This window comes from Molossus molossus, unplaced genomic scaffold, assembly GCF_014108415.1.
Source record: "Molossus molossus isolate mMolMol1 unplaced genomic scaffold, mMolMol1.p scaffold_m16_p_20, whole genome shotgun sequence".
Lineage (NCBI taxonomy): Eukaryota > Metazoa > Chordata > Mammalia > Chiroptera > Molossidae > Molossus > Molossus molossus.
This window is the reverse complement of record NW_023425356.1, coordinates 17,103,085-17,175,173: the sequence shown is the minus strand read 5'-3', so window position 1 is coordinate 17,175,173 and position 72,089 is coordinate 17,103,085. Positions and strand designations below refer to the sequence as shown.

General features: G+C 40.8%; 2 protein-coding genes and 1 non-coding gene across 4 annotated transcripts; 1 reads left to right on the top strand and 2 right to left on the bottom strand.

The window, feature by feature from the left end:
- Window positions 1-21,161: 21,161 nt before the first annotated feature.
- SEC22B (SEC22 homolog B, vesicle trafficking protein) lies at window positions 21,162-42,910 on the bottom strand. 2 transcript variants are annotated; one of them, XM_036273376.1, is made up of 6 exons: window positions 42,645-42,910; window positions 35,091-35,200; window positions 31,084-31,244; window positions 28,779-28,925; window positions 24,431-24,629; window positions 21,162-21,360 (listed from the first exon to the last, which is right to left on the bottom strand). In XM_036273376.1, the coding sequence occupies exons 1-5, from the start codon at window positions 42,717-42,719 to the stop codon at window positions 24,475-24,477; spliced, it is 648 nt and encodes a 215-aa protein (XP_036129269.1). In that variant the 5' UTR covers window positions 42,720-42,910; the 3' UTR covers window positions 21,162-21,360; window positions 24,431-24,474. The 2 variants fall into 2 exon arrangements, with proteins under 2 accessions (XP_036129269.1, XP_036129268.1); XM_036273375.1 differs by lacking the exon at window positions 21,162-21,360 and having other exon boundaries at window positions 23,764-24,629; window positions 42,645-42,909.
- Window positions 42,911-47,010: 4,100 nt separating this feature from the next.
- On the top strand, window positions 47,011-47,135 carry LOC118638071. Its single transcript, XR_004961036.1, has one exon. It is a non-coding gene; the product is annotated as a small nucleolar RNA SNORA77 (small nucleolar RNA).
- Window positions 47,136-48,790: 1,655 nt separating this feature from the next.
- On the bottom strand, window positions 48,791-49,009 carry LOC118637939 (small nuclear ribonucleoprotein G-like). Its single transcript, XM_036273634.1, has one exon. It carries the CDS (start codon window positions 48,977-48,979, stop codon window positions 48,791-48,793), a length of 189 nt encoding a protein of 62 aa, XP_036129527.1. The 5' UTR covers window positions 48,980-49,009.
- Window positions 49,010-72,089: the final 23,080 nt, after the last annotated feature.

Here is a 72,089-nt window from a genome sequence, read left to right as displayed (position 1 = left end):
GGTCTTAGCAGAATACCGAGCAGGACAGATTACATCAGATGGATGACCGAAGCAGTGGGGAAAAGACAACCAAGTTCAGACAAATGCCGAATTCATTTATTTGGGGACTGGTCACTAGTGCTAGGTAATGAGGGTCGGGGAGGAACACAAATCAGAACGAGGTCTACCTCTGGCTCTCTAGGAGCTTCCTGTCAAACAGTTACCTCTACATTCTTCATCATGACACTCAATCAAAAAAATGTAGCATGCATGCCCAATAGTTGCATACTTATTATAAATTGTATGTGTTCTACTGTACTACTTTTCAGATACTGGTAAAGCTTAATTTTCATAATATTTTAATATAAAGAATAAAAAGAAGCCCAGCCGATGTGGCTCAGTGGTTGAGCATCGACCCATGCACCAAGAGGTCGCCGATTCAATTCCCGGTCAGGGCACATGCCCAGGTTGTGGGCCCGATCCCCAGTGGGGGGCATGCAGGAGGCAGCCAATTGATGTTCTCTCTCATCGATGTTTCTATCTCTCTCTCCTCTCTCTAAAAAAATCAATAAAGAAAAAAAATTGAAAAGGAAAAATGTTGCTGCCTTCTCCCATTAGAAAATTTTGTTTTTAAATGCAGTTAACTTGTATAATAATCCGGGAGGAGCAGCTGGTTCAGAAGGAGACCAGTTCTGCCTCCAGCTTACTCCCTGACTTTGGGCGAGTTGTTGGAGCTCACTTGACTCCTCTGTCAGGGGTCCTAATAAATGAGCTCTACAGGGTCTTCTGTGTGGCGGTCCCCAAACTCCATCCTCACAACAGTCTGCAATCTGGACTCGCCCTGATCTCCCGGGAGAGGGCCGGAGAGAGGCCTGCGTTCAGGGAGGCTCAGCTCAGGTCAGCGAGGGCCTGTGGGGGCAACTGGGAGGGGGGAGGGGACTCCAGCCAGAGCTCCCGTGGCCCGACCGTAATTATAAGGAAACATTGCAGAGAACGTTTCTGTTGTGGTTGTTCCCTCTGTTTACTTTGGGCAGTTCTGTCATTTTTTAACTGACCCTTCCCAGATGAGATCGTCCCTGTTCAGCTGGGTAAAGTCAGAGCCTTGCAACTCACGGGGTGTTTGAATCCTCTGAGGAGGGAGGCCAGGGCAGCTGATTCCACCCCCAAAACACACACACACTCACACTCAGGGAAGTGAAGCCAGGGCTGCGAACGTGCTGACAGTACCCAGGGCCTGCAAACCCAAACATCCTCCTCTCCGCTGCCTGGCCTGGGGGAGCGATGAAGGAAACAGAGCCGGCTCTCCAGAGCAGGGGGCGGCTGCAGCCATTCCCCCCAGCCCCGCTCCTCCCTTGGGCTCAGCCACGCGGGCACACGGTTAGAGTTACACTTGAGAACTGCTGACGTCTACTTTTTGGTTGTTGCTTAAACACACACACACACACACACACACACACACACTTTCCTTCATGGTTTAAAGCTTCACATAGTTGATTCGAACCCAAAGGTGCATATTTACTTTGCTTCTCATGTTTTCCTAGGTTTGAACAAAATGAATGCGGTGTTTGAGACTCAGAGAGAAGGAAAGCTCATTGTCTTAGTTATTTTCCTAAACTTTCCAGTTTCTTTCGGTCCCTGAAAACCAAAGACTAGAGTCTTTTACGCCGAAGATTAGAAACATCTGGCCATCACGTTGGAGGCAGGCCGGGCTGCAGTCTGGCGAAGCCAGGTGGAGCGGCCTGCCTACTTGGATGATGGAATTTTAAGCACAGATGGGACTAAAGTTACTAAATCCAACCTCTCGGCTTTACAGATTAGGAAAGAAGCCCAGAGAGGTTAGGACTCGCTTCATGTCAGAGGTGAAGCCAGAACCTAGCGGGTAACTGGGAGAATCTCATTGCCGGTCTACCACTCTGTCCATGTCCCCACGCAGAGGGAGGACTCGACTATTGAAAAAAATAAATCTTGTCTGGCCCGTGTGGCTCAGTGGTTGAGCACTGACCTATGCACCAAGAGGCCACTGGTTCGATTCCCGGTCAGGGCACATACCCAGGATGTGGGCTCGATCCCCAGTGGGGGCATGCAGGAGGTGGCCAGTCGGTGTTCTCTCTCATCAATGTTTCTATCTCTCTCTTCCTCTCTCTCTAAAATATCAATAAAGAAAAAAATTTTAAAGGAAAAAATGAATGTTTATAACTACTCTTAATTCCTCAATTTGACACACGCAGCTATTTCCACCCAGTTCTTATCCTCTGGGTATATATATTCTTCCTCAGAGGGAGGAAGCACTCACTCTGAAAAAGCACCACCCGAGGATATTTTTACATTTACCTTCAGACAGAGTGGGAAGGAGAGAGAGAAACATCAGTGTGAGAGGGACACATTGACTGGTTGCCCCTTGTGTGACCCCAACTGGGGCCGGGGACAAACCACAACCAAGGTACGTGCCCTTGGCTGGAATCGAACCTGGGACTCCTTGCCTCATTGAATTTTCACAATACTGTTAGAAGGGAGGCACTGTTACACCTGTTTCACAGAGGATGCGGCATAGAGCTCAGACACATGTGTCCAAGGTCACACAGCTGGAATGTGGTGGGGGCAGGATTCGAATTCAGGTCTCCCTGACTCTGCAGCTCCAGACTTGACAACATCATGTTGCCACAGCCGCTGTGCGTGTCACAGGTGATATCTGTACACTTTCCCACTTTCAAAATTACAACCAAGTTTTATAATTATTACTTTCATGGATGTATTCGTTCGTTCGTTCGTTCGTTCATTCATTCATTCATTCATTCATTCATTCATTCATTCAATACGTATCAAGCAGCTGCTCTGGGCACAGCCAAGACACTGCAGATAGAGTAGTGAGCAACCTACACGAATCCCTGCCCTCACAGAGCACAGATTCTACAGGGAGACTCAGACAATAACCAAGTAAGTCACACAGAGTCCTGGCCGGTTTGGCTCAGTGGTTAGAACATTGGCCCTCAGACCAAGGAGTCCAGGGTTCGATTCTGGCCAAGGGCACGCACATTGGTTGCGGTTCGTCCCCGGCCCCAGTTGGGGTCGTACAAGGGGCAACCAGTCAATGTGTCTCTCTCACACTGATGTTCCCCCCCTTCTCCTTCCCACTCTGTCTGAAGATAAATGTAAAAATATCTTCAGGTGAGGATTAAGGGAAAAAAAAAGTCACACAGGGCCCTGGCCGGTTTGGCTCAGCGGTTAGAGCATCGGCCTTCGGTCCAGAGAGACCCGGGTTTGGTTCCCGCTAAGGGCATGTACCTCGGTTGCAGTTTGTCCCCGGCCCTGGTTGGTCGTGCGGGTGGCAGCCACTCGGTGTGTCCCTTTCACTTCGGTGTTTCTCTCTCTCTCTCTCTCTCTTCCTCTCCCTCCCTCCCACTCTATCTGTACAAAAAATGGAAAAATGTCCTCGGGTGAGGATAAAAAAAAAAAAAAAGTCACACAGGTGCTAAGTGGAATGAGGAGGATAAAACAAGGAAGGGGAGTAGGAAATGCTGGAGCTGAGGGGGAGGAAGACGGCACTTGTAAATAGCACAGTCTAGAAGTCCAGAAAAGAGAGCTCCCCTGTGCAGTACGGGGCTGAGGGAATGAGCCAAACGGATCTCTGGGAGAAGCGGGGAGAGTGAGGGAGGGTCCCCGAGGCAGGAGAAGACCTGGTGTGCTCAGGGAACGGGCAGGAGGCCTGGGTGTCCGGAGTGGAGTGTGCACGAGGAGCAGTAGTATCAGAGGAGGTCAGGGAGTAATAGAGCCCGGGGAGGTGGGGCCTGAGACCAACAAAAGACATCAGCGTTTATACCAAATGAGAGGGGAGCCATGGACGCCTTTGAATGGAGGATTAACACATTTAAATGTTCTCAGTGGTTCCAATGTCAACTGTAATTGACACAAAAAATTCCTAACCGGTTCCTATGACTGCTGTGTTGAAAGCGGGGGGGGGGGGGGGGGGGGGGGGGGGGGGGGGCAGTGGAGGTGGGGAGCAAGGGTGAAAGCAGAAAGACCAGTTGGGCGGCCAGCCAGCGGTGATGTGCCTGAGGCCCGAGGTGGCGAAGAACACAGCGAAGAGTGATGCGGTGCAGGGTGTGTCTTGACCCTGGAGCCAGCATGACAGTTTACCCTCTTCACATGTCACGACGTCATAAAACATTTATTTTAGAGATACGGGTTGTCCCAGCTGGCGCTGTCACAGATAACATCCTCATTAACATTGCCCCTCGTGCTTTTTGCATGTTTATTTCCTTAAGATGAACTCCTCGCAGTTGGATTACTGAGTGCAAGAATGGCCGTCCTTGTGCCTCCTGCTGTGCAACGAGCCCAGAGCAGACTCTACCAACAGCACCTGAAGGATCTTTCATTTCCAGTGCTCCAGAATTCCTCCTACCCGGCATCTCTCACCCTCTCCCACTGTGATTTTCTTCTTTCTCCCTCTCCTCCCTTTCCTTTCGGGGAACATGTAAAGGGGCAGGGTGACAAAGATGGACAAAGGCTAGGGCTGGAGAGAGGTAAGAAAAGACAGGGAGGAATTTCTTCCTTTTTTTTTTTTTTTCTTGTGTTACAGCCCTGAGAAAGGGCCAGCTGCTTCCCTTAGTCAGATGTGAGTCTTAGTCTTTAGTACGAATCAACAAGCTAACAATACTGCTTATTTAGAAACCTTTTTTTTCTTCTGGGGAGATCAATGGACTTAACAATTTCAGTGATCTTTCACAGTGTCCCCTGGTGCTAGATCAAACTGCTTCCACTGAGCAAACATTCCCCTCACCAGAGCGGGAGGTGCACCAAACTTTGGGCTCCTTTTCCAGCAGTTTGGATCCCTTTCGAGGGACTGCCCCCCCGAACCCCCACACTTTCCACAACTCCAAAGTCTACTTGCTCCGTCCTCCTTATCCAATTTCATCCTTAGTATGGAAGAATAATGTTTAATCATTTATTAAAAGCAGAAGGTTTCTGATGAATTTTAGGATCTGTTTGTCAGTTTCTGCCGATCCTACAATTCATATGGACATGGAAAGGGACACAGAAGAGCCAGATGATCTTGAAAAAGAACCAAGTTGGTGGGCTCGACTTTCTGATTTCAAAGCTTACCGAAAAACTGCGGGGAAAAGACAGGGTGGCACGGCCATAAGAACAGGCATGCGGATTGACGGAACAGAACCGAGACTCCACAGATAAACCCTAAAGTCACTGGATTTTTGACAAAGAAGCCAAGAGCTTTCAATAGAAAAGAGTTGTCTTTTCCACAAATGGTGCAAAAGAATTTGGACTTCTATTAAATATCATACATAAAAATCAACTCAAAATGGATCATAGACCTAAATGTAGGCATTAAAACCGTAAGACTTTTAGAAGCAAACATGGGAGTCAGTCTTTGCAACCTTGGGCTAGGCAATGATTTCTTAGCTACAACACCAAGAGCACACGCGATAAAAGAGAAGATTGATAAGTTGAATTTCATCAAAATTAAAAAGTTTTTTTATTTCAAAGGACATCATGAAGAAAGAGAAAAAGGCAACCCATAAAATGGGAGAAAATATTTGCAAGTCATAAATCTGCAAAAGGACTTGCATCTAGAATATTAAAAACTTAAATCCAATAATAAAAAGATAAATAGCCCAATTTAAAAATAGGCAATTACAACCCTGGCCAGTGTGGTTCAGTTGGTTGGAGCATCGTCCCATACTCTCAATGGTCTCAGGATTGATTCCTGATCAGGGCACAGACCTAGGCTGTGGGTTCGGTCTCTGGTTGGGGTGCATATGAGAGGCAACCAATCGATGTTTTTCTCTCACATTAATATTTTTCTCTCTCTCTCCTTCCTCTTTATAAAGTCAAAAAACATATTCTCAGGTGAGAATTTTTTAATTAATTAATTAATTTTTTTTTTATCCTCACCCAACGACTTTTTTTTTCTTTTTTTCTTTTTTTTCACCCAAGGACATTTTTGCATTTATCTTCAGATATAGCAGGAGGGAGGAGAGAGAGAGAAACATCGAAGGGAGAGAGACACATCGACTGGTTGCCACCCACATGACCCCAACTGGGGCCAGGGATAAACTGCAACCGAGGTACGTACCCTTAGAGGAAACTGAACCCGGGACTCTCTGGTCCACGGGCCGATGCTCTAACCACTGAGAAACTGGCCTCGGCAGGTGAGGATTTTTTTTTAAAAAGGTAATTACAATAGATGTTTTTTCAAAGGTAATATACAAAAACTAATAAACACATGGAAAGTTAGTGGGGAAATGGAAATCAAGATCACAATGAGATACCACTTCTCACCCATTAGAATGGCTATAATTTAAAAACCAGACAATAACAGTTTTTGGTGAGGATGTAGAGAGAGATTGGAACCCTCATATATTGCTGATGGAAAAGTAAAATGGTGCAGACACTTTGGAAATATTATTTGGCAATGAAAAGGAACCAAATACAGATACATGCTACAATATGGTTGAACCTCAAAAGCATTATGCTAGGTGGAAGAAGCCAATCACAAAAGACCACCTCTTGTGTGATCTCATTTATATAAAAGGTTTAGAATAGGCAGATCCATAGAAACAGAAAGTAGATTAGTGGCTGCCTAGAATTAGGGGGAGCAAAAGGGTGGGCTGGGGGAGTGGAAATGGTGAGTGACTGCTAATGGGTAGAGTTTCTTTGGGGGATAATAAAAATGTTCTAAAATTAATTAAGGTGATGGATGTACAACTCTCTAAATATACTAAAAACCATTGAATTGTATAATTTAAACATGAACTCTACAGTATATGAATTATATTTCAACAAAGCTATTTTTAAAAAGTGGCTTCTTATTCACTATTGGAAAAAGACACCAGATTGTTCCATTCAGTGCCCTCAAAAAATGTGTTCCTGTAATGCTTGGAAGAGCATGCAATGAGAATGGCCTTAAGGGTTGCTAATAAAAGCTGGAGGCAGAGAGGGGCCACGGGAAGAGGAGGATGGAACAGGGGATGGAGGAGGGATAATAGGGAATAGGCAAAGAGATGCACCCAGAAATGAAGGCATAAATCTCTCAAGGTTGGACAGCCACGTGGGAAAGGGAGAGGAAATGCGGGAGTGGAATTTGTAGGATCTCTTTGCTGCCAACTGTGTAGGGATGGAGGCCAGATGGTTCAAAACAAAGCTTCAAAGCAAATAATTATGAGAATAAAGACTTCACTGATTCATTGAGTATATAATGCTGTGTAGAGCTGATGGGCATTATTTGGTAAAAGTATACGAACACTGTAGCCAGTTGGAAAAAGCAGTCATAACTGCCATCACCAAATTTGTATCAGAGCAAAATTATAATACAATTCTGCAAATAGCCAGAAAAATAAATAAATAAAAGGCTAACTTTCCTACAAAGCTGTGGATTAACATCAGGTAACTTCTAGGACAATGTTCCTTTGTCTGAGCAGAAATCCATGTGTATAATCTTATTTGTACAGCCCTTTGCATCTTGAGAAGGGTATGTTTAATTTCTAAAAATGCTTTCCCTAAATTAGAGCTTTTAAGAGAGATGTTGGATCTGAAATGTGCCTATTTTTTAAAATTGATTTGAGAGAGAGAGACATTGATGTGTGTGAGAGAGAAACATTGATGTGCGAGAGAAACATCCCTCACACCCGCACATGCCCTAACCTACCGGAGAATCCAACCCACAACTCAGGTGTGTGCCATAACCGGGAATTGAACCTGCAACCTTTAGTACACAGGATGACACTCCAACCAACTGAGCCACACTGGCCAGGGCTCACATAGGAATTTAAAATAAGAATACAGGGCAAGTTAAATAATACAGTGGTAACCACTGCGCACATGCACACACATCCTCCCCCAAAGGTTAAAGCCTGGCGAGATGCAAGTCACAGCACTACTAGCCTCTTCCTGGTGGGCTTTGGCCCTGCCTACTGCAGGGTCCACCTCCTCCTCACAGCCCTCTCACACAGGGTGGAAGACAGACAGACGAGCTGTGACCGGGCTTATTCATCAGTACAATCACTAGCTGGTGATGGTTACAACAATTAGCATGTGCGAAGGGCTTTGCAGTGCACAAGCCACTACCATGCATTTGATTTTCATTTCATTTTAATATTTACAGAAACCTCCCCCCTCATGAGAAAATCAAAGCTTAGGAATGAAGTGATTTGCTAAAGATCGCTTACTCCTTTCTCCTCAAGTGTACAGACATACCTGAGCCTCTCTCCATTTAAAAAAATGGAACCTGCTCTCCAGCCAACCTACGTCTCTTCTCCCATAAGTCAGCTTTTTCCCAAAGTGGCTCACACTCCCGTCTCCCCTTCTTGGCACTCGTAGTGTGCACGTCCCTGTCTGAGGATGGACCGGCCACAGCGGGCCAGGCGCTGAAGCGCACCTGGGCGGGCCAGCACTCAGCGCCTGGCTTGGACCACGCACGGAAGAAACACAGCCTGAGGGTGTCACAGGAGGAACTGTCCTCGACCTCTGAAGAAAGCAGGCGAACTCTGGCAGGCAGTGAGGCTGGGGAAGCTTGTCGCCTTCCTCAGAGCTCCCAGGAGCTTCCCACCCAGGGCTGCTCTCCCTTCCCTTGCTCCCTGAAGGGAAGGAGGGAAGGAAGAAAGGGAGGGATGGAGGCGAGGAGGGAGGGCGGGAGAGTTTTTTCCAGACAAAGTCATCTGACCACATTTCCTTCATTAGGATCCCTTCTAACTCGCTTCTGTTGAGGTTGCAAAACGGAGGCCACATGTTCAGACCTATAGCTCTGGCCATTCGGAGAAGAAGGTCCCTCACCTCCCCTCACAGCACCTGTAATTCCTTCCTTCCGACCTCCAGAATGATCTAGGTCGTGAAGGATTTTCTGGGTCAGACGAAGAGTCTTCATAATGAACTAAACAAATTGCTGAACAAAAGTAACCCAGAGACATAGAGGTGGGGTACAGACTGACAAGCCTCAGAGGAGAGGGATTGAGGGGAGAGATAAACCACAGAACCTACATGCATGTATGCATGACCAATGAACATAGACAACAAGGCTGGGGACGGGGTGGGAGGGAAGGGGAGGAGGGTGTCAATGGGGAAAAATGAGAAACATCTGTAACAAAAACAAATTAATTAAAAAATATATATGTGTATATATATATTTTTATATAAAGAAGCTGAACCTGATGGGAGGGGGTGAGGATGCTGCAGGGGCAGGAGGTCCCTGAGGCAGGTGCCACCTGCTGCCCAGTGCTTCTCAGAGTGGTCCCTGGTCACTTACAGGGTAGGAAAGTATGATGGGAAGAGGCCAAGGAGTAACTTAACAGTAGTTTTCTCTCCCGTCCCTGCTGCTCTAACTGTACTTCCTGCCCTGTTATCTGCCGTGTGAGTCTGGCACGGTGTGAAGACACGGTGCCCTGCAGCCAAGCCCAGCGCCTGTCCTCCAGACGCAGACGCTACCGCTCTCCGAGCTCCGGTCTCCGGCTGCAGAAGCAGGCCCAGCGCTCACCTCCCCATTCGGAGCGGATGGACCACGGTGAGACGCATTCCGAGGAGTGCCCAACCTGACCAGTGTTTAAAATCTAGACGCGGTTTCTACACATTTCCCAACACTTTTCATCTTCTCTATAATCAGGCTGCTGGGGAATGAGTGTCTCTGTTGGTAGCAAAGGGGACCAATGTAAGTAATCAGGGGAGGCCATGGCAAAATCACAAAGTAGGTGAAATGTATCTTTGATGCTCTTGCCTCTTTCCTTTCTCCTCCTTCTACGGCAGTCAGGAAAGAATCCAAAATATTTATTTGTAACTTAAAGTTCTCTTGTATCTCACAGGGCCTTCATCTGCAGTATAAAATAAAAAGTTCTGGGCATGTCTGGCCGCTGTGGGTTGAGCATCGTCCCACGGACTGAGAGGCCCCAGTTAGATTCCTGGTCAGGGCACATGCCCGGGTTGCGGGCTCGATCCCTAGCAGGGGGCGTGCAGGAGGCAGCAGATCGATGTTTCTCTCTCACGTTGATGCTTCTCTCTCCCTTCCTCTCTCTCTAAAAAAATCAATGAAAACATATTTAAAAAATCTTTTGGGCACTACTAGAAGCAGGTAGCACAGGCATCACCCCCGGTGGAGAGCTCTCAAACACTCGTGAACCCAGCATCGTCCTGGTCCTGGCGCCGGGCCACGTGGGGATTTGAGATGAGTGGTCCACAGCCATTCGTTTCAGGGGCTTTCCCCCAAACCCTACCTCTTCGGTGGTTTTTCTGTCATCACCCCTCTTCCTGGGCCAGTACCTAGTGACAGGCATGGTGACCCAGGAAGGTTGGATCTGGGGAAGTGAAGAACGGGCTGTGTTGATGATTTATTAACCCTGTGGCTTCTGACTCTTTCACAAGACTCCTCAGCAGAGGGTGGGGCTTGGGTCACGCTGGGCACTCAGCAGCTCTGCGGTGGGTATTGGTTTGTGCTTCCTCCCCTTTGCTTTCGATTCAGTGCTTTCCTGGTGCAGGCTGAGCTGTTCTGTCTAGCTGCGCCCACAGCCGCTCCCACGCACGCAAACCGGATCCGTGGAGCGGCAAGTGGAGGGCAAGCAGAGGCGAAGGCTTGAGAGGTAAGAAAGGAGAGTGGTAGAAGCCAACTGGACATGAGAAAAATATTCCAAAGATAAAATGTTATGATGAGGAACAATCAAGAAAACATTCCAGTAATTTAAAAAAGATGTTCCAGCTCACATTCAGCCACGGTTAAAGCCAATCCTGATCTAAGTTAATCCGTTCAAATACATTTTCATTAGAACATACCTTTGAGTATATTTTTTAAAGAAATATATAGGATGAGATAAGGTTAATTCAAGAATTAATTAAATTCAAGAAGGGTGGGGGGAGAACAAAGAAGATAAAGGGGGTCAAATACATGGTGACAGAAGGGGCTAGACCTCAGGCCGGGAGCACACAACAGAGTATGCAGACATTGTATTACAAAGTTGTTCACCTGAAATGTATAACTTGTTATTGACCAATGTTACCACAATACATTGCATTTAAAAGCATGTTTCCTCAATTAAAAAGAATTTATTAAAAAGTAAGTATCCAGCCCTGGCCGGTTCGGCTCAGCGGTTAGAGCGTCGGCCCACGGAGCAGAGAGTCCTGGGTTCGGTTCCTGCTGAGGGCATGTACCTCGGCTGCAGTAGTGTCCCCAGCTGCAGTTGGGGTCGCGTGGGTGGCAACCAATCGATGTGTCTCTCTCACATCGATGTTTTTCTCTCTCTCTCTTCCCCCCTCTCTTCTGCTCTATCTGAAGACAAATGCAAAAAATGTTCTCGGGTGAAGATTAAAAAAAAAAATTAAGTATCCAAATTCAGTCTTAATTCAGGAATAAGGTAAGTGACAATTAGGGGGTGGGATTTAGATGAGCTATGTTTGAGGTCCTGTAGCAGATTGTTCCAAGTAAAGGGAAGAGCGTTTGTGAGGCCTAGAAGCAAGAGGAAGCAGGGTGTGTGAAACCCTGGAGTCCCACCTGAGTGCAGTGCAGGCTGGTGGCCGGCGGGCAGGCTGCTGAGTGCGAAGTGCCCGAGCCCTGCTAAAAGGATTTTAAACAGAGGAAGGCAAATTGATCAGATTTGCGTTTACAAAAAAACAAACAAAAAACCACTTTCTGGTGGCTGGTGGAAGCGATCCAAGGGGAGAGAAACTGAAGGCAGGAAACCAGCAAAGAGTTGCAAAAATCCAGAGGCGATCCCTGAGGCCAGGTGGGGGATGAGGATAAGTGGGTGGATTCAAAGAAGTAGATTTTACTGTACAGTGATACCTCGGTTCTCGAACATAATTCGTTCCAGGAGGACGGTCGAGAACCAAATTGTTCGAGAACCGAAGCAATGAAACCCAATAGGAAATAATGGAAACTGGATTAATTCGTTCCAAGCCCCAGAAAATGCCTATTTACTGGCCTAATTTGTATATAATATGTAGAAAAACATAAGTCTCAACAAGAAATAAAAGTGTACAGTATGTCTAAGGGTTAAATTCAGTGTAAAGCGTGACTCTCTCCACAAAGCGTGACTCTCTCTGCACTCACACTGATGACGCGAGCAAGGCGCGCTGGGCCGAATGAACGCCATTCGGCTCAACTCAGCTCAGCTCGGAAGTTCGAGTTCCAAATATTTGTTCGGATTCCAAGACAAAAGTTTCTCGAATCTCCTGGTCGAATACCGATTTGGTCGAAATCCGAGGCATTCGAGAACCGAGGTATCACTGTATTTGGTTAGCAATCGAATGTGGACAGTGAGCAAAAGAGTAACCAAGGACGAATCCCAGTTTCTGGTGAGAGCCGTGGGTGGCTGTTGTGGCATATATCTGGATAAGGAACATTAGAAGAGGAATCGTTTGAGTGAGTGAATATGGTTTCAGGAATTTCCAACTGGAGAAGTTCTATGAGGCAATTACATATATGTCTGGAGTTCAAGGGAGGTAGATATGGAAGTCGTTGGCGTACAGACCTCAACTCGTCCTGGCCGGGATGAGGTCTTGCAGAGAATGCGCAGAGGGAAAGGAGGCTGAGTAGGTCAGGACCCTGAGGAACACCGGCACCCAAGCTCATAGAGAAAGAGGAGTTTGCAAAGAGAGCTGAAGATCCATGACTAAGGCAGGAGAAAACAATGGAAGACAGAGAGTCCCTCAAGGAGATCAATAGCATCAGATGTTTCGAGTCCAGTAAGAGAAAGACTGATGATGTGCTCATTGTATTGAGTGATAGAGAGAGCATCAGTGTCCTTAGCAAAAGCCCCTTCAGCACAGTGGGAGCCAATGCCACCTAGAAGAGGTAGAAAGGAGAGAGAAGTGGAGCATTAGCAGCAGAAGGGCAGACGGCTCATTGAGCGAGGCGGGCCTGCTCTTTGCTCTCCCTCAAACGCCCTTCCACACTGTTCCTACCTGGTCAAGTCGTGCCCTTTCCAGGACTGCGCTGAAGTGAAGGGGATTTATTTATTTTTCTTTCAACCTTATTTTTGTATCGGTTTCAAGTGTCCAGCTTAGTGGTTGGATAAGCATATACCTTACACGGCTACCCCCTCGATATTTGCAGGACCCATATGTCACAATATTATTGACTATATTCCCTAAGCTCTACTTGACATCCCCGTGACAATTTTGTAACTGCCAATTTAAAGTGAAGGCATTTACAAACAAACAAACAAAATCCAGGGAGTATGTATATTTTTTTCCAGAGACAAACTCAGCCAGGCTGGAAGTCAGGAAGTAAGTGACTTACTGTGTGCTCACCAGACAGGAACTGTCAACCAATAAGGGCCCGCACACTCCCCGGTGCCGAAGAGGGGGTGTCGGTCTACACCACGCCAAGAGTGTGATGCAATTCTCGAGAACAGGAAGAGGTTTAGCTGGAATGGAAAGATGACTCTGACTTGGGGGTGGCGGTAGAGGGAGTGGAATGGGAAAGTCTTTTTTTCTGAAAGAGCAAAGCCAGAGATGAACTGACAAAAGCAGAAGAAATGGAAAAACGGTAACAGGATGCCATGTCTGCTGCTAGTAAAGCAGAAAAAGCATCAGCTTCAGAATGGGCTCTTCTGTCATTTATTGAGAGAGAACAAGTACTCACCCCTTGAGACTCTCTTGACATGTGGGGCATCTCCCTGCACTTTTTTTTAAAAAGCAAAGAGCAGCTACTCTGATTGCAGATGAGAACATGGATCTGTAAATGGGGTGGTGGCTATCCGGCTCACTTGAAAACACACATGAGCGTACCTCGCATGCTGCTGAAGCAGTTCAAATGCTAGCTGCTGGTGTTCTTACCCAGTGCAAAAGCACCACAGGCCCTGCCTGAACAGCTCCATTGGTTAGAGCATCATCCCCACACACCAAGGTTGTGGGTTCAATCCCTGGTCAGGGCACAAACATAAATAAGTGGAACAACAAATCCATGTTTCTCTCTTTCTCTTTCTAAAATCAACTTTTTAAAAAGCATAAGAACCCTGGGTGGTTTTGCTCAGTGGTTAGAGCGTCAACCCATGGACCAAAGTCTTGGGTTTGATTCCGGTCAAGGGCATGTACCTTGGTTGCCATTTGATTCCCGGCCCTGGTTGGGGTCATATGACAGGCAACCAATCGATGTGTCTCTCTCACATTGATGTTTCTCTCTCTCTCCCTCCATCCCATTCTATCTGAAAATAAATGAAAAAGTACCCTCTGGTGAGGAATAACAAAAAAAGGGCACATATCCTGGCTGGTCTTGCTCAGTGGTTAGAGCATTGGCCCGCAGACTAGAGAGTCCCGGGTTTGGTTCCCGCTAAGGGCACGTAGCTTGGTTACGGTTTGTCCCCGGCCCCTGTTGGGGTCGTGTGGGTGGCAACCAGTCATTGTGTCTCTCTCACATTGATGTTTCACTCTCTCTCTTCTCCCCTCTCTCCCTCCCGCTCTGTCTGAAGATAAATGCAAAAAAAAAAAAAAAAAAAAGTCCTCGGGTGAGGATAAAAAAAAGCACAAGAATATTTTAAAACAAATTTGAAAAATGAAACAGTAAGAAAGATTAGATACAGATTATGTTTATTCTGAATGACATAGACAATCTATGACAGACATATTTAGACAGTGTTGGGAATCATGTTTTGGACTTAGGTAGGCATCTTAAATGGAAAGAATCAGGCCTGAACAACTTACTTTATTCTTATTAAAAAAAATTATTTAAGCCCTGGCCGGTTTGGCTCAGCGGTTAGAGCGTCGGCCTGCGGTCCGGAGAGACCAGGGTTCGGTTCCCGCTAAGGGCACGTACCTCGGTTGCAGTTTGTCCCCAGCCCTGGTTGGGTCATGTGGGTGGCAACCACTCGATGTGTCGCTTTCACGTCGATGTTTCTCTCTCTCTCTCTCTCTCTCCCTCTCACTCTGTCTAAACAAAATATCGAAAAATGTCCTCGGGTGAGGATAAAAAAAAAAAAAAAAAAATTATTTAAGCCCTGGCAGGTGTGGCTCAGTTGGCCGGGTGTTGACCCATGCACCAAAATGTTGCCGGTTCCATACCCGGTCAGGGCACATGCCCAGGTTGTGGGCTCAATCCCTGCTATGGGGCATGCAGGAGGCGGCCAATAGGTGTTACACACTCACGTCGATGTTTCTCTTTCTCTCCCTCTCTAAAATAAAAATATTTTTAAAAAAATTTAAAAACTGGTGCTATGTGAGATCTAAAATTCTGAAGTTAAATGGGAAAACATGGCCAGGAGTTTCTGGTTACACAGGTCAAATAATTAGAATGAGATTAAAGAAATGGCCCATATTATTTTCTTCAGAGAATACTGAAAAGACAAAATATTATTTGAAATGTTATAATATTTATAACGGAATTTGCCTCATCTGTCACTTAAAGACGACCCTTTTTTAAAGGCTGTACTCTTAACAGACTGATGGTTGCCAGAGGGGAGGAGGCTTGGGGCGCTGAGTGAAAAGGTCAGGGACTGAGAAGTACAGATTGGAAGTCACAAAACAGTCATGGGTCGTAGAGCACAGCATAGGAAATAGTGTTCATACTGTAACAACTATGTATGGCACCAGGGGGTACTGGAAATACCTGGGGGAACACTGTAAAATATATGACTGTCTAACCACTATGCTGTACACCTGAAACTAACACAAAATATTGCATGTAAACTGTAATTGAAAAAAACTGTTTTTAAAGAATTAAGTAAAAAAATAAATAAATAAGAAATAAAGGCTGTGCTCCTTGCAGTACAGTTGTTTTCCTCGCAAGGACACACCAAGGTTCCACACTTTGAGTGACAGAGCCTTTGAGTTGGAGTTTTGCTCCCTCTTCTGGAAACATTGAGTCATGACCTGAGAAACGGCCGGTGCCAGGGATCCTAAATACTGCAGTATAACTAGTCCAGGACACTGCTCCATCAAGAGTAACATATTACGGAACTGGGTTGTCAGTTTCCAGAGGAACAGACAGACTGCACTGGTTACAAATGTTTCCTTGAAGTTAAAATTATAGTAATAATAATAAAATAATAAAAATAATAATACAGGTCATTTCACAATTCAGAAAACCCTGCTTCTACCCTCCGATAATGCAGGTGAAGTAGGTAGAGCAGATATCACTCCCATTTTCAACCATGGGAAACCGAGGCCTAAATAACTTTCTGGAAGTCCTACAGGGGCTGAGTGGGCAGCTGGGTCTAGAAGCCAAATCTCCTCACTCCCCAGTTGAATGTTTTCTTCCTTCACCTCCAAAGACCTAGGCTGCATGTGATGTCAGTAACTTGTCAGTGTTACACTTTCATGTAAATCTCTGTCATTCATCAGCATGTCTCATACGTTGCTTTGCATAGGACTGTACAGGATTTTGGCAAAGCTGCACTGTTATTGTAGCAAAAACAACAATGATATATATCTACCGAAATCCAACAAGCAAGTGGATGGACTAGCAGAACTTCTTTAACTTTTGCTTGGAAGTTCCTGTGTATTTTTTTTTTTTTTTTTAATTTTTCTATTTTAGCTACCATACAATATTATGTTCATTTCAGGTGTACTACATAGTGATTAGACAGTTATATAAATTATAAAGTGATTATTCCAATAAGTCTAGTCCCCACCTGGCACCATATGTAGTTATTACAATATTATTGACTATATTCCCTAAGCTGTACTTTACATCCCATGGCTATTAAAAACACTCACTATTTTATTTATTTATTAATAATAATAATAATAATAATAATCTTCAGCACGTAGAGTTTTATAACAGTAAGTCCTAACTCTGCTACTGGGGAAAATTGAGAAAGATGGAAGAGAAAGTAGAGTGTAAAGATGGAAAAAAATCAAGAAAAAACAATTTGAAGGTCAAGTGCTTTAATTTTACAGTTCTAAGTGTGCAAATAAACACATTCTGCATATATTTCCGAGTGGTCAAACAAAAGGCATACATCGACATGCTCTCGTCTTGACTGTCATAGGTCTTACCATCTGCCCTTGTGTGCCCAGGCTGACAGATCTCATCCTACCAACACGACCTGCAAGGGAACCACCGGGAGGAGGCTGGCAGGTACAAACTGCCATCAGTTGCTCAAACTAAGCTTTACACCAACTTTGTGACTTTAGCATGTAGAATATGTCTTCCTTCATAGAGCATATAGGTCAAGGTATTTATCATTGAACTGGAATCACTTCTTTAGATGACAAATTGGGAGGGAGTTGAGTGACATGACAAGCTCATTTGCTCCTATTTGCACAACGGAAAGCAGCCATAGGCATGATGGCCTTGTGGTCGACTGGAAACTGTCGGGCTGAGATCTGCCAGTCTATTTGACTTTGTGTTTTCTCTTCATGTCTAATCGGTCTCCATGCCTGAATATCCTCCCTCTTACCTTTTAACTATTTCTGCCCTAAAAACGAGTTTAATTTGCTATATTTTTTTCTCTTCTTCAATGTGTTTACATAGAATCTTCCTGTGGGTCCTCTTTTGTTGTGGCTTCTTTTTAGTGTACCTCTTTGCCTTCGCATCCCTTGTTAGGCCTATGTCATTTATCTCACTTTGCTTTCTTCTTTAATTCAAATCATGTGTATATCCATGATTTGTAGAACAGCCCAGTTCCAGAGACCGGGCACACGAACTGTTTTAAGTCAATGTACTCATTCTGCAAACATTGCTGAGTACCTCTCACATCAGCCATTGTATTGAGTGCCAAGGATTCAAAAACACATGAATAACAATTGGTCTGTACCTCAGGGACCTCACATGAGCTATAGCCAAGGGGACAAACAAGCACACAATGACTGCTATTTTAAATTGGTAAATTACATGCTAGAAATGTAAACAAGTTGCTACGGGAGGATGAAACCAAATTCCTCCCAGGTTGGTGGGGAAAAGTATGGGAGAACCTTAGGAATACAAGGAAGAATCAGAGCTGGGTCTCACTCAGAAAGATAAGCAGAACTTCAGTAGATTGGAAGGGAAAAGGTTTACAAAAGAAGATGTTCTATAGAGAAGGTACTGAGCCAGGGCACAGGTGCTTGGCTGCTTACAGAACAGAGAATGCGGTGTGGCCCAAACAAGAGAGGCCGTGGGGAGCGCGATGAGCCTGGCGTGGTACAAAGCGGTCAGACTGTGGAAGGCAGACTGGAGCACGTGACCTTTCACGCTGCAGGAAATGGGGGTGTGATGAACTCTTTAAGAAGATTTCTGGTACTAACATAGGAGTACTGGGTTGAAAAGGGACCCGTGCGAGGAAAGTAGTAAGGAGGCCACTGCAAGACTCCAAGTAAAAGTCAGTGAGAGCTTGGATCTAAGGCCGAGGGAAAGGAAGTGATGTACGAGCAACATTTTGGTGGTGATTAGAAACAGATGTGGGTTAGGAGTTGCGGGGTGGAAGGCAAACACAGGCGTCAAAAGCAGTTCATGACTTGTAGCTCAGGCAAAGGGAGGGCAGGCGCTGCCCCAAACTGAAATACAGTGGGAAGCACAGGTGAGATTTTTACCTTTGATATTGAAACAGAGGTAATAAAATGTTTTAGATGCAATTACATATGTATGAACTATTCAAACACAGATATCCAATAAGCAGCAAAAACTTCGGGTCTGGATCTCAAGTGTGAGGATAGACAGGCATACTTCAGAGTTATGGATAACACAGGTCATAGCTGAAGCCCTAATTATAGAAGGCAAACTAGTGGAGCTTGTTCTTAAAGAATTCTTGCAATAGTTGAAATGTTTTACAAAGGGATTCCTTAACGCAGGGCCATATCTGCATTAATTACTAAGGGTCATAGTATATTATAAAATCAGTAAAAGGTAAGATGAATAAAGGTCTAAAAACGAAGAGTAAACATAACAGTTGATTTTGAGGCTCTTGCTTACAGAGCAAAGTTGAAGGATTACAATAACTCTTCAGTAAAAACAGCATCTAGGGAAATGAAGTAAAATGAAAAGGGATAAAAGAAGTGAGGAAACAGGAGAAGGGGCAAAAAAAAGTAGGAAGAGGAGATTTAGTATTTAAATTATTTTGCACCCTGGCCAGGTGGCTCAGTTGGTTAAAGCATCGTCCTATACACCAAAAGGTTTTGGGTTTGATTCCCAGTCAGGGCACACACCTAGGTTGTGGGTTCAGACCCACTTGGGGCACATACAGGACGCAACTGATCAATGTTTCTCACATCAATGTTTCTCTCTCTCTCTCTAAAAAATAAAATAATAAAATAAAATAAATAAAATAAAATAAATAAAATAAAATAAACATCCTTGAGTGAGGACAAAAAATCATTTTGCTGCCCTGGCCAGTTTGGCTCAGTGGTTGAGCATCGGCCTGTGAACCGGAGTCCCGGATTCGGTTCCTGCGAGGGGCACATACCACAAAAAAGAAAATTACAAAAAAAAAAGGAAAAAATCATTTTGCTAAACATTGTGTCAGATACAGAAAACTGTTGAATTAACATTGCGATCAAATGAAAAAGTCAAACCAACAATGAGAAGGGGCAAATAAGAACTCAAGAGCGGCCCTGGCCGGTTTGGCTCAGTGGTTAGAGCGTTGGCCTGCGGTCCAGAGAGACCCGGGTTTGGTTCCCGCTAAGGGCACGTACCTCGGTTGCAGTTTGTCCCCGGCCCTGGTTGGTCGTGCGGGTGGCAACCACTCGATGTGTCCCTTCACATCGATGTTTCTCTCTCTCTCTCTTCCTCTCTCTCCCTCCCTCTCTGTCTGAACAAAAAAAAAAAAAAAAAAAAAAAATTAAAAAGGAATACAGGAGAAATGCCCCCCCCCAAGTTAATTAAAAAGAGAATGGAATAATAAAATTGTTAAAAATATATACCTTTCCCCCAGAAAAGCAAATTAAATAACTCAACTGGACAAAGTGGAATGCCAAGTGCTGACGAACATGTCTGCATGATTATTCAAGAGCAGTAAACGGAATAGTGTACGGGGCAGGTGTCCAACAGTCCTGGAGCTGAACCTAAGAACTTCAACTTGCTATGTGGCCTTGGGCAAGCTGGGAAAATGGTTATGAGGATACTAATAATACATGTAAAATGCCTAATACACAATGCTCAATAAATGGTTATAAAACACTTGGACTTCTTGATTAGTATATGGAAGTCAAATTCCCAACAATTTTTTTCTAATCTAAAACATGGATTCAGTTACAGCACTTGAAATAAACTTTATTAGAACTGAGTGATTAAATAGCTTGAGATAGCCCAGGCCGGCGTGGCTCAGTTGGTCCTGTGCACTGAAAGGTCACCAGTTTGATTCCTGGTCAGGGTGCATGCCCAGGTTGCGGGCTCAATCCCCAGTAGGGGGTGTGCAGGAGGCAGCTGTTACACTCTCACATTGATGTCTCTCTTCTCTCTCTCTCTAAAAATCAATAAAAATCTTAAAAAATTGCTCAAGATAGTTATATACTTACTGTTGGGTCAACCGTCTCGGTAATAGGAATAGGATGTGACACTCAATTTGCCCTATCTCAAACTATGTCACACATGCTACAAATTTTCTTTGGGGACCTTTACAGTATAAGCTATTTGGTCCAATCAGTTAATCTGCAATTATAGTAGTAACATCTATACACCCACTGCTCTTTGCCTTTTTGCGGAGCTATTTGAAAAGTCAATCAGGGGAGGGTTCAGTCAGTTTTGCTAAATACACTAATCAAAAAGCCTTACTTGTGTGACCACCAACATTCAAGGCTTTAGTCATGAAAACTCCCAATAAGATAGGAAATTAAATTTTGAGATGTTTTCTTATACATGTATTATTAAATGCTGTGTGTGCAGAAATAATTATCCATTTGTCTTCTTAACCTGCTAAACTTCCTACTGATAAAAGAAGAAAAAATAAAATTTAAGATCCTTAAATGTGATTTTACATAACTGAGAGCAAAAAATTGTTTTCTCTACAACCAGGTCCCTAAATGTACTACAGAAAATATTGATAGAATATTTTAAAACCCTCACCAGAGGACACTTTTCCATTTATCTTCAGAATGGGAGGGTGGAAGAGAAAGAAAGAAACATCGATGTGAGAGGACACATTGAATCATTGCCTCCCACACAACACTGACCAGGGCTGGAGACTGAACTGCAAAAGAGGTACATGTCCTTTACTGGAATTGAACCCGTGACTCTTTGGTCCACGGGCCGATGCTCTAACCGCTGAGCAAAACCAGCTGGGGCGATAGAATTTTTGTACACAATCTTTCAAGAATGCATCTCACCCATAAAGTTAGTTCAAACTACAGAATTATTTCAATTCATCAGAGCTGGACAGTTTTCAAGGCTTCTAGGTACTTACCTTTGAGTTCCATATCCTACATATCTGGGGTTCTTAACTGGGGGATCATGGACCACTAGGTTACAAGCAGGCTTCATGGAGTTCTGGAATTCCCTGATGGTACTTGATACTTGGAATGCATGTACACATGAACTTTTTTCTGGGGTAAAGGAACATACTTCTCATCAATTTCAAAGGCTTTCCAAAAAGCTAAAGAACCAGTTAGACATTTAAATGAACAGATGTATGTATCATTTGCCAAATATTGCTATATTTTTAACATTTGTGAGATTTCTTAATAATTATCTTGGGAAGTTCAGTGCTATAACAATGTGGTAGAGTATAATGGAGAAAAGCACACTCTGCAGCCAAACTGCCTAGTTCAAATCTTATCTCTAACACTTTCTAGCTCTGCAACTTTGGACAAATTAACTCTTTATACCTCAGAGCAGTATCCTTTGTAAAAAGTGTCTTCATTCATATTGTGTCAACAGTACTTACTTCAAAATGTGAAGATGAAATGTGAGAATGAAATGAGCTCCCAGCAAAGAAAGCATTATGTAAATATTGGTTATTATTTGGTACCTGGGATAACTCCTTTCTTGAAAATCACTTGAAACCTGTCTCCTATGTCTCCTTCTACCTTTGATGGCACCTTAGTTTTGTCTTCCCACTTCTAGGCTTATCCCTCATGTATCTCCTACACTATGGCCAGAATGGTCATTTGGAACTATACACCCGATGCCATCTCTTGCTTCTGACATCAGTGTAGTCTAAGCTCCTTAGCATGGTAGACAAGCCCCTTACGACAGTGGACCAGTGTAGCTCTTAAGTCACTATTGCCTACACTCACCCTACCAGACACAGAACCCAACTAATGACAATCTCCAAAATGTGCCTTATTCTTTTAACTTATGACTTTGTATAAGCCACTGTCTAGAACACCCTATTCTCCATTTCTTACCACACTCCTTCCCCAAGTAAATTAGGTGTCTTTTCTCAACGTGCCCCCAATGACCCTGTACACTATTTACACATTGTATTCTAGATGGCTGTTTGCTTGATGATGCATTGCATCTGGTCAGATCTTCCCTTCCCATCACCTCCAATAAAGAACAGAAGTAGGAGATGTATTATGAGTCTTGTTCTTTTTCTACCATCATAATCTTAAACCATTTTCTTATTCCTTTGTCATTCCATAACCCTTCTCATTTCTTTTTTTTTAATCCTCACCTGAGGACATTTTTCCATTGAGAAAGACATCAATGTGAGACACAAACAGGCTGGGGATCGAACCCGCAACCCAGGCACATGCCCTTGACTGCAACTGAACCTGCAACCCTTTGGTCCGCAGGCCAACGCTCTAACTGCTGAGCCAAGCCTGCCAGGGCTCCTCTTCTCATTTCTCAGTCAACCCACTGAGTTTAGCTAAAAATATACCTAGACGGTTATAGGTACACAAACTAGATAAGAGAACTTCACACTGAAGGGAACATTCTAAAAGTATTTATTTCACTGCTGACCACCTGGTTACAGGGTGCAACTCTCAGCAACGAGCTGCCACTCTCCCTCCGACAGAAGCCCAAGTGCTAGGGTGCCGCCATCAGCTTCTCAGCCTTTCAAAGGCTTTCATTACCAACATCGTTACCCAGGGACATGCCTTTCAGGGACTTAAAAGCACTTATTCTCTACAAAAAGTAACTTCATATTTCATGCACAAAATGCCAACGGGCAGATTTAGGTTCAAAATGGAAAGAAAAATAATTATTCTAGTTCTGTAAATTATCAGGAATAAAACAGGCATTTCCCCTTGCCTTGCTACAAGGAAACAGATTTTTTTTCTCTATCAGTAATCAGGACAGTAGCTTTGATGACCCCACAGTTATAAAACTGCTCACTAAAGTTCTTTCCAAAGATGTTAAGAAGTAAGAAGTTGGCTCATTTTCCTGTACAATTTAAAGAAATATTTGTAGTATTTGTAGGAGTTATAGATGATATTGCAGACCCCTGTGACAATATTTAAAAGGTCTATTCTCCCATTTAAGAAGTTCTATCTTAGAAGGTAAAAGAAAAATCCCCATTATCCCTGAGAAAAAAGGAAAAAAACATAGGTGCTCCTACTTGTTAACAGAAGGCCCCGTGAGTGAGTTTCCAGCCAGACATTCTCGGAGAATGCATACAGACTGAGGCGGGTGTGAGGTGCGCTCACCTTCTCAGATACGTGTATTTAGTAGTTTAAGTAGTCACTCTGCAAAAACGCACAACTAACTACACAGCTGAACATTCTCCATTTTAAAATTCGAGACTGTCCTGAGAAGATGCTGTGGGACGTGAAACTATCGGGCACAGAAGATTTTTTAAATGTCAGCAAATTGTGGCAAGAGGAAAAGAGTGGGGAAACCTGTGGGAAAGTGAGAACGGGCAGGACAAAGCTGTAGTTACGAGCTGGGCCTTATTCTCGTTAAGTCAGTGGCCCCTGGCTATATGTATGCTGGCCTCTTATATTAACATTAACCAGATGCTGAAAAATAAAATTAAGAATGTCCCAAACTAATTTAAGCCTTTTAAGGAATAAATGACAGAAAACATTTCAGCTTCTTAATCAAGGAGTGCTATAATAGAATTTCAAGGCATTTTAATATAATTCGTTTACCCTACAGCAACTGTGCAATAAGCAAAATATAAAAGGAAAATAACAAAGGTTAACTTCCTACAGGGGCCAACAGACAAGATCTTTGCAGCACAGCAATTAACCTTCACATACTGGAGTCTTATTAAAAAGGCCATCAAAAACTCAGATTACTGAAAATCACAAATGTCACCAACAAAAGGAATGTTGATTAGACAGAGTCAAAGACCTTCCCAAAGGGCTGCTTTCTCTGAAGAAATTTCAGACTGTTGCTAGCACAGGTTGGCTGAGTTAAATCTCACTGATGGCTCTGTTAGAGAATGAGAATGCCCCAGTCAGTGCTGTTTTAAAAATGTCAAACACTGGAAGGGGAGAAAAAAACAAAGTACAACAATCTACTGTTCCCTAACATATATGGCTTAGCACCCAGAGAAAGCCTCTGTCCCCAAAAGAGACTTTCTACATAGGGTTAAGCTTCATCAAACGAGATGTAATCTTTCATTTTCAGGATATGTCGTTTCTTGCAAGGTCCTTAGAGGCAGAAGTTCCACTTGGATTCTAATACACATCTCTGTGAGCTCAGCTTCCTGAAAACACACACCTGCCGGGTTCTAGGTTCTCCCTTGCCAGTGACTGGACTCTACTTCACAGCCACCAGAATCGCACATAAACTATTAACATGATGAAAAACACAGCTACTGCTGCAAGTTTGGCGTAAGTGGACCGCATGTTCAAGTACTTCGCATCCTGGCGGTATTTCTTGGACAGACTGGACAAATTGTTTGCCTTTGAATCCAATGCTGTCAAAAAGAAAAAAAGGAAAACATTAATTAGTTCATGGAAGTATTCTATCAAATGTATTAAGACATAAAAATAACCAAAATGAATTGGCACTGTACCAAACAACCACAAAGCTTATTTTTATTTTAAAGGTAAAGCTGCATGTACTGATTAACTCATGATCCTAAAGCACCAAAAAAAAAAAAAAAAAATCTACAATGCATTTTAAAATTATCAGACCAAATTATGTTCAAATTCTTGAGGCTGCACAGTGAAGTGGTTAGAAGTGCAGGCTCTGGTCTCCAACTCTTTGATTCTAATTGCAGATGCACCAGCCAGGTGACATTGGTCAACTCAGCCTCTCTAAAGCCCCCGTTTCATCGTCTACATAATGGGGATAACAGAAACTATATCACAGGATCATAGGTACATGGGAATGGCTGTAAAGTGAGCACAATGTCTGCATATGGCAAACATTTGATAAATGTCAGCTTACATTAAACATCTCCATGATCTTTCAGTGGTCTAAATCATATTCTCTCATATTTTGAAAAATAACAATTCATGTAAAATAAGACTCAGATAACCAGAAAATTCAATGAACCAGACACAGAATATTAAACTATATCTCAGTGATGACTGCTACAAAATTTCTAAGATTCTCCACACAGTACAACCTATTATGACAGTAAAGCTATAGTAACAGGCACTAGAAAACCACCATCTACTAAATTTAGCTTTTTAGAATATTTTGTAACATTTCTTTGCCCTCCAAGGACATTTGTAATGTCTTTATTTTCTTATAATTGTTAACTGAGCACTTAGAGAAATAGCCAGATAGACACAGTCTAGACTGGACTAAAATAGAAGGCATATTTTAATAATAAAAACAAACTCAGTCTGACATAAATGAATTCTGATCAAACTTTTTACTTCTTTAAATTTTTGAAAAACTATTTTGCAATCTGAAAGTTTGTTCTTCCACAGAGAATGCTTCTGGAATATTTGAAGTTGCCTAATAGAGACTGGTTTTGATTGAGAAATGTGGCATTACTTAACACAGCTACTTCTAAGTTATCATCTTGTCTGTGAGTAAGTATAACACCTAGTCATGTTTAAAAAAAAAACCCAGCCCTGGCCCATGTTGTACAGTGGTTAGAGTGTCAGCCCGGGCACCAAAGGGTCATGGGTTCAATTCCTGGCCAAGGGCATGTACCTGGGTTGCAGGCTCGATCCCTGGCCCCAGTCAGGGCATGTGCAGGAAGCAAGCAATCTATATGTCTCTCTCACATCAATGTTTCTCTCTCTCTCTCCCTCTCCCTTCCACTTTCTCTAAAAATCAATGGAAAAAATATACTCAGGTGAGGATTAATAATAATAATAAAACAGTTATGGGATGAGAAATAATCATGACAATGCTGTAAGGAATCTTCTAGCCAGTCTACTGGAGTACACAACCCATTGATCAGAAGTTTTTAACTACTGTGTTTATTGCTAGTAACTAGGACAGGGTCTGGCCTATAGTCAATACATAAATATTTGCTAAACGAATCTAGATCTACTGAGAATAACTGGGCAGAGCAACAAGTATTAGGTTATGTGAAATAAGTAATAGCTAAGAGAATTCCTTTACATTGGAAACATTGAGAAGCACATGATATCATTAAGACAAAGCTACCAATTGGAGAAGTCATTTAGCAAATATGTGAAGGCACCATGTGAAGTGCTAGACGATACAATGATGGTCAAAACATGTTTTGTTTTTAATCCCTGTATGTGTGGAATTTATAGCCTATTAGGGTGACACCGGTGTGGCTCAGTGGTTGAGCATTGACCCATGCACCAAGAGGTCGCCAGTTCGATTCCCAGTCAGGGCACATGCCTGGGTTGTGGGCCTGATCCCCAGTGGAGGGCAATGAGGAGGCATCGATGTTCTCTCTCATGGATGTTTCTATCTCTCTCTCCCTCTCCCTTCCTTTCTCTCTATAGTCAATAAAGAAAAAATATTAAAAAAACAAAATCAAAACCCATGCCTTAAGAGAAACAGGTATATTTAGGCAGTAAAAATGGTCATAATTTGATCTTGCTTAAAGGACCCACAGGAACTATTCTTGGGTCTTAAATGCAAAGTAGACTAGCTATAATTTTAAAAATTAGAGAAGAAGGCATAAAATATGGATTCTTATTATAAAAAAGCCTAAAGAGAAAGAAAACATTATTTGAGGTAGGTTAATCTTTTCACTGCCCTTCAAATGTGCTCTGTTCAGAAATGCCATTCTTCCTCTAAATGCTACTCTTCACTCCTTCCTGATCTATTACATTTCAAGAAATCTTGCCTGCTCACTTCCCATTTATCTACTTCCTTCTACACTTTAATAGCTCTCATGTCTATATGTCTATTTAAAACTGTCATACACTGAAAATGGACAACTCCATGGGCTAAAAAGCAGTGTAGCTTTTAGTAAGCTACTCAACTTTTTTTTTCTTCTTTTTTTCCCTCACCTGAGGACATTTTTGCATTTATCTTCAGATAGAGCATGAGGGAGAGAGGGAGGAAGAAAAAGAGAGAAACATTGACATGAGAGAGAGACATCGAGTGGTTGCCACCCACACGACCCCAACTGGGCCGGGGACAAACTGCAACCAAGGTATGAGCCCTTAGTGGGAAGTCCGCGGGCTGACACTCTAACTGCTGAGCCCAACCGGCCAGGGTGCTACTTAACTTTTCTGAGCCTCTGCTTCTTTATCTGTAAAACTGGTTTGATACCACCCACTTTACTTGGGATTACTTTGAATAATAAATAAAATAAATGTAGTCCCTCTACCATATTGCCTAGCACAAAGTAATCCACTGATGTTTGTTTTCTTACATCATCTATAAATTTCTCTGTGACAATGTTTCTTATTTTCCCAATCAGATGAAGTTAATTCAGGGTATAAATGTACTTTTTTTTTAATCAGCATATCAGCTTTGTAGCAACCATCAAAGCACTAGGAGAGAATTCTTTACATTTTTGATAACTGACCAACATATAGTTTTTGAATTAAAAAAAATTCCTATGCAGGTCTACTTTATCCCAGGTAGAAACTATAAATCTGTTATAATGAAAATATACACAGACTCACTCAAAATTTGATTTTTAAAGAGTGTGAAGCTATATGCTGGGACAACTGCTTACTACTAACATAAAAGTTGAAATCTGCAATATATAATTTAAAAAATATTCATGAATACGTAACAAGGTTAAATTCAAGAAATATTCATTAAGATATCAAGTTGTGATCATTACTTTAAGTGACTAAAAGAAGTATATGCAATACACATAAAACATAAGCATACCTTTAAAGAGTACACACCCATATTAAACATTTAAGTAACATTTAAACATTAATATATTTATTAATATTAAATATATATTTCAGAAAAATTAGGTAAACAAGTATACACACATACACAAATACCCCCTTATGTGCCAAAACAAAACCCCGTACGTAGCTAAGTGCTTCAAGAGTTTAATGTGATGTGGCTGTAGGGTCAGAGAAAGCTTCTTCACAGAGGCAGTTCTTACCTAGATTTAAAGAACAGCTCTAGGATGACCTGACTGAACCAGAACGTTTGTGAGCTGAGGGAGGAGAGGAGAAGAGTACTGACTTTCTCTTCCATTGTAGAGAACACTGCTTTGAACATGACAGGTACTCAATAATGACAGAATGAAAAGAAGGAAGTTGAGACCAGACCAGACCTTATCTTGCAGTCAGAGGTTTTAGTTTTTCAGCAGAGGATTTTATGACATTTGATCCAGCAGCAGTCAAGTCTACCCAAGTGGCTACTCAGGAGACCATTGCAAGCGACAATTTCCTCTCATTCTTCTTTTCATTTCCCTTAACTTATGTGTTTCTGTAAATATTTACTTAATTTTATAAAAATCTTGGAAACAGTAATTGCATCTGATATAGAATAAGACCCTTACACTGTTCCAACTCAACAAAAACTAATCATGCTAGAAAAAAACATCTTACTGGAAGCTTTATAATATAATCTGTTTCTAAGAGATGAAGTCTTCTTACCAGTACTTGGTAGAATCTGAGAGCATAAAGGCACACGAATATAAGCTACTCTCGCCTATGAGCAACCCCTTCTTCATAAGATCTGCATTGCTCTTAGCTACCTGAGAGTGCTTCTCCTCGTTGTAACACTTCTTCAATATTGGCCACCATGAGCCTCTGCACATCTTGCAGTTCAGTGTTGATGGAGCCTAGGTTTCTCCGAGCACGGCTGTCAGTGTAGAGTTTCTTGGTTTTCTGAATGTAGGTCTCTAGAATGATGAAGAAAAATGACCATTAACAACTTCTTTCATGTCCATCAAGTACTGAAGTTAGGGAACAGGAAGTTCTGAGTTTAGTCCTGCATTGCGACTATCCTTGGTTAACCAAGCTATTGAATGAGTATGAAAATCTGAGTTTTGACTTCTTCATTTATAAAATGTAAGGATATAATTAGATGACCATTCAGGAGAAATGATCTCTGCACACCTTTGAATTAGAAGTATGTGCTCTCAGGATCCTTAGAGAAATTAAGACTCACTACAGTAAGCCTTTCCTGAAAGCAGAAAATTTCAAACTGTGTTCCGAGGACCCTGAGGGTTTCATTACTTAAGTCAACACATTGCCTAAACAGGATGCTGGCAACAATCTAGCACTTCTACAGCATAACAAGGCAAAAGAGTCACTCTATCATTAAAAGTTGAAAAAAATATCTTAAAGTATTTTCTTAAACATACATTCCCAATTTCACTCTGTTCGTAAACTTCAGGTAAAGCAAACATGTGTTAGAGAGTTTCCCAAATAACCACTATCAAACTAGTTTCATTCATGTTTCGGTCATGTCTATATTTCTCAGATCAATAAGAAGAATGACTTATTATTACAGATTATATTCTCAACATTTGGCAAAAATCTTAAACTATGTGTGCTGGATACGTTTCATGTGCCTTTCGATCTCCTCTCAACCTTCTGCACCCTGCTCTGCCTTAGAAAGCTGACCTACAAGGACGGTATCGATGGGCTTCTTGCCCCATTGCTTCCAGTTAGCTTCAGTCAAAGGGGGAGCCCCAAGAGTAGAAAAGAAAAGCGGGCAGTGACATCAGGGTATTTATTCCTCCAGATCCTTCCTGAGAAGTCACCTTGGGCTGGCAGTGTCCCTCCACCAAGTTACAGCTCAAGCTGGCCTTCTCTATACATTTTTTCCTTCCCAATCAGAAATTGCTCCTTGCTCTCATTCCTTCAGGCCTAGTGATGGTAACAGTTACTGTGTTACAGGTCCCAGTACCTTGAAGTTTACCTATAACCCTTTCATGTCTTTGTATATAATCCTTTAACCTAATTTGAGTGTACCAACTATTTCCTGTGTGACTTTGACAACGGCAGTCATTTTTTTTCTTGGGTTTCCTGGACTGCTATTGTCTACAAAAGTAAATCTGAAAAAAGAGACATTAAAAAAAATTAGCACTTGGAGAGTCTGGAGTTATAAAACACTGGAGTATTTTGCTAAATTTTATGTATTTCTAAAGAGTAAGATGACTTTATCTAAAAAAGTCACTTCAGAAATTTAGAGGTAGTAAAAACCAATTTCTTTAACTAAAAAGGTCAGTGGTGTACTCTGATCATACTTGTTCTCACTTCCTCTCCTTGCTGTACTTAGGATATGTCCTTTGATCTATTGCCATCAGAAAGTTTAATAAGTCTGAGCAGTGATGAGTCTATAATTCTTACACAAATATCAACTCCCATGTTCACTACATCTGCATGTAGTAAATGTTATCCCTAATACCATCTATCTTGTAGTACTTTTCTTTAAAATTAGAGAATCTTATTTTTCTGAAAAACAAAACAAAACACCACTCTTTCTGATTTCTAAATTCTGACCTCTATAAAATAAGTGAGTGTGTGTGTATGTGTCTGTGGGTTTGAAAAAAAGAACTCAGCTATTATATAACAATCAAGTAGATCTTTAGGCACAGTTCTTGACCTTAATGAAGAATCAAACAAATAACCGAAAAGGGCAAAGGGTAACAAGTCAAAAGATCAAAAGACGAAAGAAAATTACTTATAAGAAGGAAACCCCATTCATTTAAAGGACAAAAAGAGGTAGAATGGAAGAAGCAGAATCCAAAACTTCAGTAACTAAACATTAGTAAAATTATGTGAAAATCAGCCCAACTGGTGTGGCTCGACTGGCTGAGCACTGTCCCATGCACCAGGAGGTCATCAGTTTGATTCCCAGTCAAGGCACATGCCCAGATTCTGGGCTCGATCCCCAGTAGGGGGCATGCAGGAGGCAGCCGATTGATGTTTTTGTCTCTGTCTCCTTCTGCCTTCCTCTCCTTGAAATCAATAAACATATATTTTTAAAAACTATATAGTTTTTCCATATTCCTTGCTCCCTTGATAGAGAGGTGAGGAGCAAAAACTTACCAAACTCAATAAAGCAATAGGGTCTAGACACAGTGGGCACCTTCTTTCCATACTGTTCATCAAACTCTGAGTGTAAATCTTCTAGGTAGGCAAAAGCCAACTTCTTAGGGAAGGTAGCTTCACACAAAACCAAATAACACACCCCTTGCTCAATAATGTAGCTGGAGAGACAAAAAAGCAAGAAAAACGTTGTTTGTAGAATAACAATATTTCTGACGATTTGAAGCAGATTCTCAGTGCCATACAGACTTTTAAAAAATATTCTAATCTAATTCCTTGGAGGCTAACTAAATCAGAAAGCCAATCAAACCACAAATCCTTGGAATCAGAAAGCAAACATCTTTCCATTATTAGAAGTATATTCTAAAAGGAGTACTTAGACATGGTTATTATAACTATTCACTATATAATTCTTCAATTAAAATATCCTAATACCTAAGGCTTTTTCTTAAAAACTTGGAGTTGTGACTCCATCCATCTTTTACGTATGTTAAACTAGTATACACAGTTTTAAGCTCCTTCCAGTTGTGAGAAAAACAGTGAAACTGAAAAATTTCGTGGATATTTAAAAGTGGGAATTTAGCCCTGGCTGGTTTGGCTCAGAGGTTGGAGCATTGGCCTGCAGACCAGAGTCCTGGGTTCGGTTCCTGCCAGGGACACATACAAAAAATAAATAAATAAAAGTTGGAATTTAATGCCACAATATTGCTGGGTACAGAAAACAATGACCTCAGGACTAATAATATCCCCTAATATCTAGGGTAGGAGAACTCTGTCTCAGCTGGAAACTATCCACTAACAGAACTGGCTTTCTCTTGTGAGAGTGAGCTTCCCGGCATTCTGGAAGGGGCTATGATTGAGAGGCTAATAAACCAGGACAAGCAGAATAGGGAAACAGACAGGCAGTAAAAAAAAGCAGTTTATAGCCATCTAATCAACTGCAAAATACTATCTTTCTGAAATCAAGGACACTTAAGAGTAAATGGTGTGCACTTCTCCTCCCCACCCAGAGAGTAAATAGATTAAATCACCCTCCTTGGGGAGACAGCAGAAATCCAATTAGTGCCATTTGTGCAACTACACCCAAGGATAGATGAAGTTAAGGGAATAAATCTCATTTTGGCACATCAGCATAAAATAGATGAATATTCTATTAAGATCCTCCCCTAGCCCTGGCCTGTTGGGTTCAGTGATTAGAGCATCAGCTCAGCAGACCAAAGGGTCTCTGGTTCAACTCCTGGTCAAGAGACGTACCTGGATTACAGGTTGCAGGTTTGAGGCCCTGCCCCAGTCGGGGTCATTCGGGAGGCAACCAGTTGATGTCTCTCTCACTTCGATGTCTCTTTCTCTCTCTCTCTCTCCCTTCCTTCCACTCTATCTTCTTTTTTATCCTCACCTGAGGTCATTTTTGCATTTATTTTAGATAGAGCGAGAGAGAGAGATGGAGGAAGAGAGAGAGAAACATCAACATGAGAGAGATACATTGAGTGGTTGCCACCCACACGATGCCAACTGGGGCTGGGGACAAACTGCAACTGAGGTACATGCCCTTAGTAGGAACCGAACCCGAGACTCTCTGGTCCACAGGCCAATGCTCTAACCGCTGAGCCAAACTGGCCAGGGCCCTTCTACTCTATCTTAAAAAAAAAAAATCAATCCACTCTATCTAAAAAAAATCAATGGGAAAAATATCCTCTGGTGAGGATTAAAAGAAGAAAAAAGATCCTCCCCTAAACTCCCAGCCTTTAAAACATTCAAAACAAAAGTCCCAGGGAATGCTCTCCCTCCTAGGAGCACCCCGGAGCCTTTCCCTTACCTGTCTTCCTCCCCAACAGGAATGCATCTCCTAAACTCTAAGGGACCCCACAGAGGCTGGCAACCAAGGAGCGATGGGCAGCTTGGCAGCTCTTCCCGGGCTAACCCTCTGACCCTGTCCACAAGGCCCCCTCTTCTCTGACTTTTTAGTGAGCTAAAGTAGCCAGCCTAGCTCATTTCCCCACCTAGTCCCTTTTCCTGTTGCTTCTTCTATCCTATGCCCTTCCTCATTTCACTGGCCTCAGCTTTAATAAATGTCCTCTAAAAATCACCTGGACTTTTATCATGAGATCAATCCTGCATGACGTCAAGAACACACATACTACCAGCTGGTCCTAGGTAGACCTGCTCAAGGCCAGGTTTCCTTTCTGGTAACATGATTACATGTCTGCGATATTCGTGGAAAGAGATTAGGCTACTCTGGTTTTCAAATGTCTTTAGCTATTGTACACTTTATTTCAGCAAAAATTACATTACATTCAGAAGACTAATACCTATAGAAAATAAAAAAGTTCTTTAGTTTAAGTAGGTGTCTAAGGGCCCAAAGCATCACACATACCCCCCACCCCGCTCCTAAGGCATCCCAGGACTCCACAGAGTAGTGTTTATGGTCTATTATATGATCATTCAGGCCCTTTAAAATAGTAAGGATGGTGATAATGATGGTGATAATAATAATACTGCTGTTGTGTCTTTTGCTGTTTCATTCCTAACCCATGGTAGAGATAATGGTACTATATAATTAAGTGCCTGTACTTTTTTGATGTTAAAAATAAGACTTATAGAAAATGTTTTATATACTATACAAATTAATACCTTATGAAGCTTAATAGCCACTACTTTATTCATCAATAGGTCAGGGCTTTTTGTTTTGGTTTTATATACTTGTTTGCTTGTTTTTGATGGGTGAAGGTATTTTCTTATTCCCCTTCTACCTTAAATACCTTAGTATCTGAGTTCCTAAAATAGCAAGGTTATTCAGCTAATTCTTTTTTTTTTTTTTATCCTCACCCGAGGACATTTTTGCATTTATCCTTAGATAGAGTGGGAGGGAGAGAGGGAGGAAGAGAGAGAGAAACATCAACGCAAAAGAGACACATCAACTGGCTGCCACCCACACGACTCCAACTGGGACCGGGGATGAACCGCAACTGAGGTACGTGCCCTTAGCGGGAACCAAACCTGGGACTCTCCCATCCGTGGGCCAACACTCTAACCGCTGAGCCAAACCGGCCAGGGCTCAGCTAATTCTTTTTTATTTTTCTCTGATCTTCTTGTCCTCTCTTTTCTTTAATCCTTCCTGTTTTATCACCTTCAAACTTAACATGTATTAAACATTTAATACCAATTATTTGTAGATAATTTGCAATCCAATAAAGTACCTTTGATCCTCTCTCAGCAGTGTTCATTAGCTATAACCACTGATTAAGGTACTCTTTTTTTTTTTCCTCACCCGAGGACATTTTTCCATTTTTTGTTCAGACAGAGCGGGAGGGAGAGAGAGGAAGAGAGAGAGAGAGAAACATCGATGTGAAGGGACACATCGAGTGGCTGCCACCCTCACGACCAACCAGGGCCGGGGACAAACTGCAACCGAGGTACGTGCCCTTAGCGGGAACCGAACCCGGGTCTCTCTGTACCGCAGGCCGACGCTCCAACTGCTGAGCCAAACCGGCCAGGGCTGATTAAGGTACTCTTAAAGTATCTTTTATAATTCTCTTTTTCCTAAGTAATAACTAACACTTTTAACTATTCTCTATGTACCAGGCAAGATATTAAGAGACATACATGGATTCCTTTCACATATAATCAACACTGTGATTCCTTTCCCTACTTTATAGAGTAAACTGAGGCCTGGAGAAGTATAAGTGCATTTTTCAAGGTTATGCTGTTAGTAAATGTTTGAGCAGGGTACTAACCTACACGTCTCGTTCTATGAAGCTCCTAAAGCAAAAGGTATCTATTATTGCATGACAAGTACAGCATTCACTAGACACAGGATAACAGGATAAATTATTGTGTGCAAGTTGAATAAACAAACCAAGACTTCAGTTTTGCAGAATTAGAGCCAAGGAAGTTGCTTCCATGAAGAGACTATACTTTTAAAGTTATCTTTACCATTCTCATCAGGTGTTACTTACATTTACTGTATTTCATACAAATGACCACAAAGAAATCAGGATTACACTCACTGAAAACTCATGGTGTCAGCTTCCAAGGTACATCTGGTAGGGGACTGTTCATTCAACTTTCGAAAGAGTTGCTTAGCCTGACTCTGGTACTTTTGAAGGTCCCGGAAGGCCTGAAAGAAGACACCTCCATTTAAGCATTTTCCATAAACACACCCAAAATACTATAAATTAGTGAGAAACATCAGATTATGAGGACACTGTGAATAAGGTCCTTCATTTACAGGTTAGTAAGATTCATTTAAACAAACAAGCAAACAAACAGGCCTACTTTTAGAGCAAAAAGGAAGATCAAACTCCTAGTTCTCAAGAATACCATATTAGTTATTTGCTAAGAAGCAAAAGTGTAGTTTTCAACTATATTTAAAGCACTCTTAAGTTTCTTGTGCTTATAAAAAATAACCTCTTTTTAAATGTTTCAATTACAGTTTACATTCAATATTATTCTGCATCAGTTTCAGATGTACAGCACAGTTTCAGATGTACAGCACAGATCAGACAATCATGTACTTTACACAGTGGTCCCCGATATTTCAAGTACCCACCTGGCTCCATCCACAGTTATTACAATATTATTTATTATATTCCCAATGATGTAATTTACATCTCTGAGACACTCTTAACTTTCAATCCAGTGTTCTTTCCCCTATTAGGTCAGTGCCTCCTCCTAACCCATTTCACTTGCATAGTTACTGGCACCAAAATGCACAACGCGTTCTATACTCAGGGGAAAATCCTGGGAACAACAAACTGATGAGTCTCATTTTTATGCTGGAATATCAAGCAAAATGTTCCACAAAGTGTTATGGTACTTAGCATTTCAGCAAAACCGCACCAATGACCGCAAATTCTTATGGACACCGTAACTACAACCAAGTAAAAATGAACAAGAGTAAGGGCAAAGATTGGAAAGTCAAATACCCTTTACTGAATCCCTATTTGGTTCCCATGCCTGGACAGCAAAAGTTTGGAAAGCAAAAAAAAAAGTTTGGTATATGCATACAAAAATAAATATAATGTTCAGATGCTACAATTACAGGTAATATTTCCTGAACAATTTCTAAATGATTTACAATTTTATTTAAAAAAATTAAAAAGGAAGGGAAAAGTCTACTGGGGGAAGAGCAGTGTCATCAAAAGGAGAAAAATCATATCTCACTAATCTACTAGATCCAAAAGGGCAAAGAACGCATGAAGAATGAGAAGCAAATATACATTATTTATTTACCTACATATTGGGGGTTTGGAGGGAGGAGCTTTTGCCATGTGATGGTAAGGAATTATTTTATTTTAGGATTACTTATTTTTGTCTGAATGACAGGATAGTCTCCACTTGATAGATGTTTAATAACTACATGTTTAAATATAAGTGTTTATACAAGGTTTGCCCTGGGTCTGGATCTGAGGTCTAATATTGAGAAAGTACAAAGTGAAACTGTAAAATTCATGTAGTAAACTGCTGAGCTAAGAGTAAAACACGGAAGCAATAAAAAAAATGGTTTAAGTGGCAGATAAGCAATGGACAAGTAAGTATAGCTATATTTAAAATGGTGAATTGAAAATGCAAATCAAAACCACAGTAAGATATCACCACACACCTGTCAGAATGGCTAATATAAAAAAGATAAGAAATAGCAAGTGTTGGTGAGAATATAGAGAAAAGGGAACCCTCCCCCATTCACTGTTGGCAGGAATGTAAATTGCTGCAGCTACTACGAAAACAGAATGGAGGTCCCTCGAAATATTAAAAATAGAACTATCATATGATTGAGCAATTCCACTTCTTGGCAGTTATTCAAAGAAAATGAAAACAGTAATTTGAAAAGATATATGCGCCCCTAATATTCATTGCAGCATTAATAACAATAGCCAAGATACGGAAACAACCTGTGTCCATCAGTGGATGAAAGGATAAAGAAGATGTGACATAATACACAATGGAATACTATTCAGCCATTAAGAAAATGGAATCTTACCATTCGTGACATCATGGATAGACCTTGAGGGCCATTACACAAGTAAGTCAGAGAAAGACAAATACTGTATGACCTCACTTATATGTGAAATCTAAAAAAACAAAACAAAACAAAAAAGCAAAACAAAAACAAAATCACAGATGTACAGAACAGATTGGTGGTTGCCAGAGGGAAGGGGAGTGGAGGTAAAAACGGGTGAAAGGGATCAAAAGGTACAAATTTCCAGTTTTAAAATAAGTAAGTCATGGGAAGCTAATGTCCAGCATGATGACTAATATTAATAATACTGTACTGCATATTTGAAAATTTCTAAGAGTGAATTTTAAATGTACTTATTACAAGAACAGAAACTGTAACTATGTATGGTGAAGGACAGTAGCTAGATTTAATGTGGTGACCATTTCACAGTATACACAAATATCCAATCATTGTGTTGTATACATGAAACTAATGTTATAGGTCAATTATTCCTCAATAAAAACAAAATAAAAATGACATGGTAAACTGAAAATTTAAATATGAATAAGAAAGTAACAAGCATGAGGTGAAGCAGGGCAGTCAGGCAGAGACCACTAAAACTATCAATCTGTATATTTATCTTGTTCTGCACTGTCCTTACAGCAACGATTTGTTATAACGCTGTTCACTTGAGAAAATCTTCTCTATCAACATATATATGTATATGTATACATGTACAAGTATATATGTATATATACAGTTTTAGATAATAAAGTAATTAACATGCTATACTATCACTAAATAATATTGCATATATGTGTGTGTATATTATCTATCTATCTATCTATCTATCTCTTTCTTTTTATGACTGGTCAGCCAGTAAAGGAGAATGAATACTATCACATGCTTTGCACTAGTGCACAATACTCTACATTCCTGAGTTTGAACAGTACTTGCCAATCTGTTTCCCCATGCCATTATGTAGCATTCAGAAGAGTTCTGACCCCACAGCAATAGGTAAAAAGGATGCAAATAAAGTTGGAAACACTACTAAAATGCCAAGAAGTAATATAAATGTAGATTAATGATTTTCAAGCTTGACTTCACACTAGAATCACCTAAAAAATCTTAAAAAAAAACAAAAAACTCATGCACAATCTCCACTCCCAAACCAATTAAATGAGCACCTTGGACATGGAATTCATACACTGCTATTTTTAAAATATCCACAACTACGGATGTTGTTTTCTGATAGCTAAAGGCAGGTGAGCACCTTAAAGTTTATTTTATATTTGAGTCAAACTTGCTCCAGGGCTTGGGGCCAAAAAGGAAAGGGACCAGCATTTGAACCCAAGCAGTGTCTGGCTCTGGATTTCCTGCCCCTAAGCATGCTATACCACCTTTTCAATTACAACTGCTTCAGTGACAGCAGATCTGCCTTCTGGGAGATATTTTACCATTTAATATTATGTTGAGTTCATAGGAAATGCTCAAGAAACTATGTGGCAGCTTGGATCTAGGTCTCATACAACATAATCACTGCTTTACCAATAAATTCTCAAGTTTGCTTTCAAGATTAAAGTCACAAAGAGCCTGTAGTTAGCCAGTCTACCTAAAAATAGTTTGATATCCTAATTCTGTTTCCTACTTTATCAAGAACAGACTTGAACCATGTATACACTGTAATGAAAAGATATCTGTTGGTAATGCAAAATGAAGAGGATGTGAATGTCTGGACACATTCTGAAACTAAGATCTGAGTTCATCCAGTAGCATATTTAGGATTTGGTTCTGCATATAATATAAAAAGTACAGGGTAACCTGGCTGATGTGGCTCAGTGGTCGAGTGTTGACCTATGCACCAAGAGGTCTCCAATTAGATTCCTGATCAGGGCACATGCCTGGGTTTCAGGCTCAATCCCCAGTGTGGAGCATGCGAGAAGAAGCCACTCTATGTTGTTTCTCTCTCATCGATGTTTCTCTCTCTCTCTCCTTCTCCCTTCCTCTATCTCTCTAAAATCCATAAAGAAAAATAATTAAAAATTTTTTCCATCTTAAAAAAAAAAAAGTACAGAGTAGTAATTTGCCACACAATTATAATACTTTTTATTGGTTTCACTAGGACTACTGAATGTATCAAATGCCATCTTCTGCCTTTACAAGAATGTTTAGGTAAACTCTTATCATTTTTAAATTCCTGTTGAACTCAACTGGTCAAAGGCCAGAAGTACCAGAACCAATTACTTTCCTCTGAAAGCAATTACAGTAAGGTGATTAATCAAAACTCATTTACTGTAAATAGACTATCTGCTTTCTTGGAGCTCCCTGTTGCCTAGTAGGTTAGCTCTTCAAGTCCACAGAGCTGGAAGAAGAGGATTCATTTTGAGGTAGAACAGAAAGGTAGGTGAAGAAATTGCAAATACCTGAAAAGGAGAAATAAAGCAGAATGGAAGAAAGGAAACAGATAATCAATTAGAGAATCCATATTTGAAGAGAAAAGTTCATCTACTTGCCCTAGGTCTACATTTCGAGTTAAGCACAGAGGAAATAATGCATAAGACACTCTGCCTACATCATTTAAAAATTTTACTCTCTATTGTTATTATCTGAATAACCATTCAACTGCAGTAATAAGTCAGCTTGCACAGGGACTGGCACCTAGTAACTATCTAAAATATGGTTTCTATTTTATCAGCATAAATAACTGAAAAGATACACTGAATTATTTGGCCTGGACAATTAAGGTACTTACTATAAAACTATTTGGTCAAGATATCCATTTCTTAAAAAGTTATTTCTGTACTCCTAAGATGTAAACACATTATTAAAAAGTCTTAGAACAAGGTAGTAAATATTAGGTACTAAGGCTCTGATCTAGAGTCAGATAAATATTGATTAAAAACCAGTGGTTCTCAACCAGGGTTGATTTTGCCCCAACCCCCAAACTCCACCCGGGTACATCTGGAAGTGTTTGGAAATATTTTTGGTTGTCACAACTGAAGGGAGGGTGAAGGTAGTGTAATTGGCATCTAAGGTGTAGAGAGCAGGGATGCTGTTAGACATCCAAGAATGCACAGGACAGTTTCCCACAACAATGAATTATCCATTCCAAAATGTCAACAGTGCCAAAGTTAAGAAACCCTGATAAAAAAATTCCGTTGTGCTCATCAGAGTGGCTCAGTTGATTGAATGTCATCCTGTGCACTGAAAGGTTGCTGGTTCAATTCCCAGTCAGGGCACATACCTAGGTTTCAGTTCGATCCCCGTTCGGGGCACATACGGAATGCAACTGATAGATGCTTCTCTCTAATATTAATTCTCTCTCTCTCTCTCTCTCTCTCTCTTCCTCTCTCTAAGCATGTCCTTGGCTGAGGATAAAAATAAAAGAGAAGAAAAAAAATTCCATTGTGCTATTTATAAGTTGTGTGACTTTACTCAAGAAACCTATCCTCTCTAAGCTTCAGAGCTTCCTTATCTATAAATGGGGATAATAGTACCTATTGGTTTGAAAATGTAATATCATGCGCTTAACAGACTTAACACAGTACATGGTATGTAGTAAGCATGCCATAAACATTCTGTATGCTACTGTAATAGTAAAAATTAGTTTACAAGTGATATTTTTCTTTCTTTCTTTCTTTTTTTTAAGGTATGTGCCCTTAGCAGGAACCAAACCCGGGACTCTCTGTTCTGCAGGCCGACACTCAACTGCTGAGCCATACTGGCCAGGGCTACAAGTGATATTTCTACAGATAATAAAAGTTAACTTTATCATTCAAAGTCAACATTCCAAAGTCTCCATGGAATTACAATTACAAAAAATATTTTTGTGTAAAGTTTCTTTCCTTGTTAATTGAACCCATCTTGGTAGATGGATATCTAATTTGGAATTAAATTAAGAAACACACAATAATATGTCAATTTTTCAATATAGTAGCAAGGTAAAGAGTAAGGGTTTACTAATATTAAGCTGACTTCAAATCTATTTTGGATTCTCTGCCCATATTGAAATTCAGTGTAATAGTTGGAAAACTGACCAGATTTCTCAAATGACATATCCTTTAAGAAATATTTCCCCATACCATCCTGCTTGTCCAAATCACGTTCCATTTTAAACTCTCATTACTTCTGCAGACTGGTCCTAGAAAATCTTAACAAATTGGAAAAGAGAAAAAGATTTCACAATTTAAAATTCAGGGCATGCTTCATTTTTTTTTCACATTTTATATGAATGTTTAAACTTTGCTTTGTTGAATGAAAACATTTCACCTGGCATGGCCTACAACTTCAAAATCTGTATTACTATTCTTCTAAAATGGAAAGTAAACACATTTCTACATCAAACCTACAAAGGCATATAACCAAAGAGAAACCTCCTTTATTATTAGACACTACTGTCAGTTGTGATGTCATTTCTCCTGGAAGTTTCCTGATCTCCCCAAATCAACTTAGATACCACACCTTTTCCATGTTCAACCACAGAACCTTCTTCCTCTTCCATAGCAGTTACACTACATTATAATTGTTTATTAGTTATCTGGATTTTCCACTAAACTCTAAGCTCCATGAAAGTAGGGGCTATGTTCCCTAATCCCTCGCGATAGCAACAAGCATGGCACATTTGATGTGCTTAGTTTTCTCATATGTATATGAATGAAAAGTCCAAGAAAAGATATGTGCAAAATAATTTTTTTCTACAACTCATCTTATTTTTAGTCCTTGAGGTTTTTTTTCTAAAACTACTCAGGTTGCATGAGAAAGTAAGATAACATTGACTACTTGAAACGTTATAAAAAGCTCATTCTCAGCCTCCCTTTTTCAGGGACCTCCCAACCTTGCTCCTGAATCTTGTTTCACACCAGAAATTTCCCCTGTGAGTCTAAGGCACAAAGGAGCTATCTCTCAAGATGTCTGGAGTGGTTGTTTTTTTTAATCAATTCAATACATTTTTGAGCACCTACTAGCATAAACATGCTGTTGTAAAAGCTATGTTAAACAGAGATGACTAAAAACTGCCATTTGCCTGCTAGGAAACTCTACTGAAAGATAAGAAAAAAAATAAAAGTATAAGGCCTCACAGGAATAAAACAGAGGGGTTATAATTCCAACCGTAAGAATTTACTGAAGGAGGTGAGAATTGGGCATAACCTTGAAAGAAAGTACTGTACTGAACTTCAAGCAGGTGCCTATATGTGGCAATACTACCTCACCCACTTTGAAAAGATATCAGCAAGGTAGGTCAAGGATCAGGTGCCTGAGTTGAAGAATTTAGAAGCCGATTTAACCCAGGACCTGTCAGTCAACCTTATTAGCAACCAAAATGTAGAAATCCTGAATTTTAACAAAGTCCCTAATGAGTTACAGAACAACAGAGGATCACAATCACCCGAACCTATCCATTCTCCAGAGCGTTTTGTTTGTTTTAAGAGAAACATGTAACACAAAAATATACCTCCGCCTTCAGAACAGATTTATTCTAAGAGTAGTCTCTCCAAAGTCTAAAGATAAAAGAGCACTTTAGACGGTGGTGTCGCAAGGGTCTCCCGCGTCCTAAGAAGGAATCGGGTGCTCAGAGCACAGCACCCTGGCAGGGGCTCGGGGTCGCGGGGATATAATAGCTCACCTGCTCGTCCTCCTGTATCGAGGCGGCCAGCGGGAGCCCGTCCGCCACTCGGGCGATCATCGTGAGCAACAGCATCGTCACAGATTTCAGGGACCCAACACTGGGCCGCGCAGCTGTCGGGTTCCTCTTGATTTCCTCCGCCGCTACAACAGTTATATCTCTATCTCAGTTCCCGAAGATCCAGCGACTTGCGTCTCCGCTTCCTGCTGAGGTGGCCGGAAACAAGCTCCAGAGCTTTCAACTACCGGTCCCCGGAATTGGCTTCCCACCGGGAACCACAACTACCGGAACACTAGTTCCGACGTCTTCCCCTCGCCTTCAGAAACTTCCAAGGGCCCATCACTTTTCTGAGTTTCCAGCTTCCAATAAGCCTTGTTGGCGTAGCACACAAACTGAAAAGGAATGTTCTAGTTCCTGAAACTTGAAGTTTGGAGGGAGGGCTGGGAAGGAGGGGGGGAATTAATGGGTACTTAGATGAAGGGTATGCAAAATAAAGCAAAATCAGGTTATGTATTTTCATCTTTAATTTTTCTATTTTCTATATTATATATTCTATACATAGTATATATGTGTATATTTCTAGGCAGATATTTTTGTCTTTTTTTTTTCTTCTTGTTTGTTTATGCTGTACCACCAGATTCTTGAAGCTTCTGGTTTAAAAAAAAAAGAGAAAAAGGGGCCCTGGCCGGTTTGACTCAGCAGTTAGAGCGTGGGCTACCAAACGAAGAGTTGTGGGTTTGAATGCCTGTCAAGAGCAAGTACCTTGGTTGCAGGTTCCATCCTGGCCTGGTGGGGGTCCTGCGGAAGGCAACCAATGGATGTGTCTCTCTCACATCCATGTCTCTCTCTCTCCCCCCCCTCCCACTCTATCTAAAAATCAATGGGAAAATATCCTCTGGTAAGGATTTAAGAAAAGATATATATTATATATGTGAATAAATGACTGATTACAGGACCTCATAAATCACCTAGGTGTCACTCTTCCAAAAGCTGGGATCTCTCCTATATCTATCATAATAGGTAGCAGGGTAGCTTTGCTAGAACTTCCAGTAGCTGGGTATTGATTTTTATTTTTGTAGAGAGAGTGGAAGGAAGGGAGGGAGGGGGAAAGAGAGGGAGAGAGAGAGAAACATTTATGTGTCCATCGATTAATTGCCTCCAGGCGGGGGATCGAACCTGCAACCCAGGTACGTGCCCTTGACTGGGAATTGAACCTGAGACTCTTGGTGTGCGGGACGCTCTAACCATTGGGCAACAGGTTAAGCAATTCTTGAGAACCTAATTATATGCCAGAAGCTGAGCTAGGATTTGAACATGAATAACAGTCCTATGGCCCTTTCTACCCCCAGACTAAACACTGTCCTTAGGAGAAACAGTTTTAGAGTAGCTCCTGTCCTAATTACATGATGGCTTAAATGGAAAACAGCATTTCTCAGCGGGAAGTCTTAGCAAACAAAAATAGATAGCCACTATATCTAGACTGATAGCTAGCCATGTGCAGTATGCCGAACTGGTTATTAAAAAACTGAAACGCTTTCTTACAGATTAGTAAACAGCTGTTGCCCTTAAAACCCCCCTTTCAGCCACCACCTACCACCACTACATCTTCAGAACTCTTCTGGTTCTGCCTCAGCAGTTCCCCCGTATTAGGCTCTGATTGGTCGGTTTCTCTGCCAGTCAGCTTCAAAAACTCCTCCTCCTAGGTGGCCATTGGCTACCTCGAGGAAATCCCGAACGCCCCGCCTTCACGTTGGCGCCTGCCCTTCGGCCACGCCCCCAGTCTGATGCACGCAGTAGCCCTGTCCAGGCTGAGAAGCAGCCGCTCAGATGGACGTAATGCTGGGGTCTGTGCTGGTGGTAATTTTGAAAGATCATCCCTAAGTCTTACAGTGCGAGCTCCGTGGAGGCAGGTATTTGTCTTGCTCATTCTTGAGTTCGCTCACAGACCTTACTTGTGCCTATGCACACAGACAGTCCGGACATTGAAGTGAAAAGTATAGATTTGGGGAGGAAGGAGGAGAAAAGATCAAAGTGCGTATTTTAAGTAATGTGAAAGCCACTATTTAAAAGAATTACTACTTTAGATAGCCTGCTTCAAATATTGAACCTATCTTCTAGAAGAAACCTCTTGAAACTGCGTCTTTCATCGTGTCTGTTTGGTCTCTCTACTTTGTCAGGAAAGCCAGGTGCAGTTTGGAGTTTGGGGTGGTGGTTGTTAGGGTGGGGAGGTGTGGTGTTGAAGATAGTTGAGGTAGTTTTTATAGTATATAAATATGTTACTGAAATTAAAAATAATTGTTAACAGATTTCTTTCTTCCCCTACTAGCCCCTAAATCCTTTCAGAGCAGAAAAAGTAGTCATTTGTTATTCTCCAGTCTCTAGTGTCCTGTGCCTGAAACTTAGCAAATGCTCAATTAATGTTTATTGAATAAATGACTAAATGAATGGTATGCTCATGGATTGAGACAATACTTCATTGATTGTATACAGCACAATTCTCAGTGGTGCTGTACTAAGTGAAGACATATCCATAACCATTTCCTTCATCCAATTAGTTATTCAACCAATATTTACTGTTCAAGGACTATGGGCTAGAAAGAATAGCAGGCACTGGGTAAACAAAGGAGAACAAAAGAAACATGCTGTTTGCTGGTAGAGGTTACATTCTACCTGGTTCTGTCCCTCTCCCATTACCTCCAAAGCCACCTGTACACCCATTCCTTTCCCACTCCTCAGTTGGGAATAAAATCTTTGGGTGGGGATTTTTTTTTATACCCTGAGTGTCTACCCAGATTGTCCTTCATACCTACAGCCCTACTTCCTTCTGTGGAGTCCAAGTGGATTGAGTTGTTTCTAGCAGCCATTACAATTTCCTGATCTCAGCTGCTCTTGTCTCAAGAACTTTCACTGTTGGTTGGCTTCCTCCTCTCAGTCCTTAGCTCCTAAGTCTTTATTGGACCCTTTGTCTTCTATCCAAACTGGTCTTTCAGAAATTAATGAGCAACTTTCTCTCTGAGTGATTTTCTTTACAATCTTAAGAGTCAGATCCTTCAGTTATTACGAATCTTTGTTGTACTTTATTGTTTAAAAAAAATTAACAGGCCCTGGCCAATTTGCTCAGTGGTTAGAGCGTCTGTCCGCGGACCAGAGAGGCCTGGGTTTGGTTCCTGCTAAGGGAGCATACCTCCATAGCAGTTTGTCCCTGGCCCTGGTTGGGGTCATGCGAGTGGCAGCCACTCGATGTGTCTCTCTCGCATTGATGTTTCTCTCTCTCTCTGGCTCTATCTGAAGATAAATGCAAAAATGTCCTCGAGTGAGGATTAAAAAAAAAAAAATTATCAGCCTGACTTGTTCAGCTTTACCTGCCAGAAAACTAAATCCAATATGTAATAAAAGGTGACAAAATAGAGTACAACCTAACTTGCTGCTAATGCTTTCTTGTGGTGAATTATCTACCCTCCAAAGACACAATTTTTGTTAATCAGTTTCTTGTGGTTGTCCTTCCTCAGCTCCCTAGCCAACCCTCTCACTCCATCACTATCTGATGTGGTACCTTTTCCTCCCTATTTTGTTAGGGAGTATGATTCTCTGGTTCTGGAAATCTGACGGTCAGATTTAAAGTTCTATGTACCATTTCTCTAGGAGGCCTACCTCAGAACCCTTAAGCAGGTGATTATCATCATCTCAAAAGCAATTCACTTTTTAAAATTTGTTATTTATTTATGCAGCCAGTTGGTTCGTGAGAATATTACAATGGCAGTTTTGAATCAGGGTTTTACGGGATTACTTAAACAGTCCTTTTGTCTTCTACATTGAGATCAAACTGGGAAATAGACACAGGAACCAAAGAGAGAAATAATATTACTTTTATTACTGATCAAACAAAGTGAGGAACATGGATTTCGATCTGTGATGACCTAGAGGTCTTGCTAAAAATTTACCCCAGAATTAGGCAGACTTACCCATCGAACTGGGAAACAACAGACCTTCCCCAGAGAGGCAGGCAGGCTCCTTACTACATGCTAGAGACCAAACCAGAATGTTCCTACACTGCGGCCAGCATCTTCTCAAAAATACTCAGCTATTACTAGGTACAGCCATACACAGAGGAGGACCTAGGCCCTGCCGGTGGGCAAAAGTAATCTTAGCACCTTTGTTTCCCTCCAGTTTAGTGGCTGTGGTGACTTCAGATACTTTCAGCTGTTCTCTCTCCGGCAGCCTTTAGCTGGGAAGAAGTTGTATTGCAGTACACTTTTTGTGCAGGATTTGACTTTCATACATTTTGTATGATACAACTCCTTTCTTATTCTGTGTGTTGTACCACACTTTATGACAAAGTTCTTACTTCAAAAGTAAAATTATTACTGCAGATGCACTCTGCACCCAGCTGCAGTCCCAGGTGGATGATTTTTTCCTCTGCCACAGAAACATTCCAGGGTACTGTGACTACACTGACATGACCAGGGTGGTGCGGCTGCCTAGGATGCGGTGGAAAATAAAAAGTAAAATTATGAGTTTTTTTATATTACTTTGGAATAGGTTATGTATTTTTGTTGGTATCCATCATGTTTGTTGCTACACATGGCAAAACCTAGCTTAAATTACTGTAATTGAGTTTAGGTTTTTAGCAAGTTTTATGTTGCTACTTGATTTTTTTTTTAATATGCTCTATGGAAAAAGTTGGGAAATGCCACTGGAAAAAAACTGAAAATACCAATAAGACAGAAGCCCTAATTGAACCTCTAAAATGCTTCAAGAGCCCTGGCTGGTTTGGCTCAGGGGTTAGAGTGTTGGCCCGGGGACCAATGAGACCCGGGTTCGATTCCAGCCAAAGGCATGCACCTGGGTTTTGATTTGTCCCCAGCCCTGGTTGGGGTCACGTGGGAGGCAACCAGTCGATGTGTCTCTTTCCAATCTGATGTTTCTCTTTCTCTCTGTCTCTCTCTCTCCCTCTTTTCCTCCCTCCTGATCTGTCTAAAGATGAATGGAAAAATGTCCTCAGGTGAGGATTAAAAAAAATAATAAGAATAAATAAAATGCTTCAAGATTCTGGAAAAGATATTATGTATGATGGATGATATTTGAGTGATGTCATAAGCCCATAATTTAATACAATTTTTATTGATTGATTTTAGAGAGAAGAAGAAGAGGAGCATGCACGAGAGAGACATCGTTTATTCCACTTATTTAGGTGTTCATTGGTTGCTTCTTTGTATGTGCCCTGACTGGGGATCAAACCTGCAAACTTGGCATATCGGATTGACACTTTAACCAACTGAACTACTCAGCCAGCACCAAAATTTGTATAATTTTTAAACCCCTTTTTTTGAAGAGTGAAGGAAAAAAATCAAGGTAGTTTCTATCCAGATTAGACTGTATACAAATACCATTTACCACAAATTGCACCAGAGGAATTTTATGTGTTTTTATAAGCTGGACTTTGTAACTTTGTAAATGTTGAAATTTGTCTCAAATGGAATTTTCTGGTAGTTTTGTTTTGGGGGAGGAGATGCTGGTGGGGACCCAGACTTTTCTTTAAAACACATGGGTCAACTATGCTGTACACCTGAAACTAATACAAAATAATATTGAATGTAAACTGTAATTGAAAAATAAAATTCAAAAAAGAAAAGACACACAAAAAACCTCACATGAATCAAATTAAAAATAAGAGAGGGGATACTAACCCAGAGAAATAAAAAGGATTATAAGGGAATTCCATGCACAACTGTATGCCAAAAAATTAGATATACCAGATGAGATAGACATATTCCAAGACACAAGTTACCTAAACTGATGTAAGAAGAAATAGAACATCTGAATAGATGTATATAAAAAGGAAAGTGATTGAATTAGTAGTAGTAGTAATAATACTAAAACTTCCTACAAAGTGTCTAGTCCTAGACAGCTTAACTTGTGAATCTAGCAAATGTTTAAATAATACAAATTCTTTGCAAACTCTTTTAAAAATTAGGAGAACATCTCCCAACTCACTCTATGAGGCCAGAATTACATTGTACTAAATAAAACCACATAAAGACTTCACAAGAAATGAAAATGACAGACTATTGTAGTAAAACAGGTGCTGTGCAGAGGGGAAATGTGGAAGCAATTCATTTCTCTGGTGATACAGCCATTCTTTATACTCATTCCAAGGCTTCTAACGTGATGATGCTATTTTCTCGTATTACCACCATTCCAATATTGTTCTGTTGCCCACTAGTCACCATCTCCACACGTTCATCTATCACAAGATTCATAAAAGGATCAAATTCCCACAATATTACTTGGACATATCTACCACCATTTAATTTCAACAATAACTTGTTGTCCATAAATTTTTTTAACTCGGGAAGGTGAGCTTTGATCACTGTGTCTATGAGAGCTCCAAGACAGCTCCAAATGTAATTCATGGCGTCTTCTATGCTCCTGCGGTATGCCCGGCGTTTTGCTTCTTTATTGATTTAACAGAGAGAGGAAGGACGAGGGAGAGAGAGATAAAAACATCGATGAGAGAGAACATCAATTGGCCACCTCCTGCATGCCCCCCACTGGGGATTGGGCCCACAACCTGGGCATATGCCCTGACCAGGAATCAAACTGGCGACCTCTTGGTGCACAGGTCGATGCTCAGCCACTGAGCCATACCAGGTGGGCTTAAAAGAGGAAGACTGAAAGCTTTTCCTCTAAGTTTGGGGATAAGACAAAGATGTCCACTTCTACTCAACATTATACTGGAAGTTCTAGCTAGAACAATATAGCAAGAAAAAAAATAAAGGCATCAAAATGGGAAGGAAGAAGTAACATGAAATGTATTTGCAGATGACTTGATCTTATATATAGAAAATTCTAAGAAATCCACAAAAAAATTAGAATTAATAAGTGATTTCATCAATATTCAAAAATCAGTTATATTTTTATGAATTAGAAATTAACAATCCAAAAATTAAGAATATAATTCTATTTACCACAGCATCAAAATAAATGAATTACTTTAACAAAATAGTAAGATTTATACACTGAAAATTATAAAACATTGTTGAAAGAAATTAAAGAAAACCTAAATAACTGGAAATACTTCCTATGTTCATGGATCAGAAGATTTAAAAGGATTAAAGTGATAATAATCTCCAAACTGATGTACATATTTATTTCAATCCCATTCCAGTTGGCTTTTTTCTTTTTGCAGAAATGGCAAGCTCATTCTGGAATTCATATAGAAAGGCAAAGGACTAAGAATATTCAAAACAATCTTGAAAAAGAGTAACAGTTGGCCCTGGCTGGTTTGGCTCAGCGGTTAGTGTGTTGGCCTGCAAACCAAAGAGTCCCGGGTTCGATTCCAGCCAAGGGGACAGACCTTAGTTGCAGTTCATCCTCGACCCCAGTTGGGGGTCACCAGGGGGGCAACCATTCGATGTGTCTCTCTCACACCAATGTTTCACCCTCTCTCTCTTCTCCCCTCCCTCCCTCCCGCTCTATCTGAAGATAAATGGAAAAATATCCTCTAGTGAGGGTTAGAGGGAAAAAAAAAAAAAGAATAACAGTTGAGGAACTCACAGTTCCCAATTTCCAAACTTATTTTATTTATTTTTATTTTTATTTTTATTTTATTTCCTCCTACTTGGTGAGGTGGCAAGGGGGTACCAGGGAACCAGGCAGAGCTGAGATACTGTGACTGTGTCTCCAGGGTGGGCTTCAGACTGGGAGAGAGATGGGCGTGTCCTGAGCCCTTTGGCTGCGTTATGGGGATCCAGAGCAGAGCTTCCCAGTGAATTGAGCCAGCTCAGCACTTGGAAGGAGAAGAAGTGCCTACCCTACCCTCCTCCTACAAGCTACCGGCACCATTCCCAACACAAGTCTGTTTAAACCACTCCAGCAAGGTCACTGATACACGGATACACACACACAAACACACGCGCGCGCACACACACACACACACACACAACACACTGCAAAGCCCAGTTCCTTGGGGGATGGGAGAGAGCTGCCAGCAGGGACATTGAAGGTGGGAGACTTGAGGCAGGCCCAGCCTTTGGGTCATAGAGGCCCCACCCACTGGACTACTTGGTGCTCTGCCCTGCAGTGCTTCTGTCAGGTTGCCCAGGGCCAGGCAAGAATAGTGACTGGCATTGGATTGCACCAGAGAACCTCACAGGAGGCCTGGGACCAGTACACTAAGAGATAAGAGTCACACAGCATCAGAGCAAAATCCAGCGAACTCCATAAATAGCAGATCCAAAGGGTAATCGCTACAGGCACAAAGACCTGCAGAAGCGAACTCTACTTATTTTTATTAATTTATCTTTTCCTTATTTTTTTCTTTGTTATTTCATTTTTCTAAGTTTTTTTTCTTTCTCTTTTTTCTTTCATATTTATTTCTCACCTTTTATGCTTTCTCTTTCTCTTTTTTATTTTTCCATTTTTCTGTCCCTATTCTATATTTTATTTTATTTATTATTATTACTCTTAAAATTATTTTATTTATTACTATTAGTTTTTAGATTCTCATTCTTTTCTTTTGTATTTTGTTTGGTATCTTTTTTGGTCTCTTGCCTTTTAGTATTTTTTAAAATCCTTTGTGGTTATTCTTTATGTCTTTTTTTTTTTTTATGTAGTTTCATGGTCTTGTTTTGTATAACAGTTGGCATGACACGGTCAGGCTTGAGCCTCATAGTCAGCCAGCTCAAGGGCTAAGCCCACCAACGAAGGGGTCAACAGCAATCAAGACCCAAATACAGCAGGAGGGCCCACACGACACACACAGGGACACCCCTAGAGCACACAGCGTAGAAGATTAAGGAGACTATACCATTGGTTCCCACAAGACACCCACTACAGAAGGCCACCCCACCAAGACTAGGAGTTATAGCAGTCCTGTCCAACACAGAGAAACAAACACACACATATACACACAAAACAGCAAAAATGGGGAAACAAAGAACAGGTTCCAAATGAAAAAACAATGGATCTCCCTAAAAAGAGTTAAATGAAATGGAGGCAAGCAATTTATTAGAAACAGAGTTCAAAGTAATGGTTTTAAGAATGCTCAACAGCCCTGGTCGGTTTTGCTCAGTGGTTAGAGTGTTGGCCCATGGACCAAAGAGCCATGGCTTCAATTCCGGTCAGGGGCATGTGCCTTGGTTGCAGTTTAATCCCTGGCCCTGGTCAGGGTTGTGTGGGAGGCAACCAGTTGATGTGTTTCTCTCACATCAATGTTTCTCTCTCTCTCTCTCTCTCTCTCTCTCTCTCTCTCTCTCTCACCCACTCTCCCACTCTATCTGAAGATAAATGGAAAAATATCCTCAGGTGAGGATTTACAAAAATGCTCAACAGCATGAAAAAGGATATAGAAACCATGAAAAACTACTACTTGAATATAAAGAATAACAGCTGAAAGAAAGAATACACTGGAAGAAATAAACAGTAGTTTAGAGGAAGCAGAGGATCAAATCAGCAAATTAGAAGACAAGCTAGGGAAAAAGTTACTCAATCAGATAAGAAAAAGAAAAATAATTTAAAAGCATGAGGATAGTTTAAAGGAAATTTGGGACAACATAAAACTTAACAACATCAACATCATAGAGATTCCAAAGGGTAAAGAAAGTGAACAAGGGACAGAGAACATGTTTGGAAAAATAATGACAGAAAACATCCTTAACCTGGTAAAGGAAAAAGTCATACAGGTTCAGGAAGCACAGAGAGGCCCAATCAAGACAAACCCAAAGAAAACCACAGCAAGACACATTATAATTAAAATGGTAAACATTAAACACAAAGAATCTTAAGAGCAACAAGAAAGAGACAGTCAGTTACCTACAAGGAAGCTTCCATAAGTCTGTCAGCTGATTGCTCAACAGAAACCATGTAGGCCAGAGGGAATGGATGAAATATTCACAGTAATGAAAAGCAAGGATCTGAAACCAAGACTACTCATTTCAACAAGGTTATTATTCAAGAAATAAAGAGCTTCCCAGACAAAAAACAGCAAAAGAAGTTTATTACCACCAAACCAGAATTGCAAGACATGTTAAAGGAACTGCTGTAAGAAGAAATAGAGAGAGGGACATAGGTATAAGGAATGAAAATGATAATAAATAAGTACATATCAATAATAACCTTAAGTATAAATGGATTAAATGTGTCAATCAAAAGACATAGGGTAGCTGAATGGATAAAAAAACATGACCCGAGAAAAAAATGGTGGCGGAGTGAATGGAGCTACACAGACCATCTCCCAGGACCAAACTGGATTTACAACAAAAATAAAGACAAATCGTCAGGAAGGAGCAACCAAAAGGCAGCCTGGAGGACCACTTAACCAGGGACACTGACTCAATCCTGGTAGGCTTGCAAGGACGCGAGAGGGGGCTGGGAGCCCATGGTCCGCAGCGGCCTGGGATGGGACCAGCGAACTCGGCCGGGACCAGGGGACTCGGCGGGAAACTGCTGCCGCCTCAGCTGCGACTGCGGCTAAGTCCTGTGAACTCGACTGAGTGCTATGCCCTCGGCTGGTGCCGCAGACTCAGCCGCCCTTAGCTGGGAGCAGCCCCCTCGGGTTAAAAGTCCCAGCTGGCTCCATGACGCAGAGTCTGGACAGAGGCTAAATTGGCAGCAGCCACTCACCTTGGGCTCCGGCAGAGGGAAGGCAGACTGGACTGGAACTGTGTGGGGACACTCGGGATTTGGAGGGTGCTCAGAGCTTTTGTTGAGTGCAGCCACACAGGACTGTGGTCATTTTACTCCTTCCCAGGGCCCTGGGGAGAGGCGGTGGCCCCTCCCTTGGAGATTCAACCCCACCTGGCTGCCATTGAAATGCTAATTGAGGCCCATTAACAACCAGCATCTGCCCCACCCTCGGGAAATCCTCTTACACTGAGCACCTAAGAAAGTTTTTTAGGCAACTCAGAAACCAAGATTCTTCAGGTGACCTCTACTAATAGCCTCCAGGCAAAAAAAGCTAGAGGAAAGTTAAGACTTGACAGTGGTGTTTAAAGTGGGTCCTCCCTGCCTCATCCAAACCCAGGAGAGGGAGGCACAAACAGCAGAACACCAACACCCACAGGGAAAATTTGGCAGACTCCAAAACCCACTGTGATAGCCAAAATAGTGAAAACAGAAACAAAAGACAAATGAAAGAACAAGAGACCTCTACTGAAGATGAGATAAATGAGGTGCAGTTAAGCAAGTTAACAGAACTAGAATTCAGAGCCACGATCTTGAGGAAGCTCAACAGCATGTGTAAGGACATGAGCACCATGAGTAAAGACATAGAAATGTTGAAAATCAACCAGTTGGAAATGAAAAATGACATGTCAGAAATGAAAAACACATTGGAAGGTCTAAAAAGCAGAGTAGAGGAAGCTTAGAACCAGATCAGTGAATTAGAAAAAATCAACCAATCAGAACACCTAAAGCAAAAAAACGATTAAAAAACAGGAAGACAGCTTAAGAGAACTGTGGGACAACTGGAAACGTAATAATATTTGCATCATAGGAGTCTCCGAAGAAGAAGAAAATGAGTAAGGGTTAGAGAATATATTCAAAGAAATAGTGACAGAAAACTTTCCTAATTTGGTGAGGGAAGAAGGCATTCAAGTTCAAGAAGCACAGAGAGCCCCAAGTAAGAAGAACCCAAACAGGCCCACACCAAGACACATAGTAATCAAACTGCCAAAAATTAAACACAAAGAGAGAACCCCAAAAGCAGCAAGAGATAAGCAACAGGTTACCTACAAAGGAAAACCCATAAGGCTCTCAGCTGACTTCTCACAAGAAAAACTACAGGCCAGAAGGGAATGGCATGAAGTAATCAAGGTCATGAAAAACAAGGATCTGAAACTAAGAGTGCTCTACCCAGCAAGGCTATCATTCAAAATGGAAGGTCAAATAAAGAGCTTCCCAGACAAAAAAAAAAAAGGCTAAGGAAATACATTAGCACCAAACCAGCACTGCAAGAAATGTTAAAAGGACTGCTGTAATTAGCAGGAGAAATGGGAATAAAAATAGAACCACACTAAACAAAAATGGCGATAAATAAGTACATATCAATAATCACCTTAAATGTAAATGGATTGAATCCTCCCATAAAAAGACACAGAGTAGCTGATTGGATAAGAAAGCATGACTCATCTATATGTTGTTTACAAGAGACCCACCTCACAAGAAAAGACTCACATAGATTGAAAGTGAAGGGACAGAAAAAAATCTTCCAAGCAAACAGAAAGGAAAAAAAAGCTGGGGTAGCAATACTCATATCTGATAAAATAGACTTCAAAATGAAGGCCATAACTAGAGACAAAGAAGGCCACTAAATAATATTGAAAGAATCTATCCAACAGGAAGATATAACCTTGATAAACATATAAGCACCCAATATAGGAACACCAAAATATATTAAAAATCTTCTGGAGGACTTCAAAGGAGAAATCGATAGCAATACAATCATAGCAGGGGACTCCAACACCCTGCTGACATCACTGGATAGATCCTCTAGACAAAAAATTAGCAAGGAAACAGAGACTCTAAATGAAGCACTAGACCAAATGGATTTGATAGATATCTACAGAGAATTACACCCCAAAACTACAGAATTCACATTCTTCTCAAGTGCACATGGGACATTCTCGAAGATAGACCACATGTTAGGGCACAAACTAAGTCTCTACAAGTTCAAGAAGACTGAAATCATATCAAGCATCTTCTCAGATCACAATGGTATGAAACTAGAAATCAATTGCAACAAGAACATACAAAGTCATTTGAACACATGGAAGCTAAATAGCATGTTATTAAACAATGAATGGGTCACCGAGGAAATCAAGGAAGATCTCAAAAACTTCATGGAAACCAATGAAAATTAAGACACAACAACACAAAATCTATGGGATGCAGCAAAAGCAGTTCTGAGAGGAAAGCTCATAGCATTACAGGCCTACCCAAAAAAAACAAGAAAAATCTCTAATAGACTATCTAACCTCACAACTTAAAGAACTAGAGAGCAAACAAAAAGAAAACCCCAGAGCAAGTAGAAGGAAGGAAATAGTAAAGATCAGAGCAGAAATAAACTACATAGAGACAAAAACAAAAACAAAAACAATTCAAAGGATCAGTAAAACAAAGAGCTGGTTTTTCGAAAAGATAAACAAGATTGATGGACCCTTAGCTAGACTCACCAAGAAACCAAGAGAGAGAACCCAAATACACAAAATCAGAAATGAAAGAGGAGAAGTAACAACTGACACCACAGAAATACAAAAGATTGTTAACAACTACTATGAACAATTATATGGCAACAAATTCGAAAATCTAAGCGAAATGGACAAATTTCTAGAAACACATAGTCTCCCAAAACTGGAACAGGAAGGGATAGAAAACTTGAACAGACCAATATCAACAGAAGAAATTGAAGATGTAATCAAGACTCTCCCAGCAAACAAAAGCCCAGGCCCAGATGACTTCACAGGGGAGTTTTACCGAACATTCAAAGAACTAACACCCATTCTCCTCAAACTATTTCAAAAAATTCAAGAAGAAGGAAGACTTCCAAACTCGTTTTATGAAGCCAGCATAATTCTAATTCCAAAACCAGAAAAAGACACTACAAAGAAAGAAAACTACAGGCCAATATCCCTCATGAACATAGACACCAAAATCCTGAACAAAATACTAGCAAATTGGCTCCAGCAATACACCAAAAAAAATTATCCACCATGACCAAGTGGGATTCATCCCAGGGATGCAAGGCTGGTACAATATTTGCAAATCAATAAGCGTGATACACCACATAAATATAATGAAGAATAAAAACCACATGATCATATCAATAAATGCCGAAAAAGCCTTTGACAAAATCCAGCATTTATTTCTGATAAAAATGCTCAGCAATGTGGGAATATTTATATCTCGAAATAATAAAGGCCATATATGAGAGACCTACAGCCAACATCATACTCAATGGACAAAAACTAAAAGCATTTCCTTTAAGAACAGGAACAAGGCAAGGATGCCCACTTTTGCCACTCTTATTTAACATAGTACTGGAAGTCTTAGCCACAGCAATCAGACAGGAAGAAAAAATAAAAGGGATCCAAATAGGAAAGGAGGAAGTGAAACTGTCATTATTTGCAGATGACATGATACTATACGTAGAAAACCCCAAAGACTCCATCAAAAATTTACTAGACTTAATAAATGAATTTGGCAAAGTAGCAGGATACAAAATTAACGTCAAGAAATCTATGGCATTCTTATACACCAAGGATGAACTCACAGAAACAGAAACTAAGAAAACAATCCCATTTACCATTGCGGCAAAAAAAATAATATACCTAGAAATAAACTTAACCAAAGAAATAAAGGACCTATTCGCAGAAAACTACAGGTCATTGAAAAAAGAAATAGAGGAAGATATAAAAAAGTGGAAGCACATACCCTGTTCATGGATTGGGAGAATTAACATCATTAAAATGTCCATATTACCCAAAGCAATCTATAGATTCCATGCAATCCCCATCAAAATACCAACAGCATACATCACAGAATTAGAATAAGTATCTCAAAAGTTCATATGGAACCAAAAAAGACCTTGAATAGCCACAGCAATCTTGAAAAGGAAGAACAAAGTTGGAGGGACCACATTAGAGATTTCAGGTTTACCACAAAGCCACCATAATCAAAATAGCCTGGTACTGGCACAAGAACAAGCATATAGACCAGTGGAACAGAACAAAGAACCCAGAAAAATGACCCAGGGCAATATGCTCAATGAATATTTGACAAAGGTGGCAAGAGTAGACAGTGGAGTAAGGACAGCCTCTTTAATAAATGGTGCTGGGAAAATTGGACAGCTACTTGCAGAAAAATGAAATTAGACCATCAACTTACACCCTACACAAGAATAAACTCAAATTGGATAAAAGACTTAAATGTGACTCATGAATCCATAAAAATCCTAGAAGAAACTGTAGGCAACAAAATTCAGACATCATACGCAGCAGAATTTTCACTGATATATCACCTAAGGCAATAGAAACAAAGGAGAAAATGAACACATGGAACTACATCAAACTCAAAAGCTTCTGCACAGCAAAAGATACAATCATCAAAACGGAAACGCTACCCACTGTATGGGAGAGCATAATTGCCAATGATATATCAGATAAGGAGTTAATTTCCAATATATATAGAGTGTTTATAGAACTCCACAAAAGGAAGACAAAGAACCCAATTAAAAAATGGGCAGAGGAACTAAATAGACACTTCTCCAAACAGGACATACAAATGGCTAAGAGACATATGAAGAAACGTTCATCATCACTAATCATCAGAGATACAAATTAAAACAACAATGAGGTATCACCTCACACCTGTCAGAATGGCCGCCATCAACAAATCATCAAACAACAAATGTTGGCGAGGGTGTGGAGAAAAGGGGACTCCAGTACACCGCTGGTGGGAATGCAGACTGGTGCAGCCACTATGGAAAACAATATGGTGTTACCTCAAAAAATTAAAAATTGAACTGCCATTTGACCCAGTGATCCCACTTCTAGGAATATACCCTAAGAAGCCTGAAATACCAAACATAAAGAATATATGTACCCCCATGTTTGTAGCAGCACTATTTACAATCACTAAGATCTGGAAACAGCCCAAGTGTCCATCAGTAGATGAATGGATAAAAAAGCAGTGGTACATATACACAATGGAGTACTACGCAGCTGTACGAAAGAAAGATCTCTTGTCCTTTGAGACTACATGGAGGGACCTGGAGAGTATCATCTTGAGTGAGGCAAGCCAAACAGAGAAGGACAAGTATCATATGCTCTCACTTATTTGTGGAATATAATGAACATTACAGTGTGAGGAATGGGGTAGTCCCAGAGATGTGGAGGTGGGGTACAGAGTGACAATCCCCAGAAGAGGGGATGGTAGGGGAGAGATAAACCACAGAATTTATATGCATGTATGCATGAACAGTGGACATGGACAACAAACTGGGGACAGGGTGGGGAGGAGGGGGAGGGGGGAATCAGTGGGGGGAAAAGGAGAAACATCTGTAACAAAAATTAATTAATAAAAAAGATGAAAACTGAAAAAAAAAAAGAATGTTCATAGCAACATTACTTATAATAGTAACTCAAATGTCCATCAGCTGAAGAAGTCTAGGTCATTAAAATGTGGTCTATATCAATATAATGCAGTAATATTCAGCCATATAAAAGAATGAGGTACTGACAAGTGCTACAAAATGGATGAAACTTGAAAACGTTATGCTAAATTGAAAGAAGCCAGTTTCAAGAGATCACATATTATCTGATTTTATTCATCTGAATATCTAGAAGAGGCACTTCTATAGAGAAAGGAAATATATTATTGGCTGCCAGGGGCTGGTGGGAAGGGCTGGTGGGAAGGGCTGCTGGAAGGAAAAGGGGAGTGATACTAATGGATAAGGCTAATGGGTACAGGGGTTTCTTTTGGGAGTGAAGGGAATATTCTAAACTGTGATAATAAATGCACAAGTCTGTGATTACGCTAAAAACCATTAAAATGCATACCTTAAATGAAAAAACAAAAAGAAAGAAAACATGACCCATATATATGCTGCCTACAAGAGACCCACATCATAACAAAAGACTCACACAGAATGAAAGTGAAGGAATGGGAAAAATTTTCCATGCAAGTAGAAATGAAAAAAAGAGTAGGGTAGCAATACTTATATCTGCCAAATAGACTTTGAAACAAAGGCCATAAAATGAGACATAAAAAGGTTACTATATAATATTAAAAGTATCAATCCAACAAGAGGATATAACTCCAGTAAACATATTTGCACCCAATATAGGAGTGTATGTGTATATATATATGCCATGTATATTATCTATCTATCTATCTATCTATCTATCTATCTATCTATCTATCTATCTAAACTCTTGGACAACTTTAGTGGAGAGATTGCCAGCAATAAAGTCATATTAGGAGACTTTAACACCCTACTGACATCACTGGATATAACCTCCAGACAAAAAATCGAGAAGGAAGCAGTGACTTTGAGTGACACACTAGATCAGATGGAATTAATTGATATTTACAGACCATAACATCCCAAACCAGCAGAATATACATTCTTCTCAAATGCACACGATTTCTATGTTAGGACACAAAACAGAAATCAACTACAATAAAAACACTAAAAAACATTCAAACACATGGAAGCTAAACAGCATGTTATTAAACAGTGAATGCGTTATCAATGAGATCAAGGAAGGAATTAAAAACTTTCTGGAAACAAATGAAAATGAACACACAACAATCCCAAACCTATGGGACAGAGAAAAGCCATCCTGAGAGGTAAGTTTATAGCATTACAGGACTACCTCAAGTAACAAGAAAATCCTCAAATACACAATCTAACTCTACAACTATAAAAAGAACAACTAAAAAAGCTCACAGTAAAAAGAAGGAAGGAAATAATAAAGATCAGAGAGGTAAAAATGACATGGAAACTAAAAACAAAAAACAGCAACAAAAACAAACAGTACAAAATATCAATGAAATCAAGAGTTGGTTCTTTAAAAAGATAAACATGATTGATGTACCTTTAGGCAGAAACAAAGAGAGAGGACCAAAATAAATAAAATCAGAAATGAAAGAGGCAAAGTAACAAGACATCACAGAAATACAAAGGATTGTAAGAAAATACTATGAACAGCTATATGCCAACAAATTGAAAAATCTGGCTGAAGTGGAAAAATTCCTAGAAACATACAATCTTCCAAAACTTAATCAAGAACAATCAGAAAACCTGAATAGACCAATAACAAGGAATTAAATTGAAGCTGTAATAAAAAAAAAAAACGAAAAAAAAAACCAACAACTCCTGAACTGGGTGGCTTTACAGGTGAATTTTACCAAACATTCAAAGAAGAACTAATACCTATCCTCATCAAAATGTTCCAAAAAATTCAATTGGAAGGAAGTCTTCCAAGCTCTTTTTACAAGGCCGGCATTATGCTAATTCCAAAACCAGAAAAGGGCACTACGAAGAAAGAAAATTACAGGCTAATACCCTGATGAACATAGATGCTAAAATCCTCAACAAAATATTAGCAAATTGGATCCAGCAACACATTAAGAAGATCATACACCATGATCAAGTGGGCTTTATTCTGAGGATGCAAGGCCATTATAATATTTACAAATCAATAAATGTGATACATCACATAAACTGAATGAAGAATAAAAATCACATGATCCTATCAATAGATAAAGAAAAATCATTCAACAAAATTCAGCACTCATTTATGTTGAAAACTCTCAGCAATGTGAGAATAAAAGAATCACACTTCAACATAATAAAGACCATTTAAGACAAACCTACAACTAACAGTATACTTAATGGGCAGAAACTAAAAGTGCTTCTCTTAGGATCAGGGACAAGACAGGGATGTCTGCTTTTACCACTCTTTTTTTTTTTTTTTTTTTTTATCTTCACCTGAGGACATTTTTTTCCATTTTTTGTTCAGATAGAATGGGAGGGGGAGAGAGAGAGAGAGAAACATCGATGTGAAAGGGACATATCGAGTGGTTGCCACCCGCACGACCCAACCAGGGCCACGGACAAACTGCAACCGAGATACGTGCCCTTAGTGGGAACCGAACCCGGGTCTCTCTGGGCTGCAGGCCGATGCTCTAACTGCTGAGCCAAACTGGCCAGGGCAGCTTTCACCACTCTTATTCAACATACTAGTGGAAGTCCTACCCACAGTGATCAGACAAGAAGAAAAAATAAAAGGTATCCAAATTGGAAAGTAGGAAGTAAAAGTCATTATCCACAGATGATATGATATTATACATAGAAAACCCTAAAGACTCCATCAAAAAGCTACTAGACTTACCTTGGCTGGTATTGCTCAGTGATTATAGTATTGGCCCATTTACCAAAGGGCTATGGGTTTGATTCCCTGTCAAGGGCATGTACCTGGGTTGCAGGTTTGAACCCTGGCCCCAGTCAGGGTGCATGCAGATGGCAACCTATTGATGTATCCCTCTCACGTTGATATTTCTCTCTTCCCCCATCCCTCCCTTTCGCTTTCTCTAAAAATAATGGAAAAACTATCCTTGGGTGAGGATTAACAACAACAAATAAAAAACTAGACTTAATAAATGAATTCAGCAAAGTAACAGGATATAAAATTATTATCCAGAAATCAAAGTCATTTTTATACACCAATAAGGAACTCTTAGAAAGTGAAACTGGGGGAAAAATTCCAGTTATCATTGCAACAACAACAAATAAGACACCTAGGAATAAACTTACCCAAGAAGGTAAAAGACCTGTACTTGGAAAACTATATGACATTGAAAAAAGAAATAGAGGAAGATACAAACAAGTGGAAGCATATACCATGTTCATGGATTGTAAGAATCAACATCGTTAAAATGTTTATACTACCCAAAGCAATCTATTCAACGCAATCCCAATTAAAATACCAAAGGCATATTTTACAGATCTAGAACAAATATTAAAAATTTACAGAGAATCAAAAAAGACCCTGAATAGCCTCAGCAATCTTGAGAAAGAACAAAGTTGGAGGGATTGCAATACCAGATATCAAATTATACTACAAAGCCACTGTAATCAAAACAGCCTGGTACTGGCACAAGAACAGACAGATAAACCAATGGAAGAGAACAGAGATCCCAGAAATCAACTCATGCCAATATGGTCAATTAATATTTGACAAAGGAAGGAGGAATATACAATGGAGTGAAGGCAATCTATTCAACAAATTGTATTGGGAAAATTGTATAGGCACATGCAAAAAAATGAAACTATACCACCAACTTATACCACACACAAGAATAAACTCAAAATGGATAAAAGAGTTAAATGTAAGTCAGAAAACCATAAAAATCCTAGAAGAAAACAGGTAGTAAAATCTCAGACATCTCATATAGCAGTCTATATGAGGACATCTCCTAAAGCAAGAGAAACAAAGGAAAAAATAAACAAATGGGACTACATCAAAGTAAAAAGCTTCTGCACAACAAAATAAACCATCAGCAAAATGAAAAGGGAGATCACTGTATGGGAGAATATATTTGCCAATGATACATCTCATAAGGGGTTAATTGTCAAAATGTACAGTTGGCCCTCGTTTATCACGGTTAATCAGTTTCAGACTCTACCATGATAAATGAATTTCTGTGAAGTAGGATTCTTTATTTATACCATGATAGAGTGAAGCCATGAAAGTCGAAGTGCAAAGTGGCAAGGGACGGTTGTATATAAATGAAGAATCCTACTTCGCAGAAATTCATGTATCCCGGTTGAGTCTGGAACTGATAAACCGCGATAAACGAGGGCCGACTGTATAAAGAACTCATACGCCTCAACACCAGGAAGACAAATAATCCAATTAAAATGGGCAAATGGCCCTGGCCGGTTTGGCTCAGCGGTTAGAGCGGTTAGAGAGAAAAATGGGCAAATGACCTGAATAGACATTTCTCCAAAGAAGACATACAGATGGCCAACAGACATGAAAAAATGGTCAGTGTCACCAGTCATTAGAGAGATGCAAATAAAAACTAGAATGAGGTATCACCTCACATCTACCAGAATGGCTACCATCAATAAATCAACAAACAGATGCCCGTGTCAGAGGAATAGTTGCATGAGAGATCCCCTTGGCCTCTTCCCCTGAAACTTTAACAACTCGATCAATTTATAACTCAACAAAGGATTCCCTGCTCAATATAGAGGCACACCTGAGTGACCTGTACATCAAAGCATCTAAAGGCGGGTAAATGGGAGCAAATGGGGAGGCAAGAAGGGAGGAAGCTCAGATAGCCATGGACACAGCCCTGCCGCTGAGATCTTGTTGGCTCAGCCAGGAGAGGAAGGAAGCTGGTTGTAGCAGATGCTTCCTTCAGCTAGGAGGAACAGAGAGTCTTGGTGTATGCTCCAGCAGGACAAGCAGTGCGAACTGTGGCTGAGCTACCCTAGACTCCTGGGCAAGAACACAGCACAAGGGTTCTGTCGTGGCTGTCCACTGTTGGGCAGTGGGTGTTTCAGACAACAAAACAGCCACAGAACCCTACCACCCCTTGGACTCCTAAAACTTACCTGCCATCACTCTTGGTGTCAGGTCAAGGAGCACATCATCTGTAAACTGAAAGCTATTGCAGCAGGATTATTATTTCCCTCTTTGACTGATCCACAGGCGGGGCACATCAGGGTGTACCTGGCAGAGGTGCAGGACTGCCATTACAATGAGGGCAAAACAAATGTGACCCCTAACATTATGGCTGTAAGGCAGCTGTAGAAATCAGCTGAGGGAGATCACAGGTAAAAATCTTGTTATTCAATGTCACCTACTGGAAAGTGGTAGAAAGAACTCTTCAGAGAAACCTGCTAGAGAAGGTCCAATAATATGTAGATGCCTAGACAGAGGAGCCCAGCAAATACTATGAATAACCATGGTAACAAGGTAGATCAGAAAGAAAATGAAAAATCTCCAGAAAGCAAACAGGAACACATGGAAATATGTGATATAAATGACAGGAAGTTCAAGGTTGCAGTTCTGAAAAATACTCAATGAGGTGAGAAAGTACAGACAGGCAATTTAATGCACTCAGGAAAATTAATGAACAAAATGAGTACTTTAACAAAAGTACTTAAATTTTAGAAAAGAACCAATAAGAAATTCTGGAAATGAAGCATGCAATTAAAGAGATTAGGATTGAACTGCTGAGCATAGAAAACAGAGCCAACCAGATGGAGAAAGAATTAGTGATATCAAAGATAGGAATCTAGAAATGATGCTGAGGGAAGAAGAGAAAGAACTGAGCACAAAAAAGAACTCTATGAGAACTATCTGACTCCATCAGAAAAAGCAATATAAGAATAATAGCATACCAGAAGAAAAAGAGAGGGAGAAGGGAACAAAGAACCTATTCAAACAAGTAGTCGATGGAATCTCCAAACCTATGGAAAGAACTACATCCTTGAATCCAAGAAGCAAACACAATACCCAGTTACTTCAATCCAAAGAGGCCCTCTCCAAGGCACATTTTATTAACATTGTCAACAATTAATTACAAAGAAAAAATTCTCAAAGCAGCCAGGGAAAAGAAGGAAGTGACTTACAAAGGAAAACCCATCAGAATATCATCAGACTTCTCAGTAGAAACTACAGGCCAGAAGAGAGTGAAACCAAATATTCAAATGACTTAAAGTGAGAAATTACCAGCCAAGAATAATAGATCAAGCACAGTTATCCTTTAAATATGAAGGAGAGGTAATGACTTTCCAAGACATACAGAAGGTAAGGAAACTTATCACCAAAAAACCTCCATTGCAAGAAATACTCAAGGGAGTTATTCTCCCTGAAACAAAGAGCATAAGGTCACAACACTACAAGTAGGATCACCAAAAACTTACAGCATAAATAGGGATAATTTATGACAACAAAAATGTAAAATGGGAGAGGGTAAAGTTCTGAACTGGCAAAAGAGGATGGAGATCACATGCATTCAAAAAAAAAAAAAAAGCTACTGCATATATATAACTTTCTTTTTCATAAACCTAATGGTAACCACACACAAGCACCCCAAAATTAAGACACATGGCTTAAAAAAATAGGAAATAGAGGAAAGAAGTATGGAATACAAGCAAACAAAAACAACAGACAGAAGCACAAAGGAAGAGAACAAATGGAGGCACAGAGCTACCAGAAAATAAAGGATAAAATGGCTATAGGAAATCCTCATACATCAATAATTACCCTAAATATAAATGGACTGAACTCACCAATAAAGAGCCACAGAGTAGCCCTGGCCAGTCTAGCTCAGTGGTCAGAGCATCATCCCATGCACCAAAGGGTCATGGGCTCGATCCCAGTCAAGGGCACATACCTGGTTGCAGGTCCATCCCTGGCCCTGGTTGGGGTGAGTGCAGGAGACAACCAGTTGATGTGTCTCGTACACATTGATGCTTCTTTCTCTATCCCCGTCCTTCGCTTCCACTCTCTCTTTAAAAAATAAAAAAAAAAAGATGTAGCTGACTGAAAGGGAGATGATATTTGTGAACAGTCACTCCAACAAAGGTTTGATATCCAAAATATGTACAGAATTCATAAAATTCAACAGCAAACAAACAACCTAATTTTTAAAAAATGGTCAGAGGACCTGAACATATACCTCTCCCAAGAAGACATACAAATGGCCAATGGATATATGAAAAGATGTTCAACCTTCCTAGCAATTAGGAAAATGCAAGTCAAAAGTATAATGAGAGCCCTGGCCAGTTTGGCTCAGTGGTTAGAGTGTCGTCCCTCAGACCTAAGGGTCACGGGTTCAATTCCCGGTCAAGGGCCCACACCTGGGTTTCAAATTCAATCCCCAACCCTGGTTGGTGCGCATGTGGGAGGCAACCAATGGATGTTTCTCTCTCACACTGATGTTTCTCTCTCTCTCTCTGCCCTTCTTTCCCTCCCTTCCACTTTCTCCAAAAAAGATCAATGGAAAAAATATTCTCAGATGAGGATTAACAACAGCAACAATAAGAAGTACAATGAGGTACCACTTCATATCTGTTAGAATGACTATTATCAACAAGAAAAGTAATAATGAGTATTGGCAAGGTTGTGGAGAAAAGGGAACTCTCATTCACTGCTGATGGGAATGCATAATGGTATAGCCACTATGGAAAACAGTCTGGCAATTTCTTTAAAAATCAAGAATAGAGTTACTGTATGACCCAGCAATCCCTCTCCTGGGTATATACCCAAATAACTCAAAAACGTATTCTCAAAGATATATGCACCCCTATGTTTATTGCAGCATTATTCACGGTGGCCAAGACATGGAGACTACCAAAGTGTCCTGTGATAGAGGACTGGATAAAGAAGATGTGGTCATATACACAATGGAATACTACTCAGCCATAAGACTAAATACTGCCATTTGTGACAACATGGATGGACCCTGAGAATATTATGCTAACTGAAATAAGCCAGTCAGAAAAAGCTAAGAACCATATGATTTCACTCATGGGTGGGATATAAAACTGAAACAGCAGTGTGGTGATTCTAGAGGAAAAGGGATGGGAGTGTGGGGAAGTGAAAGGGGCTTAATATATGGTGACTTTGGGTGGTGCGCACACAGCACAGCATACAGGTTTTGTATCATAGAAATCTACACCTGAGCCTTGGTGGGTTTGGCTTAGCAGTTAGAGCATCAGCCTATGGTCCAGAGAGACCCAGGTTTGGTTCCTGATAAGGGCATGTGCCTTGGTTGCAGTTTTTCCCCGGCCCCAGGAGCTGTGTGGGTGGCAGCCAGTTGATGTGTCTCTCTTACATCGATGTTTTTTTCTCTCTCTTCCTCCCTCTCTCCCTCTCGCTCTATCTGAAGATGAATGCAAAAATGTCCTCAGGTAAGGATAAAAAAATAATAATATGAAGAAATCTACACCCGAAATCTATATAATCCTATTAACCAATGTCACCCCAATAAATTAAATAAATCAATAAACAAAAAGTGCTGGCAACTTCTAATCAAGGTGATGGTGTAGGTAAATGCAGTACTCACCTACTCCCACAACCACATCAAAATTACAATTAGACTACAGAACCATCATCTTTCAACACCGCCAGAAATTGAGCTGAATGGAAGTCCTACAACCATGAAATTAAAGAAGATATATCAAAACTGGTAGGAAGGGCAGAGGCTCAGACGGGCTGGTCCCACACCCATGTGTGGCAGATAAAAATCAGGAGGACACCTCGTCTGTGAAGGTCCTCCCTGAGGAGTGAGGGATCCCTGTCCCACACTAGGCCCTCCAGCTCAGGGTTCCAGTGCCAGGAAGTGACATTCCCAAAACTTCTGGCTGTAAAAACCAGTGGGAATTGAGGCTGAGGAAGGCTCAGGCTTCTGGAGCCCCAGGCAGTTCCTCTTAAAGGGCCTGCACAAGGACTTACTCGGACTTGCACCCTCCAGGCTCCAGCATGGTGAAGGCGTCTTGAAAGGCACCAGAGATATACTGGCAAGAACTGAGTTGTTTGGCATCGGGGTGAGAAATGTAGGGCAGCCTTCTCTAAGACAGACATGCTGGTGGAGGCCATTATTCTTTTGGTGAGCCCTTCGCCCACAGGGCTGGCAGATGGTTGCCATATTTGGGACTCCAGCAACCTGGCTCATACTGTTTGTTTTGCCCTGGTGATTCCCTGAGGCACTGCCCTACCCAACTTTCTGGCCCACCCAAGCCATTTCCAGTGGCTTTACCATAGAAATGGCCTGTCTTGGCTCCTATTTTAGATTTTCCAAATTTCTTTCAAAAAAGCAGCATCTGGCCTCAGTGAGCCCCATATGTCTCACTAAGTGGCCTCAGGTGGGGTACTAGGAGCATCCAGTCTTGGTTCACAACTTGGCTTTGCCTGGGCACCCTCAAGCCCAGCACAAAAAGCAGCCATCTGCAGATCACTTTGTAGCTTATGCCTTGTGGCCCCAGGTAGAACATATACAATGGCTGGTGTTACCCCAGAGCCAGCACACCCAGTAGACAGCTTCAGATCATGGCGAAGCACCACTACCCAACCACCTCCACAAGTGACACACTCAAGAAGTGGACTCAGTGGGTATCAGAGCCTTCCTGAAGTAAATCTTGCTCTGCAGTGGGCCCCTACACAGCTGGTCCTTCAAGGTAGTCAGAGGTCAGTGGTCAGTGGTCAGTGGGTATAGCCAGTCTTTGCACCTGATCAGCCTGAGTATATCCCTCCCATTGATGTGCCAACAGCAATGAAGACTCTGTTACAACAGAAGGGTGTACAGTCCACACGAGGAGTGTACCTTAAGGCCACAGCTGGGATGGTCAGGGAGGCTGTGCCACTGGACCCTACAAGGCACCTACTACAGTAGGCCACCTTAGGAAGACTAGAAGACATAGCAACTCTGCCTAATAGAAACAAACACAGGGAGGCAACCAAAATGAGGAGACAAAGAAACATATCTCAAATGAAAAAAACAGAACAAAACTCCAGGAAAAGAACTAAATGAAATGGAGATAAGCAATCTAACAGATGCAGAGTTCAAACACTGATTATAAAAATGCTCAGTGAGCTCTGGCCGGTTTTGCTCAGTGGTTAGAGCATCAGCCTGCAGTCCAGAGAGACCCAGGTTCAGTTCCCACTAAGGTTACGTACCTTCGTTGCAGTTTGTCCCCGGCCCTGGTTGGGTCGTGCGGGTGGCAACCACTCAATGTGTCTCTTTCACATCGATGTTTCTCTCTCTCTCTCCCCCTCCCACTCTATCTGAACAAAAAATGGAAAAATGTCCTCGGGTGAGTATAAAAATAAATAAATAAATAATAAAAAATAAAATTGCAAAGTTTGAAAAAAAATGCTCAGTGAACTTAGTGAGGGCCTCAAGAGCATAAAAAAGGACCAGTCAGAAATGAAGGAATCAGCACAGTCAGAAATGAAGGATGCATTAACTGAAATAAAGAAAAATTTACAGGGAATTGATAGTAAAGTAGGTGAAGCCAAAAAGCAAACATTGATTTGGAATATAAGGAAGCAAAAAACACCTAATCAAAACAACAAAAAGAAAAAAGAATCCAACAAACTGAGGAGAGTATAAAGAGTCTGTGAGCCCTGGCCGGTTTGGCTCAGCGGTTGGAGCGTCAGCCTGTGGTACAGAGAGACCCGGGTTCGGTTCCCGCTAAGGGCACGTACTTTCGGTTGCAGTTTGTCCCCGGCCCTGGTTGGTCGTGCGGGTGGCAGCTACTCGATGTGTCCCTTCACATAGATGTTTCTCTCTCTCTCTCTTCCTCTCTTCCCTCCCGCTCTATCTGAACAAAAAATGTCCTCGGGTGAGGATAAAAAATAAATAAATAAAAAATAAAAAAAAAGAGTCTGTGAGACTGCTTCAAGTGTACCAACATTCGCATCATGGGAATGCCAGAAGGAGAAGAGAGAGGACAAGAAATTGAAAACCTATTTGAAAAAATAATGACATAAAACTCCCTAACTTGGTGAAGGAAACAGACATACAAGTCCAGGAAACACAGAGAGTCCCAAACAAGATGAACCCCAAGAGGCCCACACCAAGACACTTCATAATCAAAATGCAAAAGGTTAAAGACAAATAGAGAATCTTAAACGAGCAAGAGAAAAGCAGTTAGTTACCGACAAGGGAGCTCCATAAAACTGTCAACTGATTTCTCAAAATAAACTTTATAGGCCAGAAAGGAGTGGTAATATTCAAAGTGATGAAAAGCAAGAACCTACAACCAAGATTACTCTACCCTGAAAAGCTATCATTTGGAATTGATAGATATATACAGAGCTTCCCAGACAAGAAAAAGCTAAAGGAGTTCATCACCACTAAACCAGTATTATATGAAGTGCTGAAGGGTCTTCTTGAGGAAAAAAAAGGTAAAAAATAAGAACAATAAAATGGCAATAAATAAATATCTATCAACAACTGAATCTACAAACAATATGAACAAGCAGAATAGAAACAGACTCATAGACACAAAGAACTTTTTGTTGGTTGCCAGATGGGAGGGGATGTGGGGCACTGGGTGAAAAAAGGTGAAGGAATTAAGAAGTACAAATTGGTTGTTGGAGTGACAAACTTCAAAGGGAAAGGGAGAGAGAGAGCAGGAAGAGATAAACCAAAGAACTTATATGCATATATGCGTAACCATTGGACACAGAAAATAGTATGGGGAAGGCAGGAAGGGAGCAGGAACAGAGAGGAGGGGGTTCAATGGGGGGGAGGGGTTAACATCTGAATACATTTAACAATAAAGATAAGTTAAAAAAAAACAAAAAAACAAAAAAACAAGTGCTGGCAAGGATGTGGAGAAAAGGGAACCCTATACACTGCTGCTGGAGATGAAGATTGGTGCAGCCACTGTGGTAAACAGTATGAAGTTTCCTCAGAAGATTAAAAATGGAACTGCCGTTTGACCCAGCAATCCCACTTCTGGGAACATGTCCTAAGAATCTCAAAACACCAATCAGAAAGAATATATGCACCCCTATGTTCATAGTACCATTATTTACAATAAAGAATTGGAAACAGCCCAAGTGCCCATCAGTAATGCTGTGGTACAGTTACGCAATAGAATAGTACATGGCTGTAAAAAAGAAGGATCTCTGACCCTGTGAGATAGCATGGATATACCTGGAGATTATTGTGCTAAGCAAAATAAGCCAATCAGAGAAAAATAAATATTACATGATCTCACTTATATATGGAATCTAATTAACAAAATAAATTGATGATCAAAATAGGTCCAGAGACATGGATAGATGAAACAGACTGACTGATCTCAGAGGGGAGGGGAGTGGGTGGATGGGAAGAAATTAACCAAAGAGCTTTTATGCATAGCCCATGGACACAGACAATAGTGTGGGAAGGCCTAGGGTGGGGCAGCCCTGGATGGAGTTGGGTAAAGTAGGGGGCAATGGGAACATCTGTGATACTGTCAACAATGAAAAAGAAAATATATGTCCCCTCAGAAGTATATGTGAATGTTCATAACAGCACTATTCATAATAGTCAAAAATGCAAACAATCCAAATATTGATCAACTGATGAATGAATAAAGAAAATGTGGTCTTTTCATACAATGTGATATATTTTCAGCAATAAAAATGAATGGAATACTGGCATGTGCTGCAAAGTAAGTGAGCCTTGAAAACTTTATGCTAAATGATAAAAAGCCAGACACAAAAGACTATATTGTATGATTTCATTTATATGAAATGTCCAGAATAAGCAAATGTGTAAAGAAAGAATATGGGTTAGTGGTTGCCAGGGGCTGGAAAGAAGGAGAGCAGATGATGAGGATCGAAATGATTAGTGCCTTTGATGGCGATGGGGTTTCTTTTGGGGTGATAAAAATGTTCTGAAATTAGATCACAGTGATGGTTGCACAATTCTGGGAACATTCTAAAAAAAGACTACTGATGAAAGGAATCAAGGAAGAGCTAAGTACACAGAGAGATATTCCATGATCATGGATAGGAAGACTTAATATAGTCAAGATACCATTTCTTCCCAACTTGATCTACAGATTCAATGCATCCCAATCAAAATATTAGCAAGTTATTTTGTGGATATTAAAAAGCTGATTCTAAAGTTTATATCTAGAGGCAAAATAACCAGAATAGCCAACACAATATTGAAAGAGAAGAACAAAGTCAGAGGACCAGTACTACCTGAGTACAGTAATCAAGACAGTGTGAGTTTGGTCAAAGAATAGACAAATAGTTTGATGTAGCAGAATAGAGAACCCATAAGACCAAAAAAATATAGTCAACTGATTTTTGACAAAGGGGCAAAGGCAAATTAATAGAGAAAGGATAGTCTTTTCAACAAATGGTGCAGGAGCAGCTGGACATCCACACGAATGAATCTAAATACAGATCTTAC

Excerpts from the sequence above, each read along its gene's own strand:
- SEC22B (XM_036273376.1), bottom strand. The coding sequence starts at position 42,719 with ATGCTGTTGCTCACGATGATCGCCCGAGTGGCGGACGGGCTCCCGCTG. Across the intron at positions 31,245-35,090 it reads GCTGACACCATGAGTTTTCA|CTACATTATTGAGCAAGGGG; the intron begins GTGAGTGTAATC and ends TTGTCTCTCCAG. Across the intron at positions 28,926-31,083 it reads CTATTGCTTTATTGAGTTTG|AGACCTACATTCAGAAAACC; the intron begins GTAAGTTTTTGC and ends TCATCATTCTAG.
- LOC118637939 (XM_036273634.1), bottom strand. The coding sequence starts at position 48,979 with ATGGACAACAAGTTATTGTTGAAATTAAATGGTGGTAGATATGTCCAA.